This window comes from Pan troglodytes, chromosome X, assembly GCF_028858775.2.
Source record: "Pan troglodytes isolate AG18354 chromosome X, NHGRI_mPanTro3-v2.0_pri, whole genome shotgun sequence".
Classification (NCBI taxonomy): Eukaryota; Metazoa; Chordata; class Mammalia; order Primates; family Hominidae; genus Pan; species Pan troglodytes.
The window spans coordinates 150,854,945-150,909,109 of record NC_072421.2 but is presented as its reverse complement, the minus strand read 5'-3'; the positions used below and the strand labels follow the sequence as shown (position 1 = coordinate 150,909,109).

General features: G+C 52.5%; 2 protein-coding genes across 7 annotated transcripts; one reads left to right on the top strand and one right to left on the bottom strand.

The window, feature by feature from the left end:
- Positions 1–17,204: 17,204 nt before the first annotated feature.
- Positions 17,205–32,057, bottom strand: ZFP92 (ZFP92 zinc finger protein). 3 transcript variants are annotated; one of them, XM_016944494.4, is made up of 6 exons: positions 31,731–32,057; positions 31,394–31,442; positions 25,305–25,355; positions 24,861–24,987; positions 23,328–23,432; positions 17,205–23,018 (listed from the first exon to the last, which is right to left on the bottom strand). In XM_016944494.4, exons 3-6 carry the CDS (start codon positions 25,335–25,337, stop codon positions 22,033–22,035), a joined length of 1,251 nt encoding a protein of 416 aa, XP_016799983.3. In that variant the 5' UTR covers positions 25,338–25,355; positions 31,394–31,442; positions 31,731–32,057; the 3' UTR covers positions 17,205–22,032. The 3 variants fall into 3 exon arrangements, with proteins under 3 accessions (XP_016799983.3, XP_054533154.1, XP_063660752.1); XM_054677179.2 differs by lacking the exon at positions 31,394–31,442; XM_063804682.1 differs by lacking the exons at positions 25,305–25,355; positions 31,394–31,442 and having other exon boundaries at positions 31,731–32,010.
- Positions 29,303–47,736, top strand: PNMA6E (PNMA family member 6E). 4 transcript variants are annotated; one of them, XM_054677178.2, is made up of 3 exons: positions 41,579–42,183; positions 44,506–45,228; positions 45,283–47,736. In XM_054677178.2, exons 2-3 carry the CDS (start codon positions 44,577–44,579, stop codon positions 46,464–46,466), a joined length of 1,836 nt encoding a protein of 611 aa, XP_054533153.1. In that variant the 5' UTR covers positions 41,579–42,183; positions 44,506–44,576; the 3' UTR covers positions 46,467–47,736. The 4 variants fall into 4 exon arrangements, with proteins under 4 accessions (XP_024208842.1, XP_054533153.1, XP_063660751.1 ...); XM_063804681.1 differs by having other exon boundaries at positions 44,506–45,240; positions 45,295–47,732; XM_024353074.3 differs by lacking the exon at positions 41,579–42,183 and adding an exon at positions 29,303–29,829 and having other exon boundaries at positions 44,506–47,725.
- The last annotated feature ends 6,429 nt before the right edge of the window (positions 47,737–54,165 follow it).

Sequence of the window (54,165 nt, the reverse complement as noted above, 5' to 3'; positions counted from 1 at the left end):
TGGCCCGGGCCAGGCCTGACCCTGACGGCAGCGGGGAGCCGCGGAGGGTCATGAGCAGGTGAGGGGAAAAGTCTGGTGTAGGCTTCTGCCATATGCTGCTTGGGCTGCGTGCCGAGCTGTTCTCGAGTTGCTGTGAAGAAATACTTGAGGCTGGGTCATTTACAAAGACAGCGGGTTTATTTTGGCTCAGCAGTGCTGGCATCTGTTAACTGGTGGGGCCTCAGGAAGCTTCCACTTATGGCAGAAGGCAAAGGGGGAGCAAGAGAGAGGCGGGGAGGTGAACTCACAGCGAGAATTCAACTCCTTGTGGAGGTGAGGACGGCACCAAGCCATTCATGAGGGATCCAACCCCATGACCCAAACGCCTCCCACCAAGGCCCCACCTCCAACATTGGGGGTTACATCTCAAACTGAGATTTGGAGGGGACGAACGTCCAAACCACATCAGGCTGCTGCATGGAGAATGGGCTGGAGAGGATAGCGACGGCAAGGCGGGCAGAAGCAGAGCATGGAGGGCTTTGGTGGAGGGAGGGAGAGCTATGGGCCTGGCCAAGGACAGTGGCAGCAGGGGAGGGGAGGGGGCACGGTCTGGGGAAGCCCCACAGGACCTAGTTTGGGAATGTGGTTAGTAACCAGAAGATCTTGTCACAGCCAAGCTTCCCGAGGAGAGCATCACCTGGGGGAGTGTCACAAGCCCTGGGCTGGCCCTACAGAAGCTGGAGTAGGGGACACTGAGCCCCCAGATCCCCTGGTGCCCAGACAGGGCCTGCTTCTGTTTATCTTACTGGCCAGGCTCCAGCTGGGCAGCCGAATCCAGCAGGTGTTACCCTTAAAACCCTGGCCTTGGTTGGGCACGGTGGCTTACGCCTATAATCCCAGCACTTTGGGAGGCCAAGGCAGGCGGATTGCTGGAGCCCAGGAGTTTGAGACAGACCTGGGCAACATAGCAAGACCCTATCTCTACAAAAATTAAAAAGAAAAATTAGGAGTGGAGGCACACATCTGTAGTCCCAGCTACTCAGGAGGCTGAGGGCCAGAGGATCACTTGAGCCTGGGAAAGTGAGGCTGCAGTGAGCCATGATGGCACCACTGTACTCCAGCCTGGGCGACAGTGAGACCCGCCTTCCAAATCCAAAAACAAGAAAAAAAACCTGGTCTTGCCACTGACCTGCTGGGTAGGTGACACCAAGTGGGGCCCTTCTCATTGGGCATGCTAGAAGGGTCTCAACCCCAGGATGGGACAGACAGGCAGGTGACAGCCTGATTTTCGCTGCTGCCGCCTCTGTGGAGGGGTCTCTGGTTTTGGGCCCTCTCACCTGTCTTGGGCTGAGGTGCCTCTCTCTCATCACTCTGGGCTCCCCTGGCCTCACGGTGGCCTGGCCTCGGGCGCCCTCCCCGAGTCCATGTTGAGACTGGCCAGGCCAGGCGTCTTGCGTACCATGCTGCACAGACAGGCTGTGACCTGCCTCTCTGCTGCCTCAAAGCAGCAATGTGCTTATAAATGGTTAACAACCAGCTTTCCAGGAAAGGAAATGTACACGTATGTATGTAGGCATGGATCTCTCTCCCTTCCTCCCCTGTCTCTTTCTCTATATACACACAGGCTATACACACAGGCACATGCATACATATACATGAACACACAATTTACAAATAATAAAATCCACAATATATATAAAATATGCAACAAAATACACAATATACTCTTCGCCGTAAATTCCACATGGCCAACGAATACTCACAAAATACCTTCATTGACTTTTACTGAGTTCTTGTTATCTGTACCCTGTACTTGAGTGCGATGGATGGACAGCTGTGCTTCCCACATACATGTTGGCTGATGTTTTCATTTATTTTAATGAGTAAGATAAACATGAAGCAGCAAAGATGAGCAACTTCTGTGCTTAATTGGATGATAGTTTTCAAATACCGAAAATGTTTATTTTTATTTATTTTTTTGCTATTTATAATGTAATGGCCGCAGACCCAGCATTCTTCAGTTTAATCTGCAATATTAGCATTTTCTTCACCTCTTTCTAAAGTCTAGGCAATCAACAAAGCAGTAATACATCAAGCCCTGGCATGCCGTGGCATGCCGAGCTCTGCGGTATAATACTTCCACTTGGCCAGTCTTAAGCTACCAACAGGAAGTCACTGAAGGTGACCTTGGGAAGAGATTCCAGGATTTCCACCACACACATCTGACAGGTGTCAACACACAGCAACAGTAAAGCATGCTCGAATAATGAAGACGTGAGTTTTGAGTATCTCCTTTATTTTTCATATAATTTGTCAGTTTACATAATTTAACTTTTAATAATGATAGTGTTTGTTTAGCTCTCAAAATTCCTGGATGTTTAACATCTATTAGAATGGGTAAAACAAAAACCACTGACCACACCAAGTGTTGGTTTACCAGGGAGGAGATGTGGAGCACCGGGGGTGCCCGTGCCTTTCTGGTGGGAAGGGAAAATGGGGCAGCCACTTGGGAAAACACTTCGGCAGTGTCCGAAAATGTTAAACATGCACCTACCACATGAGCCAACAATTCCCCTCCTAGATACTTACCCAAGACAAAGGGATTGATGTAACCATACAAACACTCATACTCCAACGTTCACAGCAGCTTTTTCATAATAGCCCCAAACAGGAAACAGCCCAAATGTTCATCATCAGGTGAGTGGTTGGACACGCCGCAGCACGTCCACACCACGGAATACTACTCAGCAGGAAGAAGTGAGCTCCCAGTGTGCAAGCTCATTTGCATGGGACTCAAGGTGATGCTGCGGAGCCAACAGCGAACTGACTCCACTGCTCCAGCTCGCCCCTGGCCAGCTGCCTGCCCCCCATCAAGCTGCATCACTGACTGATGAGCCCCGTCAGGCCACCAGGGGTGTCTGCCAGTGGGGAGACAGCGGTGATCACGGGAGTGTACCTGGGGAACATGTGACATAAGCCTATTGAAAATGGAATTCACTTTGGAGAGGGATGAATACTAAAATCAAAGGCCATAACATTTCCAGTTTGTCTTTGTGCAGAAGACAATGTGGGGAGCACGCTGAAAGCCGCAGCAGAAGGTTGGGGAGTGCCACGGAACCACAGTGGGACGTCTGCATTTCTTGTAAATGATATCTGCCCCCTGCCTGTTGCAAAGAAGTTAAGCAGCATTGATGAGTGTCAGCTGCGGAGGTTTCATGTAGGGGACCTCCAGGAACAGTATCAGCATTGTGGGGACACTGCTTCCTATAGCTCAGCTTGTGAACACACACCTCCCACTCACAGATGTGTACAGTCACACACTTGCACGCACACAGACACACTTGTGCACACACCCTCACATATACTCAAGCACTCACACACAAGCACTCACACACCCGAGCACACCCCCACACTTGCACACACACATGCACACACCTGCACACATATTTGCACACAGTACACCCACACACACTCGCACACACTAGCACTCACACACCTGTACACAGTTGCACACACAACCACACACATGCACAAACACTTGCACATACACTCTCGCACACACTTGTACACACTGTGTCAATCCATTCTAGACTTGTATTTGCCATTTAATGTCTCTTGAGCATCAACCTCTTCTAAGGGATTCAGCTGGGACAAGAACCTGGGGAGTATTACTTGCATTTTGTCTTAGTCCCTATGGGCTGCTATAACAAAAATACTTTAGACTGGGTGGCTTATAAACAGCAAACAGTTATTGCTCACAGTTCTCTAGTCTGGGAAGGCCACGATCAAGGCACCAGCAGGTTCAGAGTCTGGCGAGGGCTGGTTCCTCGAATTGTGGAAAGGACTAGCTGGCTCACAGGGTCTCCTGTAAGGGCACTAATCTCATTCATGGTGGTGCAGCCCTCGTGACCTACTCACCTTCTAAATGCCCCACCTCCTACTACTGTCACCTTGGTGATTCAGTTTTAACATGAATTTTGGGGGTACACATGCAAGTCCCCACTCCCCCACCACACACACATGCACCCCCCACTCACACATCACCTACCCCCACCCCCACAACCTATATATGCACACACACACATTTACACTTGTGCCACACACACTCCCCTGACACACACATGCCACTCCCACACACTCACTTGTGATTTGGCATAAGGCACTCGAAGGCTGCAATTTCCCTCTAAATGTAGATTTTTTTGGAATCAAAATCATGTTCTTTAATTGCCTTTTATACTTGGTATCATGCTGAACATAAATTATTTTAAGTTGCAGCATAGACATGAATCCATTTACAGCACGGCATTTCAATCAAAATACTGAGGAAGACAGCATATGTGTGTCTGTGTATTTATTTTGTGCATGGACATTTTTTCTAATCTTTAAAATTTATCCAGTGTATCTTTTGGGTTTTTGGAGTAAAATTGGCGTGTTATTATTGATATCAGCAATATCTTCCATGATAGATAAGTTAAGGTTTTATGAAGTTTTGAAAACTTTTGAAAAATAAATTTAATACAGTTTCTGATAATTTCTTTAAGATTTCAGAAAGTCAAGAGTGTACAGATGTTGATCCTCAGGAGCTTCATTTACCTGGCCCATCACTGAAGAGGCAGAAATGGAAGACCAGGCTGAGGGAGGCTGGGAAGAGGGGTATCTGGAGGCTGAAGAGGAAGACGATGAAGATGCCGAGGAAGAACAAGAACCTGAGGTGACGGCAGCTGGCAGTGAGTGTGGGTTTTTTACTTTACAGACACACCCTGTGGCATTCTTCTTGATATGGGAACTAACTTGTAAGAGAAACGCAGTTTCTCCATGGTTTTTCTAAAAGGATCTGATGTTCTACTGGTGGTCTGAATTTGCATTGGCTGACACTTGAGGGAGCTCTCACAATGGTGCTAGTACCACTCTTATGCGTTTGCAGTGCACGTTCAGGGCTGAAAAGCTCTGGAAGCAGGTATGTCAGTTCCTGCTCCAGGGAGCCTCATGCGTTAAATGACACCCATGGGTCACTGGATAAGGTCATTCAAAATATATCCTCTGGGGGTATCCAGTTGTCCATCAGCCTGGCAGATCTCTGCGTGGTGACGAAGAGAGCTGCTTTCTATGCCCATTAGAAGAGCCAAATTGTTTTCCATGTGTCGAACTTTTAAAATTACAAATATCACCCACTGACTACATTCCTATTTCAATAGGGAGCAGCAGTATATGTGGGCATAGTATTGGCTGGGTGAATACAATTTCATACTTTCATATTCCAAAGCTACAGATAGACAGTTTTTAGAGGTAATTATATGTTTAAAGAGAAGTGTCCAATCTTTTTTTTTTTTTTTTTTTTTTGAGATGGAGTTTCGCTCTGGTCACCCAGGCTGGAATGCAATGTCACGATCTTGGCTCACCGCAACCTCCGCCTCCTGGGTTCAAGCGATTCTCTTGCCTCAGCCTCCCGAGTAACTGGGATTACAGGCGCATGCCACCATGCCCAGCTAATTTTTGTATATTTAGTAGAGACAGGGTTTTGCCATGTTAGCCAGGCTGGTCTCGAACTCCTGACCTCAGGTGATCTGCCCGCTTTGGCCTCCCAAAATGCTGGGATTACAGGTGTGAGCCACCATGCCCAGCTGAATCTTTTAAAACTTTGATTTATTAGTATCTTTTGAGTGATTCGGGTATTTTAAATTAAAGTGTGTATTCAATCTGTACCCTAAACATTATGGCCAGTGATGCATTTGGTGTTGAAATTGTATCTATCAATAAGCTTGACACTTTATTATCGCTAAATGCAGATTTTACTGTGTCCTATAGGTTTGCTATTAAACATTCTTCTTTGCTTTGCTTTAGGAATAGCTTGTAATTTTGCTTTCCATTCCCTCCTTGATCTCATGCTTATATACTGCAGTTTATCTTGATTTCTGAGTAATTATGATTTCATAATCTTTTTTTTTTTTTTTTGAGACAGGGTCTCATTGTCACCCAGGCTGGAATGCACTGTCGCGATCTTGGCTCACTGCAACTTCCGCCTCCCGGGCTCAAAGGATCTTTCCACCTCATTCTCCCAAATAGCTGGGACTACAGGCATGCGCCACCACAGCCTGCCAATTTTTGTATTTATTGTATAGATGGGGTTTTGCCATGTTTCCCTCTGGTCTCGAACTCCTGAGCTCAAGTGATCAACCCTCCTCGGCCTCCCAAAGGGCTGGGATTACAGGCATGAGCTACCACACCCAGCCAGTCATATTTTGTTGTGTATTTTAGTTGTATTGGATAATAATCTGAGGATGTGTTGCTTAAAATATCACCTTTTCGAATTAAGGTAGTTTGGGGGCTGCTTGAGTTCTCTAGGAATGCCATAGCAAAGTTCCATAAACTAGGGGGCTTCAACAGCAGAAATGGACTGTTTCTCGGATCTGGAGGCCAGAAGTCAGAGATCGAGGTGTTGGCAGGGCAAGGTTCCTCCTGGGGGCCGTGAGGGAGAATCTATTCCAGGCCCTCCCCCAGCTTCCGGGACTTTGCTGGCCATCTTTGGTGTTCCTTGATTTGTGGCAGCCTCTCCCCAATCTCTGCCTTCATCTTCACACAGCCCTCTTTCTCCCTGCATACAAGGCGCTGTGTCCACATTTCTTCTTTTTATAATGACACAGTCATATTGGATTACAGCCCACCCTAATGACCTCATTTTAACTTGATTACCTCTGTGAAGATCCCCAAATAAGGCTCCATTCTGAGGTACTGGGGGTTTGGGCTGTAATATATCTTTTTTTAGGGGGAGGAGGGAGGCAGACACAGAGGCCTGCCTCTGTTATCAATGGATAACAGAGGCCGAATACATAAATAACTGTAAAATATGTTATAGACTCTGAAAAATGCACCTGCTTCAGAGATGCAGGCTTTTCTATATATCTCTAAAATCTAGTTGACAATTGTACTATTCAATTTCCTTTACATTTTTACTTGTTTTTTTGTTGTTGACTATATCTGTCTGATTTAATGACAATATATTAGAACATTCCATTGTAATTGCATTTTCTTGAAGTCTTCCTTCATGTCTAGTCATTTTTCTTTATGCATTTAGTTGCTGTATGTTTGTGCTTACTGCATTACAACTGTATTAATACACACACACATATATATATACACGCTCTAACACACATATACTCATGACACATATATACTGACAAATACTTGATACATATTATAGCCAGGCACTGTGGCTCATGCCTGTAATCCCAGCACTTTGGGAGGCTGAGGCAGGCAGAACATTTGAGGCTAGGAGTTCGAGACCAGCCTGGTCAACATGGTGAAACCCTGTCTCTACTAAATGTAACAAAAATTAGCCGGGTGTGGTGGTGAGCCTGGCCAACAGAGCAAGGCTCAGTCTCAAAAAAGAAAAAAAAAAATCCCAAAAAACCACACCAAAAATACACATTATATCCACACCATGTATATGATATATATCATATCGTGTGTGTGTGTTTGTGTGTGCGTAGAGAGAGAGAGATTTTAAGGAATCAGCTCACGTGACATGGAGGTTGGCAAGTCACTGGACACTCAGGGAAGAGTTCTTTGAGTCCAAAGGCTCGAGTTGGAGGCAGAATTCCTTCCTCTTTGGGTGACCTCAGTCATTTTCTCTTAATCCCTTCAACTGATTGGATGAGGCCCGCCCACAGCATGGAGAACAATCTGCTGTACTTAGTCTTCTCATTTAAATACTAATTTTATTTAAAAACACCCTCACAGCCACATCTAGACTGGTGTTTGACCAAAACTGGGTACTGTAGACTGGCCAGGTTGATGCATAAACTTTACCTTCCCAGTCACTATAGCACGGTCTGGTCTTTGTTCTCTGGAATTTTCTTCGTGCGTAACACCCACGAATCTGTACTTGATCCTTACAGCCAGCCCAGCCAGCCCCTCTGTCATCACTTATTTCAATTGAGCGCATACTTTGCGAGGTGGCTGCCCACCGCCCCTTCCTCTCTGAGGCCTCTGTTCTGTTGCAGGGGTTGTTTGGTCTTGCAGCTTTGCAGTGAGCAGATGTTTGCAGAATGTAACCGACTCAAGTCTGGCTGCTTGCTGTTTGGAGGCCAGAATACAAGAAGCAAGGTGTGGTGAAAGGAAAGCCGTTTTTGTTTTTTGTTTTTTTTTGGCAGAATCTTGTTCTGTCACTCAGGCTGGAGTGCAGTAGCACAATCTCGGCTCACTGCAACCTCCGCCTCCTGGGTTCAGGTGATTCTCCTTCCTCAGCCTCCTGAGTAGCTGGGATTATAGGCTCGCACTACCATGCCTGGCTAATTTTTGTATTTTTTGTAGAGACAGGGTTTCGCCATGTTGGATAGGCTGGCCTCAAACTCCTGACCTCAAATGATCCACCCAACTTGGCCTCCCAAAGTGCTGTGATTACAGGCGTGAGCCACCACTCCTGGCCGAAAGCAGCTTTTACTCGAGTGCTAGCAGGTGGGAGAATGGCCGGGCTGGCCAGGCTCAAGCCTCAGAGGAACCATCTCAAGCTTTATGTGGGCGAGAGGGGTAAAAGGGAGCTTGGAATGGGAGACATGCAGGCGGGGCACTGGGCACAAGGTCTGTGTGCCTTGTTCCCTTGGCTATCTTGAGTCATGGTCCACTGGGAGCACGGGCTGGCATCATCTCTACGATGGCCGGGTTGTAGACTGACCGCCTGGAATTTCACAGCTAGATTTCCATGCTTGGTTTGTCTCAAGATTAGCTCCCTGGAACTACTAAGTAAGCACAAAATTAGGTGAGTGAGCAGTGCAAGGGAGTGTCTGGTGGGAAGGGAGGGAAACAAGGAGTTTCAAAGTACATTAAGGCTGAAAGCGAGAAAGGAAAGAAGAAGTTTCAAAATGCATTTGTTTTTTGTTTTTTTGAGACGGAGTCTCGCTCAGTCGCCCAGGCTGGAGTGCAGTGGTGCGATTTCTGCTCACTGCAAGCTCCGCCTCCCGGGCTCACGCCATTCTCCTGCCTCAGCCTCCCAAGTATCAAAATGCATTTTGAAGCTAACCTGCTTGGTCACAAGGATTCTTGCTTTCCTTCCCTGCTGGGTGAGTGGTGCTTGGCTGGGATGAGGATCCACAGGCTGCCAGAGTCGCACAGGGAAGCTGGCCCACTCTGATCCATTTCTGCTATTGCTGGTTCTTTCTGTTTGGAAGCTTCTGAGATGCTCCTGCTGTCTTGGGAGCTTGGGAATGTTTGTCAGGCAAAGCCCAGGTCCATGACAATCCTGTTTGGAGTGGAGCTCAGCTAGCCCTCCTGAGGTGGAGACGGGCCTTTGCCTCCTCTGGGAGGCCTTCTTCAGTCAAGGGCTGACCCGTCTGTCCTCTGCCCCTGCTCCTCACTTCTTGTCTCCTGGCCAGCATCCTCCCAATTTCCATCTTTTTGTTTCTAGCTGGATTTGTAGAAGCAGCGACAACCCCTTAAGTGGCGTGAGGTGTGATAGTCGCCACAGTCCCAGCGGAAGCCCCAGGCTCCTGGGTTGTCAGTCACCCAGGTACCTCCACGGGCCCAGCGCATTCCGGGTAGCTGGAGGCTGATCCTCGCCCCGGGCCCCGGATCCATGGCCTCCGCTCAGCCCCTCCCACCTCTGGACCCTGCTCCCCACCCTGGGCGCTCCACGCCTGCATGTACTGGGAAGACTGGAGGTCCTGCCAGCCTGGGGAGCCCTCTCCACAATGCGGGAAAGAAGACAAAGGTGAGCTCAGCTGCAATGGGCATCACAGGCCGAGAAGGAAACCTCATCCTTTGCGCAGTGCATGTCAGCTACCCTTTGATCTAGTCAGGCAGATGCCATCTCAAGATGCCCTGCTGCATGTCCTCATCCATCGTGAGTGCACCTGGTCAGCAGCTGGCCATTCCGCGCTAGTGAGTTGCCTGTATCCAAAGGAAAATGAAAGGTTTCTCTTGGTGGTTAGGGCTTGAAGCCAGGACCTAGGCTAAGCTCTCAGGAAGGCAGGGAGCTAGGGGCGCCAGCTTTATGTTTGCATTTCAAAGAGATGTGTCCGGGTCCTGCAGACACACCTCCCTGGGCCGTAAGCCTGGCGGGGCTGTATTGAAAAGGTTTACAAAGTCTCCTTCCAACCTGGAAATCCAGCACGTACAGCATTCCCCCTCCTGCCAGGGAACCCGGAAGCCCGGCAAAAGAACCCTTGGCCTTTCCCAGGTCCCCTGGGGCGGAGAGGAGGACTTGGCATTTGTAGTTCCCTCCCTTGAGGTCCAGGGCTGAAAGGGACCCAAGCCGTTGGGAGGGGGCCTCAGCTAGTGGTGACAGCCTGGGTGCCAGGCCTCACCCCCCAACTGCCCAACCCTGTGGCTGGCAGAAATGACCTCACAGCCTGGCCTCAGTTTCCTCATCTGTAAAATGGAAACAATACAATGATCCTGGGAGGGTGGGTCATGCCTGGGGCCTGGCACATAGCACATGTGCAGTGCATGTCAGCTACGGTGACAGCTCCTGTTATGTCTGAGCCCTTGCACTTCTTGTCATGCCCTCCGAGCCCTATATGGCTGTCCCTGGCCCTGCCACCCTCATCCCTCCCCACTGCCCCTGGGAGGCCCACTGGCCTCCAGCCACACAGGCCTCAAACACACCAAGCCTGTTCCTGCCTGTGCTGGGTTGAAGGCAGCCCCCAAAAGATGTGTTCATGTCCTAATCTCTGCCCCCTTTTAGTGTGACCTTATTTGGAGAAAGGGTCTTTGCAGATGTAATTACATTAAAGATCTTGAGACAGGGTCATCCTGGATTACTGGGGTGTGCCCTAAATCCATTGACAAGTGTCCTTAGGAGAGACGCAGAGTGGAGGCACACAGTGGGAGGACGAGGCCACTTGAAGACTGAGGCCGGGATTGCGGCGATGCAGCCACAACCCAGGGAAGTCTGGGGCCACCAGCGGCTGGAAAAGGCAAGGGAGGGGTCTTCTGGCTCTTCAACAATAAGAGAGTAAATTTCTGGTGTTTTAAGCCACCTGGTTTGTGCTTAAAACAAACCAGGAAAGGTGCTTTTTCCTTCCTTCCTTCCTTCCTTCCTTCCTTCCTTCCTTCCTTCCTTCCTTCCTTCCTTCCTTCCCTCCCTCCTTCCCTCCCTCCCTCCCTCTCTCCCTCCCTCTCTCCCTTCCTTCCTCTCTTTTTCTCTCCCTCTCTCCTTTCTTTTTTTCTTTTTTTTTGACGGAGTCTTGCTCTGTCGCCCAGGCTGGAGTGCAGTGGCGTGATCTTGGCTCACTGAAACCTCCGTCTCCTGGGTTCAAGCGATTCTCCTGCCTCAGCTTCCCAAGTAGCTGGGACTACAGGCATGCGCCACCACACCTGGCTAATTTTTGCATTTTTAGTAGAGATGGGGTTTCACCATGTTGGCCAGGCTGGTCTCGAACTCCTGACCTCAGGCAATTCACCCGCCTCAGCCTCCCAAAGTGCTGGGATTACAGATGTGAGCCACCACACCTGGCCCCCTCAGTCTTACAGAAAGGAAACGAAGGTGCATGGCATCCGGAGTGAGCAATTGTGGGTAAGGGATGGAAGAAAGTGTAGGTGGCAGGGCTCCAAGGCCCACAACCCCAGCGCTCCTGAGAGTCTCACCAGCTGAGAACCTATATGGTGCAAGGGCGGGGAGGGGGATGACCAAATGCTTTCCCAATTCCAAGGCAGGATTTAACCTTTGGCTTCTTTCCTTTTGTACAATCTTTTCCAGAAAATCAAATGATTTTTATGTTTGGTTATGGCCAACTTATGGAATCATCCCCCCAAATGGGCGAAGTTAGGAAAATGGTAAAGGCGACTGGATTCCCTCTAGTTTGGGGGCAGAGTTCACACAGCTGCTCTCCCTGGTTGGCTGGAGTGAGCAGCAATGCTGGAGTCCTGGAACTTGGGCACGAATCTGTCGCCGCTTCCTAGTGTTGAGTCTCCAGACAATTCCTTCCCATCTCTAAGCCTCAGTTTTCACATCTGTAAATGGTAGTCAGGATGCCCGCCAGTGGGAGGGGCTTGAGCAAGGCTGGCCTTCTCTCCCTCACCCCCAGCCTCCCAGAGTTCAGGCATAAAGAGCTGAGGGCCCTCGGGTTGATATCTAGGTGTGGGCAGGGCTGCGCTCCCTCCAGAGGCTCTAGGGGAGGGTCCTTCTGCCTCTTCCAGCTTTTGGTGGCCCCGGGTGTTCCTTGGCTCGTGGCCTCATCACTTCTGTCCCTGTCTCTGTCTTCACATGGCCTTCTCCCTGTGTGTCTGTTCCTTTGCATGGCATTCTCCTCTCTTTGTAAGGACAGCAGCCATATTGGATTAAGGATGCGCCCTACTCCAGTATGACCTTATTTTAAATATTTACATCAGCAACGACCCTACTTCCAAGCATGATCACATTCTGAGGTACTGGGGGTTAGGACTTCAACCTACCTTTTTGGGGGATACAATTTGACTCATAACACCACCCAATCTGCATCCTAACCTTTTTCTCTGGGGATAAGACCCCAACTTTGTTCAAGGCATCAGTGGGCTCAGCCCCAGGTGATAGGTCATGAAAATCCATCCCATTCCCAACGTTCTCAGCCTCTCTTGAGGTTAGGGGTGGCCGCATGATCCAGTTCTGGCTCCTGAGATCTAAGTGGAAGTCTGCCAGGCAAGTTTCTGGGAAAACTGTTGCTTCCTTGATAAAAGAGGACAGAGTGTCTGTCTCTGCCCCTTCCTCCTTCTGTCTAATGCATATGTGATGGCTGGAGCTTCAGCAGCCATTTTGTGATCACGCAGCAAAGCGAAGCAAATCAGAAAGATGCTGGGTACTGCCAAAAGCTCTGCTGCTGAACCGATGCCAGAAAGCTACCCCAGAGTCCTTAGGTGAGAAAACAAAGCATCTAATTCTTTAATCCACCATAGTTAGGTTTTCTACTACTTTTGTGGCCACTTTCCTAACTGATATACTGTGTTTGTTTCTTCCTGCATCCCATTCCCATAACCAGAGGAGACCCTGTGATCTGAGTGTTCAAGTCACTGCAGTCAAGCTGCTCTCCTTCTCACCTGTGCTTTCCTCTTTCCTCCTTTGTCCTTCTGTACCTCCTCTCACCTTGTTCTCATGTAACCAGCTAGAATACATTATATAGTAGGCGAGGAATATTTTCATTGAAAAAAATGAAAAAAATTTAATTCTTACTTTCTTATTTTGATTTGATTTGAGCTCTCACAGTTCTGGAGGCTAAAAGTCTAACGTCAGGGTGCCAGCAGATCTGGTTCTTGGTGAGGTTCTGTCAGAAGCCCTTTTCAGAAAATGGTACTTAAAAAATCTTGGAGCCTGGGCAACATAATGAGACCTCATCTCTATTAAAAAAAAATTAAAAAATCAGCCAGGTGGCCGGACGAGGTGGCTCACGCCTGTAATCCCAGAACTTTGGGAGGCTGAGGCAGGTGGATCACATCAGGTTGGGAGTTTGAGACCAGCCTGATCAATATGGTGAAATCCCGTCTCTACTAAAAATACAAAATTAGCCGGGTGTGGTGGCAGGCACCTGTAGTCCCAGCTACACGGGAGGCTGAGGCAGCAGAATTGCTTGAACCCAAGAGGTGGAGGTTGCAATGAGCCAAGATCATGCCACTGCACTCCAGCCTGGGTGACAGAGCGAGACTCATCTAAAAAAAAAATTAGCCAGATGTGGTGGCACATGCCTGTAGTCCCAGCTACTTAGGAGGTGAAGGTGGAGGCAGGAGGATCGCTTGAGGCCAAGAGGGCAAGACTGCATTGAGCCACGACTAAACCACTGCACTCCAGTCTAGGCAACAGAGCAAGACTCTATCTCACAAAAAAAAAAAAAAAAAAAAAAAAAAATTGGACACAGCTAAAAAATCTTGGACACACGGACACACATAATATAAAACACAACTCTGGGCTGGGCATGGTGGCTCACGCCTGTAATCCCAGCACTTTGGGAGGCTGAGGTGGGCAGATCACAAGGTCAGGAGATCGAGACCATCCTGGCTAACATGGTGAAATGCCATTTCTACTAAAAAAAAAAAATACAAAAATTAGCTGGGCATGGCAGTGTGTGCCTGTAATCCCAGCTACTTGGGAGGCTGAGGCAGGAGAATTGCTTGAACCTGGGAGGTGGAGGTTGCAGTGAGCCGAGATTGCATCACTGTACTCCAGCCTGGTGACAAAGCTAGACTCTGTCAAAAACAAAAACAAAACAAGACAGACAAACAAACAAACAAAAAAACCTCTGGCCAGGCGTGGTGGCTCACTTCTTTAATCCCAGCACTCTGGGAAGCTAAGGTGGGCAGATCACCTGAGGCCAGGAGTTCGAGACCAGCCTGGCCAACATGGCAAATCACTGTCTCTACTAAAAATACAAAAATTAGCTGGATGTGGTGGCAGGCACCTGTAATCCCAGCTACTCAGGAGGCTGAGGCATGAGAATCGCTTGAACCCAGGAGGTGGAGGTTGCAGTGAGCCAAGATCACACCACTGCACTCCAGCCTGAGGGATAGAGCGAGACTCTGTTTCCAAAACAAACAAACACAAAGAAACAAACAAACGGACAAAGAAACAGAAAACAGCTCTGTGTTATATTATGGTCAAGGCTGCTGTCAAATATGGACTGGGCTAAACAAAAACATCATAGGAACAAAAAAATACACCTAATTCTGTCATACTCATCCTCATATCGCAGCACACAGTTAAATGTTCAGTCTATATCTGTTAGATAAATGAAGAACTAAATGAGAATGCAGGGTTACTAGGAATGGTTGAAACAATACCCATAAACTCAATAACCATATGTAGGGATCTACTAATTATTTAATCCACTCTAGCAGGTTCTCTAGCAACCCACATCCAAGGTCTAAACATTGAAACTACAACCCATTGTTGAGAGAAATTAAAGAAGGCTCCCAATATGGAGAGATACATCATGTTCATAGATTGAAAGGCTTAATATTGTTAAAGATATCAATCCTCCCTCAAATGGTTTATAGATTCAATGCAATCCAATCAAAACCCCAGTAGGCTTTTTCCCCCCATATAAATTGGCAAGGTATTCTAAAACTCATGTGAAAGTGTGACAAACTTTGAAAAGACAAAACAATTTTGAAAATGAAGAACAGCATTGGAGAACTCACATTACCTGATTTCAAGACGTGTTACAAAGCTACAGTAGTCAAGAGAGTGTGGCATTGGCATCGAGATAGACATTGTCTCAGTTTGCTTGGGGTGCTATAACAAAATACCACAGACTGGGTGGCTTAAACAACAGACATTTATTTCTCACAGTTCTGGAGGCTAAAAGTCTAAAGTCAAGGTGCCAGCAGATTTGGTTCTTGGTAATAGTTCTCTTTGGCTTGGACACAGCGGCCTTCTTGCTGTATCCTCACACACAGTGGAGAAAGGAAGCTCTAGTGTCTCTTCCTCTTGTTGTTGGGAACCAATCCCATCATGAGGGTCCCACCGTCATGACCTCATCTAAACCTAATCCGCTCCCAGAGGCCCCAACTCCTAATGCCATGTGATATGGTTTGGCTGTGTTCCCACCCAAATCTCATCTTGAATTGTGGTTCCCACAATTTCCATGTGTCCTATGAGAGACCCAGTGGGAGGTAATTGAATCATGGGGGCAGGTCTTTCCTGTGCTGTTCTCCTGATAGTAAGTCTCACAAGATCTGATGGTTTTATAATGGGCAGTTCCCCTGCACAAGTTCTCTCTTCCTTGCCACCATGTAAGATGTGACTTTGCTCCTCCTTGCCTCCCACCATGATTGTGAGGCCTCCCTCACCACGTGGCCCTGTGAGTCAATTAAACTTCTTTTTCTTTATAAGTTACCCAGTCTCAATATGTCTTTATTAGCAGCATGAAAATGGATTAATACACCATCCCACTGGGGATCAGGGCTTCCACATATGAATTTTCAGGGGGCACAAATATTCAGTTCATAGTGCTGACTGATGAGGTACCATGAAGAGTCCAGAAGTAGACTCACACACATATGGCCAACTGATTTTCCACAAAGGGGCTAAGGTAACTCAACTGGAGAAAAGATAATCTTTTCAACAAATGGTGCTAGAAAAACTGGATATCCATATATAAAAAAATGAATTGTGAATTTGCCTCACACCACACACAAAATGGATCATAGACCTAAATATAAGAGCTAAGATTATACAACTTCTATAAGGAAACAGGTCTACGTTTTTATAAGAAAACACTGGATAAAGACTTAGTGACTTGAGTTTTGCAAAGATTTCTTAACTATGACACAAAAAGCACAAACTATAAAATTTAAAAGTCCATACCTTAGACTCCATCAACATAACGCAACTTCTGCTCTTTAAAATGCAGTGTTATGCAAATGGAAAGGCAAGCCAGAGTTTGGAAGAAAAATATTGCAAAATACATATCTGACAAAGGACTTGTGTCTAGAGCTCTTAGAACTTAATAAGAAGACAAACAACCTCATTTAAAAACGGGCGAAAGACTTGAACAGATACTTCCTCAAAGAAGACATATGAATGGCCAAAGGACACATGAAAAGATGCTCAACATCATTAGTTATCAGGGAAATGCAAATCAAAACCACAATGAAATACCACCCCACACCCACTGGGATGGCTATAATGAAAAGACAGACAATAACAAGTGTTAGTGTATTAGTCTGTTCTTGCATTACTATGAAGAAATACCTGAGATTGGGTAATTTATGAAGAAAAGAGGTTTAATTGGCTCACGGTTTTTCAGGCTGTACAGGAAGCATGGCAGCATCTGCTTCTGGGGAAGCCTCAGGGGTTTTTACTCATGGTGGAACGCAAAGCAGGAGCAGGCACATCACGCTGCCAGAGCAGGAGCAAGAGAGAGAAAGGGGAGGTGCCACACGCCTTTAAAGGACCATCTCTTGGGAGAACTCAATCACTATCATGAGGACAACACCAAGAGGATGGTACTAAACCATTTGTGAGAACCCTGCCCCCATGATCCAGTAACCTCCCACCAGGCCCCACCTCCAACATTGGAGATTACAATTCAACATGAGATTTGGGTGGGATCACAGATCCAAACTATATCGGTTGGTGAGGATATGGAGAAACTAAAACGCTTGTACACTGCTGGTGGGAACATAAGATGGTGCAGCTGCTATGGAAAAGCTTGGTAGTTCCTCGCACAGTTAAACACAGAGTTACCACATGACCCAACAATTCCACTCCTAGCCGTATATCCAAGAGAAATGAAAACATATGTCCACGCAGAAACTGGTACACAAATGTTCACAGCAGCTTTATTTGTCATGGCCAAAACCTGGTAACAACCCAGATGTCCATCAACAGGTATTCAACAGGTATTGTGGTCCACCCATACAATGGGATCCTACCAACAATTAAAAAAATGGAGTACTGATATGCACAAAAACACCTGATGAAAAAAGAATTGTGCTGAGTGAAAGAGGCCAGACATACACTGTATGAGTCCATTTCTATGGAATTCTAGAAAATGGGAATTAATCTATAGTGACAGCAAGCCAAGCAGTGGCGGTGGGGATGGGGGACAGTGAGGAGCAGGAAAGAGGGGTCGCTGGAGGCGCAAGGCCACTTTTGGGAGTGGCAGATCAATTCACTGTCTCGATTATGGGGGAGGTTTCATGGGTGTCCACACATGCCAAAAACCCTCCAACTGTACACTTTAAAGACGTGCAGTTTCTTGTATGCCCATTATACCTTCATAATGCTGTCAAAGAAAGATTAAACAATCATTGACCTTCAGCTCTGCAGCAGGCCTCCATTTCCCACATGAATATTCCCCGGCGGTGGAGAAGGCTCTAGTTTGGCCTTCCTGAACACAAAAGGAGGGCACTGCACTCCTCTCAAAAGTTCAAGGCCTTCGATTAAAGGTATATAAGAATCTGCAGAGCAGCTGTCCAGAACTCCTGGAGGACCCCCGTTTTGTGAAGACAGTGATAGATGCACTGGGGCTGGCATCAGATGGAACCAGCTGCGAGTCCCATGGCAAGTGGGAGCCCCTGAGACACGTGGCTGGGGCCCTGGTGTCAAAGACGTCCCCTCTCATGTTGCCTCAGCGTCATCATGCCCCCAGCCCAACACCTCATGGGCATCACAACCATCGAGACGACTACAGTTATAAAATTTGTGGTGGTCAGTGTGTAAATTCAAACCCTGTGGTAGTCATAATTTATATTAACTTCCCTTTGTCATTCTTAGAATAATTCTTTCATGTTTTGGAAAATTGCTCCTCATCAGGAGACTGTTAGAGCCCAAACTTTTGTATATGGCATCCCAGACTCTCCATACTCTGGTTCTAACTGACCCTTTAGCCCATACATGTCCTACTGCAACCTCTCTGCCCTTCTAAGCTTCCCTGAACACACCTCATACTTTCCCTTCTTCCCTGTCTGTCCGAACCCAAGCACTTCCCAGCCAAGGACTCCCTTCCTTTGCTTCTACCTCCACTTCCTGTCTCCAGAGCTGCCCTTCCAACTACCCTGGCAAGTGTGGGAGCTGCCATGTTGCCTGAAGTCTGGGAACAGAAGCGACTGGAAAGAACACACAGCTGTGTTCTCAGGAGACTGATGTGGCACTTTGCTGAGGAACACAGGCGACCAGGTCCAGCCTCCCTTCCCTCTGGTCTCAGAGTCACGGCATCTGAGTGGCCTCGGGTGGCTGCCTGTGGTCCCAGTCAGAGGAGCCTGCACCCCTGGGCTGACCCGAGGCAGCTCACCCAGAATGCCTTTCTGTCTTACCTTCACAGGGACCCCCGCAAGGAACACCCAAAGCCCAGCTCTGGCCATTCCCCACAATCTCAGGCTTACAGCCTTTCCTGTAACCTTGAACCCAAGGCCTATCCATGTAGTTTAAACCCTCAGAATAACCTCTCTACACTAGAGGGCTCATTTCCAGGCCAATACTCATACATCTTCCTTATTTGCAACCAAAGTAAATGGGACAGTTCCATTTCACAACGAATCCAGCCAGGACAATTTACTAGTTACATGGAGACACTGCCAGAGCATTTATGTGGCTCTTGAAGCATTCACAGTTTCAAAGGGCAAAAGCCCAAAGACAAAGGGGTCCCAGGTTGGCATCCAGGTAAGTTCTTCGGTGGCGGGGTGGAGGAAGCCTTGGAAAACAGGCAAGACTTTCCCCATAGTTTAAGCTTTTACATTCTAGCTGTCCATCACAAAGCAAGCTTGGGCTATACCCTCCCAGTTCCCCACACAGCAAGAGGGAGGGAGCCCAATTTCAAGGCACCATTGAAGGAAAAACACAAATGTCCTTTTCGAACATTCTGACTTTGATTCCATGTGAAACCCATTCAGCTCACGTGGCATACCTAACTGCCACACCCAAAAGAAAATGATAGCAATGACCACCTTGCAGTGAGAATGTCATTAAGGGGAGCTAAATTAGACTAAGCAATGATAAAAGGCTGCACTATTTTAAATGCCGTTTATCTAAGTAAGCACTGGGGACCCTGGAACTTTTCCCGGCACTCCAAAGTCACAGTGCAAGTGCCCAGCATCTCTCCTGGCAACTCCACTTTCTGCTGAAAACTCCTGTACCTTGTCCTGCCAGTATCTAGTCAGTCTTGGGTAGGTCCTGAGGTGAAAAAAAAGGAGCTTCTGTTAAAAACAGGGTTCACTTATGCATCAGAACCAACGGCATGACAAGATACTAAGGAGTCGATTCTTCTTTAGTGAAAGCTGGCTACTGTCTGGCTTGTAGGAACGAAATCATTTACCTCCTAGAACAACGGAAATGGGTATCAGAGTGCGTGGATCTGTTTCTTTCCTGGTTCAGTTGAATGAAGCAAGACTAGAGCCCAATTGCATGGCCTCCTGCCACAGGCACCTACTCTGCACGAGGATTGCATTTCTGGACCCATGCCAGCCCTTGCAAAGACTGTCTGCACAGCAGAAAAACCCAGACTTCCCAATGGCCTCATCAGGGACTTCAAATACACCATTCCTAATACTTCTTTTTCTGGAAAACCCAAAGTCGTAGATGCTTCGGATTGCCTCAAGGCAAGGCTGGAGCCGACAATGGTCCCAAGCCTGAGTCTGAGGTGCTAGGACTGCAAGACCTATTTCACTCATGCTTACTGATTACCAGCACCAGGCTTGGCATCAAGGACATGGGGACAGGCATGACACGCACTTGTGGGCTTATGAGACCAGCTTGCAGACAAGAACGCAATCACAGGATGGGGAATAGGGACACACTGAAGGAGGCTACGGTATAAGTGCAACTTACAAGAACTCTAGAAGTTTTCATAAAACTATATATATCTTGAGTGTGTGTGTGTGTGTGTGTATAACATTATTTCTGGAGTTGTCCTAGTGACTGGCACTCCAAGCAGCATTCTCCGAGGGAATCCTGTATGTTCGGGTCTTCCCACACTCTCCTGATAGGAGCCAGCTGTCTTTGAACCTCCCCCCTCCACCACGCCTACCACCCACCTGCCCTCAGGCCTTGTGGATGAAAAACCCCCTCTCCCCTGGGAGGGGACAGGGCTGGAAGGAGGTGGCCGCTGACCAGGACGCTGGGCTGAGAGCACCAAGGGGCAGAGCTCCTGAGCCCAGCTCTGGGGACAGCGCTGGGGAACTAGGATAAGGCCTGCCAGCAGCTGCCTCTGCCAGCCCCGAGACTTTTCCTTGAGAATTCCCCTTGGCTTTCAGTAAAGTGCCATTTGAAGAGTCTGCCCTGTTTCTGCAGGGCTAAGGGGAAGAGGGGTGGACTGCATTGTTGTAGGGAGAAGAGGGGCCAGGCTTGCCACCACACTCATCTGGGGGCAGGCCTGGGGTGGCCCCCTTTCTCCTGCCTGAGGTCTTCTCAGAGGGCTGGGGGGACTCTTATTTAGGGAGTGAATCCCTGATACTCTGATATGGCAAAATCTCTATTTTCAATATACATTACCCCTGAATACAAAAACAATCAAAGCAACGGAACGTCCAATATTCTACAAAATGTCACGCAAAAGACATTCGATGAAAGATTCGTTCCTGGGCTTGCTCTGTTGCCTAAGTGCAAATTCCTAACCCGTCTGGCTTTCCTCCTAATCGTCACCAGCCGCAAGAGAGGCTGCCTGATGGGGAGGAGCAGGTAAGTGCAAAGCTTTAGGCACTGGTGGTGGGGCGGGGCAGGGGGACAGGGGAGAGAGAGGCCAGGGTGGCCTTTGCTGGTGGGGTCTGGGGAGCAGAAGGCAGTGGGCAGGCAGGGGGGAAAGCAAAGCCTGGAGGGTGGCTAGCTACAAATGTCCAATTGTGAGTGACTTGAAGGGTCTTATCCTCTCTGCAGGGCCTGGGCTAGCCACTCCCAGAACCACTGGTGCTCAGGGATGATGGGGCCTGGGCGCTGCTCCTCCTCCCAGAAGCAGCTGGGGGCACCCAGACAAGGCGGGAGTTTTCTGGCACAGCCCCCCCATCCTATGCCAACATTCAGGGAGCCTCTTGCCTCTGTGCTAACTTTAGCGCCTCCCCCACCTGCAATATAAGCGCTTAAAGGATTAAAGTGCTTTCAGTATCTTCTACTTGGGAACACTAACAACTCTTAGGGCGAGGGGAACGACCCCCAGGGAGGAAATGCACCACTCTTCTGTAACTCAAAGCCAGCGTGCCCCGCGCTGGCTGGCCTCACTGGCCTCACGCGGCCTCCTCCCTACCCGCAGCAGGCGATTCTGATGCAAATCCGAGGGATGGTTCACGCATCCCCTCCACGCACGCCTGTGCACACTCGATAGTACCTGTGGCTCAGGGACGAGTGGCCCAGGTGCCATCTATGTGCCTCAGTTGCAAGGCCCAGGACTCAGGAGGGAGTAGAGGGCCTCCATTCCCAGCCCGCACTGCCGTTGATGGAGGAGCCAGGGCAGGCGGCAGTCCTCGGTTCTGAGTCCTTCCTGCGTTTCTCAGCCTCAGGGTGAGGCTCTGCCTGGGGTCTTCTGATGGCCAAAGAGGTCAGGGCTGTGGCCGCAATCGAGGCCCTGGGAGGGCGGTCTTCCCACCTGAAGGGGGCTGAGCCTCGACGTCCCCAGGAAGGCCCCCCACGCAGACCGGCCGCGCCCTGGGTGCGCTGGCGGGGAGTCAGCGGCGGCTGGGCCTGGAAGGCCTGGCGGCTGCGCTCGGCCGCGGGGGGCTGGTGGCCGCCACCGCGCTCCCAGGGCCGGTGCTCCCAGGGCCCGCTAGCCTCCGCGCCGTCTCCGCCTTCGCAGGGCGCCTGGCGCCGTGCACTGCCTGGTGCTTGAATAGGTTGGCGCGCCGGCCGAAGGCCTTGCCGCAGTCGCTGCACTCGTAGGGCTTCTCACCGCTGTGCACGCGCCGGTGCTGGCTGAGGCCCGAACGGCCACGGAAGGCCTTGCCGCACTCGCGGCACGCGAAGGGCCGCTCGCCGCTGTGGCTGCGCTGGTGGTGGATGAGCTGCGAGACGCCCTTGAAGGCCTTGGCGCACTGGCCGCAGGCGTAGGGCTTCTCGCCGCGGTGCGTGCGCTGGTGCTCGATGAGGTTGGAGCTGCGGCTGAAGGCCTTGCCGCACTCTGGGCACGCGTAGGGCCGCTCGCCGCTGTGCACGCGCGCGTGCTCCAGGAGCGCGAAGCTGCGGCGGAACAGTTTGCCGCAGTCGCCGCAGGCGAAGGGCCGCTCGCCGCTGTGGATGACCTGGTGCTTGATGAGGTTGGAGCTGCGCGTGAAGGTCTTGCTGCACTCGGGGCAGGCGTAGGGCTTCTCGCCGCTGTGGATGCGCTGGTGCTCCAGGAGCGCGAAGCTGCGGCGAAACAGCTTGCCGCACTCGGGGCACGCGTAAGGCTTCTCGCCACTGTGGATGATGCGGTGCTTGATGAGGTTGGAGCTGCGGCTGAAGGCCTTCCCGCACTGCTGGCACAGGTACCGCTTCTCCGCGCCTTTGGGGCCCTGCGGCCCCGCAGCCGAACTCTGCCCCAAGCCCTGGGCACCTCTCTGGAGCACAGACGACCTCGCCGCCTGCCCCTCCTTGCCACCTTGTGGATCGGCCCCGGGGAGTTGTCGTCCAGAATGCTTCTGCGTTGAAGTCGACGTCTTGCTCTGTGTTCTGTCACCTGGAAAGACAGAGCACCAGGCAGTGTCACCCTCATGCCAAGTCAGAGAGATGAACGAGCAGGAGGTGAGAACATAAGGGGATGGAGCAAGGTGACCACAGAACAGAAAGCCATCACACAGGCAGACAGGAGAGATGAAGGGGCGGGAGGATGGGCTGGAGATAGCGGGGCTGCTGTGACACCTGGAGATTGACATCTGCCTCCAAAGAGGATTTCCCACCCAAAGCGGCAGGGTACCCTCCCTGCCCCCTTTGCCACTGCTATTTCTTTTTCCCCCGATGGGGAGCTGGTTGAGCACCTCTCACTCACCTATGTGCAATCCTGCGGTGGCCCAGGTTCTGGGGATGTCTGCTACCCAGGGTCCTTCCCCTCGTTCCAATTGGGAGATCAGGTGAGGCTTGGAGAAGGAAAATCCTGGGCGTGGAATATGAAGCAGGTCAAGACCACTATGGCTGAGGGCAGGGTCGCTCCTGAACTCAGGCAATTCTCAATATCTTCAGGTAACAGAGAATAAAGAACTCTCTAAAAAGCACTACTGGGAAGGCTCAGAGAAAGGGCCAAGTCCCTCTACAAGGGCAAGGGCTCCTGCGCGTCCAGGGCCAGGTGGGCACGGAGATCTTCAGTAGCTGGCGATTTGGGCCATGAGGACAACTGTGTTTGTCACCTGGCCTGCAGGGAGGCTGAGAAGCTCATGAGAAATCGGGGATGTGTGTGGGCACCCTGAGGGACAGAAGAAGGGCTTGCAAGCCCCAGGGACTATTGGGAGGCCGACAGCCATGGGCCCCGAAAGCTGAATTGCCCTGTTTCATCATCCAACTCCACTGAGGATCCCAGACCCCTCCCTGGAAGCCCAGGTCTGCCTGGTGAGTGTCAGAAGGAATCCAGGGGATGAAGCTGCTTTCCCTCTATGGGGCTAGATTACAGAGGCAAAATCTGTGGAGCCAGACCCCCACAACCCCAAAGGCAGTAGAGTGCAATGTTGAAGACCCTCTGGATTTCCCCTCCAGCAGCAAGGGGAAGTGGAGTGTTTCCATTTCCACTGGGAAGTGGAGTGTCTGAGCTTAGCTGCAGCAGCCAGCCTTGCTGGGCACACTGGGGGAAAAGCCAGAGGCCCGGTCCCACTCTGTTTCACGCATGCATCTCTCATCAGCTGCGTGAGGTGGGGGCAAGTCACTGGCACCCTCAGAGGTTCTTTACCCCACCTGAAAACCTTCCTGAGTGCTCCGGCCCCCATCCGTTTAGCCTGTGAATCCTGCTTTTGCCCTTTACTTGGCAAAATTGCTGCCCCTTCCGGCAGTGGGTGTGCACTGGCATGGAAGGGGGAGAGCAGTGTGCTCCAAGCTGCCCCAGCTCCTCCCGGGACTTCTCAAGGCTTGAAATCCAAGTCTACACTTTGTCCTTATGTGGGACCTCCCTGGTCAATGGAAGGAAAAGATGTTGCTAAATTTTATAAAGTGGAACGGATGCAAAATGCAGCCGTCATAGAAACGAATTAAGTCTAAAAGAGTGCACATAAATATTCCAGTAGAATTTGCATCTCTCTTTTGAGTAGAAAGACCTTTAGTCGATCCACGATTTTATACACAAGATAAGACTGGTACTGAAACTTACAGGCCAACGCATTTACCTAAAACATTTACGGGTCCAGACCACTTAGCTAAAAACCATCCTACTGAGATGGCGGCTGGCCTGCAATGGATTACTGGCATTACTGGTCTGATGGAGAAATGCATTTATTCTTGGGCTCATAGCAACCAACAAACAGGAATCTCGGAAATAAACTGAGCCCAGAGACAGAGTAGGTGGGACTGGGTGTGTGTATGTCGTGGAGGGATCACTTACCCAGTGACACCAAATGGCTATAGTTCTCCAGCATCACCCGCTTGTAGAGGACCTTTTGTCTGAGGTCCAGAAGCTTCCATTCTGTCTTTGTGAAGTACACGGACACATCCTCAAAAGATACTGGCACCTAAAATAAGGCATTCTTGTGGCCACAGGGGAATTCAACCCCCTGGGGCCCTGGAGGAGCTGACAGAAACAAAATGTAGGGGGCGGGGGGAGCCCTGGAAGGCTCAGCAGGTGGAAAGACTCGGGTTGCACGAGTTGTAAGACAGAAAAACAGGCAGCACAGCCGACAGAGGCAGGAAGCCCAGATTGTGCGCCTCAGGAAAGGAAAACGATGCTAAGGGCAGCCTAAGCTCAGCCCAGCTGGAGAGGCCTGGGCATGAGGAGGCAGCAGACGGCGGCTGCCAGGGGGAGAGGCCAGGGAGAGGGGCCACCACTCACCTTGGGTCTCGTGGTCAGGAGAATGGCTGCCATCACCAGGGCGCAGAGGAGCTAAGGGAAATGCAGAGAGCCCCCTGTGAGCCCAGGGCAGCCTGGAGCAGCCAATCTGCGACCTGCTTGAAGACCCTGCTTAGTTTTTCTTGTGAAATAAGCACAGCGGCCACCTGTGGTGTTCTAGTGAGAACAGAACACCTGCAGCTTCACCAAGGGCCCCTCACCATCAGACCTTCTGTATGGCTTCCTGGGGCGGCCATAATAAGTACGACAAATCGGGGCCTTCAAGCAAGACACATTTTTCTCTCCCGGTTCTGGAGGCCAGAAGTCCGAGATCCAGGTGCTGGCAGGCCCCCGCTCCACTGAAGCCCCTTTCTCGCCAGTTTCGGCTTCTGGTGGTTTCCAGCAATCCTTCTTGGCCTCTGTCTTCGTGTGGCCATCCTCTCTCTGTGTGTGTCTGTGTCCCAATTTCCCTGGTCTGTTGTGAATGTTCTTAGCTCTCTCCCCATGTGGCCAGCGTCCCCTGACCCCAACTTTCCAGCCATTCCTGGAAGCTCCACTGCCAATCCCCTTCCCTCAGGTCGGGATTCTTAAGGAAACTCCAAATGCACATGTACGACCTCCCTTTGCAAAATGAAGAGAAGAGAGGTGAGGGCAGTGCAGAATCAAGGGGGACCTACAGTAGTGGGGGTGCTCTCTGAAGGGGTGACATTCAGGCAGAGAGCTGGAGGCTGCAAGTGGCAAAGAGAGTAGCCAGCCAACAGCACAGCACATACCCTGGCCCTCAGATGGTCCTGCATTTGGCATTCGTGGTGCTGAAAATTAGGGAACAGGCACAGAGGATGACCCCATGTGGGACCCTGGAGGGACAGCAGGAAGTTGAGTTTCAGGCTAAGAGTAGGGAAATGAAATTGACAAAGTGGACAAAATTCACCTCGGCCTCAGGACTTCTCCACATCAGTTCTCAATGCCAGATGGCAGTCAGTGCTGTGGGTTGGATATCTGAGTCTCCACACGTCACGTTGCAATTTGATCCCCAATGTTGGAGGTGGGGCCTCATGGGAGTTGTTTGGGTCGTGGGGGTGAGTCCCTCATGAACAGATTAATGCCCTCCCTCAGGGGTGAGTGAGTCCTTGCTCTGTGAGAGCTGATTGTTAAAAAGAGCCTGGCTCCTCCCCTCATCTTGCGTCCCCTCTGGCCACGTGATCTCTGCATATGCCGTGCGCCACCAGCTCCCCTTAGGCTCCCACCCTGAATGGAAGCAGCTTGAGGCTCTCACTAGATGCAGACGCCCAGTCTTGAACTTTCCAGCCAGCAAAATCCTGAGCTAAAGAAACCTTTTCTCTTTATAAATTACCCAGCCTCTGGTATTCCTGTACAGCAACACAGGAGGACTAGGACAGGGGGGTAAAAGATTGTTCCTTTCTCAGCACACGCCCCCACCAGCTACTTCCTGGTTTCTCTGCTTCTCTGCCTGGGATTTCCATTTTGTTGGTCTCCAAGCTTTTATTGATGTTCCAATGGGTGACTACAGTTTGTTTGTGCCAACAACGCCACAGGAGAGAGGGAGAGGGCACAGGGTCCCAGGAGCATAGAGAAGGACAGCGATAGTATTTGCCTGGCATTTAAATTGCTCCAAAGTCCCTTATCATCCATGATGACCTGCCAGCCAACATTGGTCCAAGTTACATAAGCTGATGTTCTGAATCCCTGAAGGTGGAATGGATGCTAAACCATTAGGTTAAAGACTTGAGAGAGAAAGGGGTATCACATATCAAAATGCCATCCTGTGATTATTTGAGGGCTGCAAGAGAGTAATCTAACCTAGCAGTGGGACATAGGGTGGGACAGTCCTGCTGCCAGGATGCAGTAGGAAGGTATCCTACCAAAGCCATATGACTGGATTTGAACGCGGCCTTGGCACTCAATGTCCAGTGTCCAGAGGCCCTTGGGAATAGATGACACCACAAGGAAGCAACCTGCCTGACCCAGAAAGGGGCTGTTCCATAGAGCAACGGGTCCAGTATCCTCTGCAAATCAGTGTCATGGGGGGAGAAAGGAGACTGGGGAGAGAGGCTGTTCTAGATGAAAAGAGATTTAAGGGGTCCAACACCCAACTGCAGGAGGGGTCGTCAATGAGATGCTGGCGTAAATGAGAGAGTCGTCAAAGGGATTAGGGATCATTGGGAGAGGGTGATTATGGGGTGGCCCTCGGAAGGAAGTAGGGGATCATTACTGCTCATGTGTTGGATGGATAGTGGCACTGGGTCATGGAAGAAAATGTCCCTTTTAAAGAAATGCATATTGGAGCATTTGGGGGAGGGAATGGCATGCAACTTACTTTAAAACCTTTCACAAAGAGAAAGAGAGAAAAGCTGACACAAAAAAGGCAAGATGGTGATTAAAAAGAAAAAAAAACTATGGAAAACAGACTGGTGGCTTGTCAATGAGTTAAACATAGTTATCATATGACCCGGCAATTCCACTTCTGGGTATATACCCCCAAAGAATTGAAAACAGGTGGTTCACACAAACCCTTGGGCACCCGTGTTCACAGCAGCATTAATCACTAGAGCCAAAAGGTGGAAGAAGCCCAAATGTCCATCGATGGATGGATGGACCAACACCATGAGCCTATATATACAATGGAAAAGTATTTGGCCATAGAAAGAAAGGAAATTCTGACACATGCTACCATGTGGATGAACCCTGAGGACACTGCTCAGTGAAAGAAGCCAGATGCAGACTTGAAAGGTCACATATTGTATGATTCCATTTTGTGATGTAACATCACATTTCCCAAGAGCCGTCTTGACCTAGTTTTGAAATAGTGGCTAAAACCTCTCATCTCTATGCCCTTCGAGGGCAGTTTGCTAAGTCCCCACTCCCACCACTTTTCTTACAATTTCCCTCTCTCTGGGGCCACCAAACACACACTCCAACGGCCCCTGCCTCATTGGGCCCCCACACTCTGGGGCCAGGCACCAGACAAGTAGGGACAGCCCCTATGTCCTGGAGCCTGAAAACTTATGCAACTCAATCAATCCAAAGGAAGCTGGAGAAACCTAGCCACCCGCCTCTGCTGGCTCCTTCCGGCCCCAGCTGCTGTTTCCCTGTCCCCGGGTCTAACCTCTGTGTGGCCCTGCCTGGCAGCCTTCTCTCGTTCAGAGCTATACAGAACAAAAAGCTGTGCCTTTCGTCTATCCCAGGGTCCTGTCATCCAAAGAACCTTTAACTCTCATAAAACATGTCTGTCCAGAACAGGTAAATCCATCATGTCAGAAGGCAGATTGGTGGGTGCCCGGGGGTGGGGGGATGGGGAGTGAGTGCTAATGGGTCTAGAGGTTTCCTTATGGGGCGATGAGAATGTTCTGGAGCCAGGTAGAGGTGGTGACTGCACAACATGGTGAATGTACTAAATGGCCTCTGAATTGTTCTCTTTAAAATGGTTAATTTGGCCGGGCATGGTGGCTCACACCTATAATCCCAGCACTTTGGGAGGCCGAGGTGGGTGGATCACTTGAGCTCAGGAGTTGGAGACCAGCCTGGCCAACATAGTGAGATCCCATCTCTACAAAAAATACATAAAATTAGCTGGGCGTGGTGGCGCGTGTCTGTAGTCCCAGATACTTGGGAGGCTGAGGTGGGGTGATGGCTTGAACTGGGAAGGTTGAGGTTGCAGCGAGCCGTGATTGCACCACTGCACTCCAGCCTGGGCGACAAAGCTAGACTCTGTCTCAAAAAATTATTTTTTATGTTGTGTGAATCTCACCTCAATCAAAAAGGGGGGAAAAGAAATGTTCCTGTAGGTAAAATCATTCTAATGTCCGCAGGCCACACCTCATTTCATTATAACACACTGTCAGTCACTGGGACCCCTGCAAAACTAAAGGTGCGTGGGGAGGTATTACTGATAATTTGCCAGTGCTTTCAGACTAGTATAAAATTATTGTTTTGAAAAGCAGCATAAGCTCATTTTTTTCCCTACCATAACAGTACTGAAAGTTCACTACCCATTTTGGACAAGTTGAAAGAGGGAGGAGTTATCTCTAGTCCCTCCACCCCAAGATTACTGAGGCAGGTCTGAGCCCCAAGGGAGCAGAGCACTGTTGAGTGGTGACCCCCTGAGTGAACACCCCATCGGCGGGAGGCCGCCCAGAGACGGAGACCCGCACTCAAGTGCAGCATCGGAAGACCCAGCGGAGGTGCTGGCCACACCAAGCCGTCACCCAGAGCAGTGCCTGTCCTTGAGAGCTAGTTCCCGAAAATCATCTACAATTTCAACTCCTGGAAAGAAAGACACGACAAACCCTGTGCCCATAGAACTCAAATAACACCCAGGTGGGCACTACTCCGTGCATCTGAGGACAGAAGCACCTGGAAGGCACCTGGCGGAACTAGAGAGCAGCTTCTTCCAGCTGGACCAGCAAGACCCTGTGACCTTTGGGGACCAGCAGAGCAGAGGCCAAGCAGAAGGATAATCCTGGGCTCTGAAGCCAGGCTTCCCCGAGGCACAGCATCGGGCACACAGGTGAGAATCCACCAGACCTCGGCGCCTCAGGTAAGGAGCCAGAAAGGCCCATCAACCTGGGTGACCGGTGCCACTGCCGGCCCCTCCAGGGCTGCTCCACCTCTGTGAGGGGCCTCGGACCCGGGACCCCTGCTTGCGGACCTTAGCCTGTGGGTGGAACTGAGTATGCAGGGTGCTCCACGCGGGGAGGGCTGGGAAGGGGATGAGAGCAGGGTCACTGCCGGCAAGGAAGCCTGGCCAACCAAGGGGAGAGCTGGCTCTAGCAGGATGCCTTAAGACGACCACTAGATGGGGAGATATTCCCAGAAAAAGAAAAAAGAACCCACACAAACAAACAACAATCAGAAAAGCATCCAGCAGTCCCACTCGGTGGGAGCAGGAATTTGGGCTTTTTCATCCACAACAAGGGACAGGCATCACCACTTTGGTTGGGTTTCTTCCGTCCTGGGGGATCTTGCTTCTCTCAGCCCCATCAGCTTTCCTTGGCCTGAGGCCCTAGTCACCTGCTGCCCACCTGGCAGAACGGCTGGAGAAGGAAACTGGAGAAACCCAGAGCCAAGGCCCGGCCTGGGTGCTGCATGGGTCGACCGGGGCCCTCCATGCAGCCTAGCCTGAAAAAGTCCTCTGAGGAGCTTCCTTGCAGCTGGGCAGGCCTTGCCCTCTGGGGGCAGAGGCTAACCTAGCCAAAAGGGGGCCACCCAGGCTGCTCGCTGAGGGATCCTTCTAAGAGGCGGGTCGGGTCCTGTCCTTCTCTGCTCACAGTTATCCCTGGGATGCCCGTGTCACTCAGAGTAAACTCACACAACCCTTCCTGACCTTGCCCAACCCTCCTCCCACCTCTGCACCTCCCTCTGCTCCTGCCACACTCTTGCTCCCTTGAGCCAGGCCACCCCTGCCTCAGGGCCTTTGTACAGGGGATTCCTTGTGCCTAGAATGCTCTTCCAAAACCATAACCACATGCCTCGCTCTTTTACCACCTTCAAGTTTTGGTAGAAATGTTGCCTTTGAAATGAGACTTATTCTAACCACACCACCTAAACTGGCAACCAGACCTCCCTTCCCCGGCTCTTACTGCCTTTTAACAGACTCTGTAATTACTAATGGAAAACATTTTCTGCTTATTGTCTGTGCTCAGCCACTAGAACGAGAACAACAGGGCAGGGCTTACTACCGCCGTGTCCCTGGCAGATCTCAAATGCTTGCTCAGGAGGTATCTGTGGGATTGAATCAGTCACAACTAGCCCTGTAGGGAAGCGCTGGGTGCCGCTTTCTGCCCAGCTCAGCTGGCTCCTTCTCTCACCCTTGCCCACCACTTCCATCGGCCCTTCGCTTCCTCCTTGGCTTGGCTAAGCTTATGCTTTTCGGTGGCATGCCAGTCACCTGGTCAACATCCCGCACCACCGCGAGGCACCAGCCCCCACCTGATACCCTCTGGAGCACAATTTTGGGCATCCTGCCCCCATCTGGAGACCCTCAGGGCCGGTGCCTGGGCAGCAGTGCCACAACCTCACAATGCCAGTCTGCCCAGCACTCTCACACCCAGAGGTGCAAAATCCAAACTCACCAGGCAGATCAGCGACAGGATGCTCTTTAGCCAGCCTCGGGACCGGTGGCTGGAAACCAATCAGGAGAGAAATTGACAAACACGGGCCGCGGCTCCCAGCGCCCAGCCCTGGATGGCTCTTCTCCCCTGGCGCCCCTGGTACGGGGGCGGCCCCGAGGGCTGGTCCGGCGGCGGCCCCGAGGGCTGGTCCGGCCACTCAGTGCTAGCCCGCCTCCCAGGGAGTCCCTGCTTGTCGCCGCCGCCGCAGCTCCCTCGTCCCCCTCGACACCTGCACCCTGCCGAGACGGGCCCCTTACCCGCTTACCCGCACCCCTGCGGCCCAGCTCGGCCCTCTTACCTGGGCTCGGAGGGCGGCCGAGGGAGTCGGCCTCCCTTCCTGCTCCCGGCAGGCCCGAGGCCAAGGCCGCCGCCTCCTCCTAGAAGCCCTCCGAGGCCGCGTCCCCAGGAAACGCGGGCGGGGGGTGGGGGCTCCTGGGCTTGTCTCGACTTCGCCTCTGGGTACCGCTCGCGAAGAGCGTCCTGAAGGGGAGTCTCAGTCTGGTGCGCCGACGAGCGGGCCGGGAGCGGGCGGGGCCGGGGCGGCGGCAGCGTGGGAACGGGGCGCGTTGTGGGGGGGGGGCATGGAGCATGCGCGGCGCAGAGGGATGGCGGCCCGCCCCGCGCCCGCCCCACAGGGGCGTCTGGCCTGGCTCCCCACGCGCCCCGAGGCACTTCCGCTTTCTGTCTGGGCTGCACTGAAGGCTGGGGTCGAAGTGGTCAGCGCACCGCGGCTCCTGAAGGGGACGGGAGGGACCCGCGTTGGCAGAACACCTCCCATGGGCTAGACCCCTGGGCGTTATTACGTCCATTCATTCAGTTATTCATCTCCCTGGGGTCCCCGGGACCTCTGCAGGGCAGCTAGCACCAAGTACCCCGGCCATGGTCACTCAGTAAAGGAGTGACCCAGGATGGCAAGGATCAGAGAGCGGGGAAGAGGTGAAAGGTGACTCAGGGAGCATGGTGTGGAGACACGAGGAGGGGGAAAAGGAGGTCAGGGAAGTGCAAGAAGCCAAGACCCTCTGGGTGCATCTGGCTTTCCCTCAGGTTACCGGAGGGGATCGCACCTGGAGTTTGTCATTTTCCAAAGGGTCATGCTCCACGTGGTAGAGCAGGGATTGAAATCCAAGGTTGGTTGGGATATTGCTCTGATGACAATTGTGAGACCTTTGACAAATAGTGAAGCGTATGAAAAAGACCGTAAAAGAAAAGCAACAGGGAAAAATCAGCCACATCACATATCCCAGCCCCGGCCACTGGGAACTGAGCACGAGGCGGGAGCCTCCTTGGCCTTTGAGCCAGAGTTCAGGGGTTTCTTTTCTTCAGAGACCCTGGGCCCTGGCCAGGAGCACTTAGCCCGCAGCAAGGAGCCCTCGGCAAGCCTGTGCTCCCAGAACAAAAGCCGTCCATCTGGGGCATAGGGGAAGGGCGAGGACGCTGCTCAGGGAACCTCCGGTTGCAGGGAGCAGGGCCCCCAGGGGGCCCAGTGCAGGGAGAGCTTCGGAGCCCCTTTCCTGGCACAGAGGCAGGGAGGCTCCCGGTGGCCCTCAGCTGTGTGTCCTGGTGCCCAAGCTTGTCCCTTCACCGGGGCTCTGGCTGGGCAGGCTGGGGTCTGGGCTGTTGAGATGTTGTGGGGTGACTGGTTGGTGCCCCCTGAAAGATATGTCCATATCTTAACACCCAGGCCCTGTGAACAGGGCCTTATATGCAAAAAAAGGGTGTCTGCAGATGTCATTAAATTGAGGATGTGGAGATGAGAGCAACCCAGATGATCCAGGGGGCCCCAAATCCAAGGACAGTTTCCTTAGAAGAGACAGGAGACAGAGACACAGAGAAGGCCATGTGGAGGCGAAGGTGGGGAGTGCCCAGGGCCCCCAGAAGCTGGAAGAGGTGGGTGGATCCGCCCCTAGAGCCACCGGAGGAAGCGCCCGATTCTGGACTCCGGCCTCCAGAACTGGGAGAGTCAATTCCTGTTGGCTGAAGCCAAGCGGTTTGTGGTCATTTGCTGCGGCAGCCCAGGCCACTCCGACACGAGGGAATAGGCTGAGCCCAGAGTCCTCCTGGGCCATGGAGGCGGGGGGCGGGGGGACCTTTGCACCCGCATCGTCCCGTAACCTGGTGGGGACTGGGGCGACCTTGGGAAGGCAGCTCCTGTTGTCCTTGGCTCATTTCCAGAGAGTGTGAGCGGCCAACCTGCATGGAGGCTGGGGAGTGTGTGCCTCGGGCAGGGGAAGGGGGCCCCTGGGAGTGCACCCCACTTCCACTGCAAGAGAAAGGGCCATGTGCACTGGGCTGCGGGTCCCACACAAGCCTAGAAATGGGGGAGCAGGGGCCACCGTGTGCACCATTGTTGGCACCGCGTGTGTGGACACATTGGTGGTGGAGGCGGCAGCGCGGTCAGTTGAAGAGCACAATGCCTAGAGCAAGTGAAGACGATCTTGACAAGCCCACGATCCTGTCGGGAGATCAATCTCCCTTCCAGCATGTTTTCAGTTTTTTACTGTAAAGAACTGCAAACCCATGCCCAACCTAGAGAGGATGACAGGGCACACGGGCCCCGCCGGCGGTCCTCACACGGCCCTCTCTCCTCCTCTCCACTCCCCTTATTGTGGCCCTGAGGCCTGGGGCCTCCTGAGAGAGGTATCTCCATCTCTGCTTTAGGCAGGGGCAGGGCCTCCCGGGCAGCAAACCCGGATTCAGAACCTGGGGAGGAAGAGTTGGGGTCTGGAAGTGGGGAGGTCCCCTTTCCTCCCTGGGTTCCCACCACACCTAGCCCTCTCACAGTCCGGCTGGCCTGGCTGCTCCCCAGCTCTGGTCTCCCGTTCTCCCCTTGCCCTAGGCTGGCCCAGGACGGGCAGGTGAGGTAGCCGGGGGACAGAGGAGTGGGCGCTTTCCCACAGCTGTGGTGCTGCCCACTGTGCCGTGGGCACCCGCCAGGTCACAGGCAGCCCCCTCCTGGGGGCAGGTTGGCAGCCGGTCTCCCAAGCCACAGCAGGTGCCCAGGGGCCCAGCAGGGAGGTCCAGGGTGACGTCAAGCTGTCTGTGGGAAGTGAGTGAGAAAGTTGGGGAAGGCCAGGCCAAAGGGGGCTGTAAGCCACCTTCACAGCAGGGCAGGGGTCAGGGCGGCACCTCTCCCAGGGGTCAGCTGGGCTGTGGCTGACTGCTCTGCTGGAGTGCCCTTGGAGGGAGGTGGTCTTGGGCTGCATGCAGAGCCTTGGGAATATGCTGCCAGCCTCAGATATCCACTGAGGGTGATGGCGACTGTGAGCTCCTGTGGGGACAGGATGTGTGTCTGGACTGGATGAGCTGTTTTTGCAACTCCTGTCTCCACCCCCCTGCCAGAAAAGTGCTGTAGATGGGGTGCAGCCAGTGAGTGGAGGAGGGGATGTCCCCAGGCTGCAGTCCCAGGAGACAGTGGCTCTGGGGAAAGCAGGGGATGGAATGCACGCGGCAATGCCTCAGGTCACGCAGGTTGCTCCTTGACCCTGCAGAAGGGTCGGAGTACTGCGTGGCTCATGGCATGGAGAATGCCTTGTGTCATGTGGGCCAGTTTGTCCAACCCTGCGACCCCTGAGGATTGATGGGACCCTCAGGGTGAGGCCGGTAGGGGCAATAGTGTCAGGCCTGGGTGCCAGGAGGGAGCAATGCCCAGGCCTCAGGGCAGGCCGTCTTGGCCTTCAGAAGCCTGACGGCCTGAAGCTCAGCTGGGCAGCTGCCCCAGGAGGTGGCCGTCCACTGCCTGAGTGGCAGCTTCTCTCATGGCTGCAGCTGTGGCTCCGGTTCCTGAATGTCCCAGAGGGGAGCCACCAGTGGCCCTCTGCTGATCCTCTTCAGTGTGGCCACTGCCGTTCTCACTGTCCCTCCCAGGACGGCCTCCCTCTCCCTTCACTGACACTCCCAGTCTGATCACAACTGTTTCTCAACTATCCCTCCCAGTGTGGCCACAGCTATCCTTATGGTGCCCCCTCTAGTGGCTTCACTGTCCTGAGCTGTCACCCAGGCCCCAGCCTCTTTCCAACCTCAAGTCTTGGCTCTGGCTTCAGGCTGCTGCCTGTGTGCTAGAGAATGTCTGTCAGTGTCCGCTGGGATCACGTGCTTCCTTGTTCCTGCTCAAGGAAAGAGAGGCCCCTCCTCTGTGGATAAAATCTGAAAACTTCCCTTTGGTCTGACTGGGCCATTTGGGCCATGGACTGCTCGGATCACTAACAGTTGCCCCAGGAACACATGTGCAGCTGCATTTGAACCAATCAGGAGCCACCTGTGGATTTGGGGATGGGAGTCACCATGCCCTGAGCCACGTGGGGGAGGGACGGAGGCTGGAACAAAAAGGGGCTTCTAGCCGGGCATGGTGGCTCATGCCTGTAATCTCACCACTTTGGGAGGCTGAGGCAGGAGGACTGCTTGAGATCAGGAGTTTGAGATCAGCCTGGGCAACACGGTGAGACCCCATCTCTACAAAACATAAAAAAGTTTTGGCTGGGCACAGTGGCATGCACCTGTAGTCCAAGCTACTTGGGAAGCTGAAGTGGGAGGATCACTGGAACCCAGGAGTTTGAGGCTGCAGTGAGCTATTATGGCCCCACTGCACTCCAGCCTGGGCAGCAGAGCGAGACCCCGACTCTAAAACAAGCAGGAGTCCACTGAGGAAAAAAGAGGGGGAATGGCTGCTGGGAGGGCAGCCAGCAGTGTCTAGTCTCCAGACATTCCTTCAGGTGATAGGGACCAAAGCCAGGAGGGTCACCAAGGGTAAGGAGCTGAAGAGTCACCCAGCCTTGCCAAGACTTCCTGGCAGAGGAGAAGGCTTAGCCATCTACTGGCCCGGAGGCTGAGCTGGAGCGTGGCTGTGCCTGGCCTCTTGGCTGGCCTCCCCAGCCTCAGTGCCTGGCATGTCCCCACCTGGATGCACCTGCTTTTTTGGTATTTGCACTTGGATGCGCCAATGCACACATCCAAAACTGAGCTTGTGATCTCGTGCCAGGGCTAGCACTCTTACCAAGTCCCCAGCTGCAGTGAATGGAACACGCCTGTGTCAAAGGCCAGAAAGTGGGGATACATCCCTTGCCCACCCTCCACCTCCCATCATTCACGGTGTCTGGTTAGTTCTCTGCACGTTTTAGGTCTGTTAAACGGACCCTCTCTATCTGCTCCATGACACTGTCCTTGATGTCATCTAGGCTAGTTATCTCTCACAGGACAACTCCAGCCACCCTTAGCTAGTCTTACTGCATCCACTCTGCTCCCCAAATAATTTCTCCACAAAGAAACCAGAGATAACTCTTTAGAATGCAATGAGTTCGTGTCACTCACACAAATACATGTCTGTGCGTGCATGTGCAGCACTGGCTTCACATCTGTCAGTGAGTTCTCAGCTTTTTCAGGATGAAGATGAAACCCCTCTGAGGTCCATGAGGCCTGCACTGTCTGGCCTCCGCAGCATTGGTGCGTGGCATCCCCAACCCTGCAGTCACACCGACCTTTCAGCCCAGTACTCTCCATGTCCCTTCCAGCTCCAGGACCTTTGCACATGCAATTCTCTCACCTGATGGGGAGCTTCCCTCCCAAAAGAGGAGTGGAAAATGTCTGGGCTTTCCCAGCTTCCCTTGTAGCTATGGCATGGGCACCTAACCCAGGCTCTACCAATCAGATACACCCACTACCCACTGAGTGTGAGGCCCGAGGTACGCCTGTGGGATACCCTCTAGCTGGTTTTCCCTGGGCTTCCATCAGCCAGTCTGTTCCTGTTATGTGCGACTGAGAACCCTGAGGGACTAGCTCTCCGCCGATGCCGTCGAATCTCCCGCTGCTTTAAATGCTCCCCTCCCCGGGCTCAGGATGCCACTGGCCCTTGGTTTGCTTCTCAGAACTTGAGCAGCTCTCTGCAGAGTCCTTTTTTGACTCTTCTTACTTCATCTTTCCTCTAAGATTGGTGTCTGTTCACGGTTATGAATATTTAGAGGCTTCATATTACTTGCGGGATTGATGGCCCACCAGGCAATGCCTCCCTGGGTGACTTTTGGTGCCATTTACTAAGACAATGCTGCTCAGAAGAGTAGGCTTGGAGGAAATCTCACCGGCCACTGTAGACTGCTGGGCATTAAGGGGATATTAGAGTATTAGTTATCTATTGTTACATAACAAATTACTCCCAATGGCTTAGCTGAGGGGTTCTGGGTTAGGGTCACTCATGAGGCAACAGTGAAACTTTCATCCAGGGCAGCAGCCTCTGAGACTTAATTGGGGCTGAGGGATCCACTTCCAGGCTTACTCACGTGGCTATGTGGCTGTTGGCAAGTAGCTCAGTTCCTCAGCACGTGGGCCTCTCCATAGGGCTGCTCATAGCAGGGCTTCCTGCAAAACAGTGATCTATTTTGGGGGGTGAGGGAGAGAGAGAGAGTGAGAGAGGCAGGGGGATCTATGTGTGTGTGGGGAGACAGAGTGAAGGGTGGGGAAAGGGAGAGGGAGGGAGGAAAGGGCGGGGGAGGAAAGGAGAAAGGGGAAACAAGTGCAAGAAGGTAAGAGAGAGCACCCAAGACACACGCTGCCTTCTCTGAGAAGCCACGCTTGCCAGTTACAGCCCACAGATTCTGCTGAACTCTTTGTTACTAAGTCTAGACTCCACTCAAAGGGAGAGGGATCCAGCTACACCTCTTGAAAGGGGAGTATCACAGAGTTTGTGGACATATTCTTCAAATTCTCTTTTTAGTCACCTATGATAACTGCATCAGGTCCCATGAATGAGAGGATGGGTTGGAGAGGCGACAACACTTGAAGCAAAGTGGGGGTTAGAGCCTTAGTTATCTATCATTACATAACAAATTACTCCTGGTGGCTTAGCTGGGAGGTTCCGGCTTAGGGTCACTCACAAGGCGACAGCGAAACTGTCATCCGGGGCATCTTGTTAAAACTTGCCATAGTGTTGGCCCCAGGGATCTTGTTAAAACTTAAGTCAGGTTCTGCCTTCGGCAATGGTGGAGTCACTCCTATCAGACCAACCCTCTCACAGATGACATCTATGAAACCAGGATGAAATACTAACAACAAAACCTTCTGATGGCATGAGGGACTAAGCAGTAGAGGCAGAAACCATAGGGGGTTAACACCTCGAAGAAGAGACCGGCACTAGGTGAGTTTTTTACATGTGAGCATGGGCCACAGAGGACACCGTGCTGGGTGACCAAAACTCAAAGACTCAGAGAGTAGACTTTGGGATGGCCACGGGAGAGGGAAAGCATGAGGGGTATCACCTGGGAGCAGAGAAGCACCATGTGGAGGAGCCCCGTATTTGGCCTGTACACTTGGCCCAAATCTCTGGCTGACCCCAGGGCTATTAATACACAAGGCAGAGTCCAAGAAAAGAACTGAGCAGAGGTTTCAGCTGATGCCCAATACCGTGGAAATGGAGTCTGGAGATTGCAGTTGATACCCAATACAGGGGAGACTTAGTGTGAGTTTAGCTAGTTTGGTTGTCTACTAGGACAACAAACCACCACCACCACCACCACAACAACAATAACAAACAATGACTCATCTTCGGAGAAATATAACAGAAACCAAGAAGCCAAAGCTACTAGAACTCATTATGGACAGTGTCTAGGATATAATGCTAGATTACTACAAGAAACAAGAATTGTCCTGATACTCAAGGAAAAAAGCATTCAAGAGAATCCAACCCCTGAGATGACCCTAGTAATTCACAATATTAAAAAAATATATATTCTTAAGGAGATAAAGCACACTTCTGCCTGTAATCCCAGCACTTTGGGAGGCTGAGGTGGGTGGATTGCTTGAGCCTAGGAGTTTGAGGCCAGCCTGGGCAATATGGTGAAACTCTGTCTCTACAAAACATACAAAAAATTTAGCTGGGCATTGTGACATGCACCTGTAGTCCCAGCTACTTGGGAGGCTGAGGTGGGAGGATTGCTTGAGCCTGGGAGGTGGAGGTTGCAATGAGCCATAATCACACCATTGCACTCCAGCCTAGGCAACAGAGTGACACTGTGTAAAAAAAAAAAAAAAAGAAGCATGCTTCTAATACTTTATTAATTTATTTATTTTGAGGCAGAGTTTTGCTCTGTTACTCAGGCTGGAGTGCAGTGGTGTGATCATGGCTCACTGCAACCTCCACCTCCCAGGCTCAAGCAATCCTCCCATCTCAGCCTCCCAGGTAGCTGGGATTACAGGCATGTGCCACCACATCCAGCTAATTTTTGTATTTTTTTGTAGAGATGGGGTTTCTCCATGTTGCCCAGGCTGATTTCAAACTCCTGACCTCAAGCAATCTGCTCACTTCAGCCTCCCAAAGTGCTGGGATTACAGGTGTGAGCCACCATGCCCAGCCACCTAACATTTTTTTTAAACCCATCTCACTGCTCACTGATTATGAATTTTTTCAAATAGGAAATTTCAGAAGAGAAATAGAAACTATAGATGTTCCTTGACGTACTGTGGTTAAGTCCTGACAAACCAGTAGTAAGTCAAAAATATGGTAATTTGAAAATGCATTTAATGTCCCGATAAACCCAGATGCTCCTTGACTTAGGTTGGGGTGATGTCCCAGTAAAGCCAGTGTAAAGTTGAAAAATCATAAGTCAAACTGTCATAAATCAAGGACTGTGTAAGTTGTAAGTGTAAGTAAAGAACCAAGGATAAGTTCTGAACTGAAAAACAACATCGAAAGTAAAATCTTCACTGGATGATCTTAATAACATTGTAGATGACAGGTGAGTTGCAAACTTACAGATAAATAGAAATAATCTTTTCTGAAAAACCAAGAGGAAAAAATGAAAAGGGCGCCTCAGTGAGCTGTGGGACAATATATAGAGGTCTAATGAATGTGTATATGGACTCCTAGGAGAGAAGGGAGAGCATGGGGAAGAAAAACTACTCGAAGAAATAATGACTGAAATTTCCAAAATTTGGAGATAGACATAATTTACAGATTCAAGGAGCTCAGTGAATTCCAAGGAAGATAAATACAAAGAAAAAACACGTGTAGGCACATTGCAGTCAAAGTACCGAAAACAAAGAGTAATGAGTGAATTGTGAAAACAGTAAAATGCAACTCGAAGAAGAGGAGAACATTCACAAGTTCTACTGAATTCTCATCAGAAGTAATGGAAACCAAGAGAGAATGGAACAGGATCTTTAAAGTGGTGAGAGAGAAGAAACAATCCTTTCAACTCAGAACTCTGTATCTATATCCAGGGAAAATACTCCTCAAGAATGAAGGTGAAATAAGGATGTTTCGAGATACATGAAAGCTAAGAGAATTCATCAACTGACTTGCATTAAAATAAATGCTACAGAAAGACTTTCGATCTTAAGGAAAAGAAGGAAATCTCGATCTTTGGGTAGAAATGAATAACAAAATATGTGGGTAAATATCAAGGAATATTTATTTTATCTTTATAAGTTATTTATAATACACATGACAGTTTAAGGTAAAATTATAAATAATGTATTGTAGGGTTTATAACATGTAGATATATATATGACAACTATAGCATAAAGGACGGGGTGCAGGGGGCAGTAATCTGTATAATGAAAATGGTCTTAAATTTAGGTGATGTGGTACAATGTAAACTGTAAGTAGAGAGTGAAAAGTAAAGGATATATATAGGAATCCCTAGAGCAACCACTAGAAAACAATGCAAAATGTTATTGCTGGAAAGGTAAAATAAAAGGTAATGATACAAGGATCAATTAATCAGGAACACATCGAATTCATACATATGTTTGCACCCAATAACAGAGCTTCAGAGCTTCAAAATACATAAAACAAAAGTTGACAGAATAAAGACAGAAATCGGCATCTTCACAATTATAATTGGAGATTTTAACACTCCTGCCCCAGTCATTGTTACTGCTAGAAAAGGGATCAATAAAAACATAGGGCATGTAATCCCAGCACTTTGGGAGGCCGAGGCGGGCGGATCACAAGGTCAAGAGATGGAGACCATCCTGGTCAACATGGTGAAACCCCGTCTCTACTAAAAATACCAAAATTAGCTGGGTGTGGTAGTGCGCACCTGTAGTCCCAGCTACTCGGGAGGCTGAGGCAGGAGAATCGCTTGTACCCGGGAGGCGGAGGTTGCAGTGAGCCGAAATTGCGCCACTGCAGCCTGGCAACAGAGCGAGTCTCAAAAAAAAAAAAAAAAAAAAAAAAAAATCCAGCCTGGCGACAGAGCAAGACTCAGTCTAAAAAAACAAAAACAAAAACAAAACAAAACAAAAACCAAATAAACAAAAAACAAAACAAAACAAAACATAGGATCTCTTTATGACATTATCAAGCACATTGGAAAGCAAACAGTGGAAAAAATTGGACCGATTTACCGCAATGAACTTTCGCTTTGCAAATGTACTCCACCGATCCTCGTGGGCAGGCCTTTCCATTGGCGGAGGGTCAATCGGTGTGCCTGCCGCTTCTGGGCTTCGAGCCTTTCCACCTTTTGATTCACGTGTAGTCGTCATGGTAACAACAGTGCATTCCCACGTGCTCCTCTCTTGTGCTCTCCCTATCCAATCATTTGCCTTGCATAGCGACACCAGTCTGGAACTTTCTTTCGGAACTCCCTGTGGCTTCCGGGAGGACCAGGGGTTTCTGGGAGCCCGGGTGACTGTTGGCGCCAAGTGCCTCAGAGAGCCACACGCTTCCACGCTGCGGAGCTGAGGTGATCTCTTCAGACCCTTCGGAGAGACCCAGATATCTGACTTCCCACTGAGAGACCCGGAATTGCCCAGAGTTTGAGAAAGTGAGTAGACCGTGGGGGTTTGCCAGGACCCAGGCCCGGGAGGTGTTGCCGGAGCTCAGGATGGCGGCCCAGGAGGTTCCCGGGGTGTGGGGGGGGCAGGCGGTGTGGCAGGCCGTGAGGAGCCGGCTGCAGAGCTGGGGGGCGGCGGTCCCACCTGGCCCGGTTTAGGTGCGGCATGGCTGTCACGGTGGGCTTCCCGCCAAGGAAGGCCCCCTCGGGAGGGCAGTTGGAAGGAGGGCTGAGGGGAGGGGTTCCTCAGTGCAGGGTGGCCAGAGGAGGACCCCTGGGTCCCTGGGCGGAGAGGGTCGCCAAGCACGCGGGGTAGAGGAGGCAAGAGGGAGGGTGACTCGCCCAGTGCTGGGATGAGGGGGTGTCGAGGGCTTCCGGCTGTGGGGCTGGGGGTCGGGAGGGGGCTCCCTGGCGTGGGAGGGCAAGGGGGCTGCGGAGCGCCACGTGGGAGAGCAGGCTGGCGGGCTCCAAGCGTGGGGCGGGACGGAGGGCGGCCCAGCCTGGGTCTGAGGCGCGAGAGGGGACGGCCCCTGGCGGGTGCCGTGGTCAGGTCCTAGGGCTGGGTGGGTGAGGGCAGAGGTGATTCCTAAGCCCGGTGGAGGGCCGACCAGAGCGGAGGGTGCCCTGCCTCTGTGGGCTATGGGGGCTCCTGACTTGGGGGTGGAGGGCGGGATTGTCGGGCCCCTGGCTGTGGGGAGGCCACAGAGGGAGGCTCATGTCTAAGCACGTGGGACGCCCTGCTGCCCGGGGCTAGACTGGAGTGCTGCCAGCTGGGCGTAGGGGGCGACCAGTGTGGAAGGGCACGTTGGGGGCAGGAAGGGACTGTCCCCGGTGTGCGGTGGGGGATGGGCTGGAAGGAGGGCCAATGCCTAAGGGTGCACGGGGTGCGGAGCCGGAGGCTGCCTGGCGGCCAGTGGTACAGGCGACGGTGAGCGCCCCCTGGAGGCTGTCGGCGTGGCAGTGCCGTGAGGAGCCTGGCCCCCTACAGGTGGAATTGGAAAGGCTTCAGGTCGCCTCTTCGTGGGGAATGGCGACAGGAGTTGCAGTGGTTGGAGGGGGCAGACCTTGGCCTCTGTAGAAAATACGGATTCATGACAAGGGCAAATTGTACATTCACTTAGATAGACCATATGTCGAGCCATTTAAAAATCTTCAGAAACTGAAAAGGATCGCACGTTTTCATAAGTTCTCTGATCACAGTGGAATTTTATTTGAAATTAATAACAATAACATATGTCTAGATATTTTGAAATCCATGGGTCAAAGATGAAATCACCAAGGAACTTACAAGATATTTCAAACTGCACAAAACATTCAACTTACCCAAATTACTAGCCATTTGGAAGGAAGGAAGTGGTCAGAGGAAAATTTCTTGCTTTCAGTGCTCATAACAGAAAAAAAAAAAAACATAAAATCAATGGCCGAACAGTCCATTTAAAGAAGCTCGAAAAAGAGCAAAAGTAAACACAGAATGAGTCAAATAAAGAAATAACAGAGATAAAAAGGACAATCAGTAAACCCCGATATTAGGCTTTTTAAAGAGTACCAAAATTAATGAACCCTAGCAAGACTAATTAAGATGAGAGGGGGCTAGGCACAGTGGTTTATGCCTGTAATCCCAGCACTTTGAGAGGCTGAGGCGGGAGGATTGCCTGAGCCCAGGAGTTCAAGGCCAGCCTAGGCGACATAGTGAGACCACCTTCTCTACAAAAAGTACAAAAAAATTAACCACGTGTGTTAGCATGTGCCGGTAGTCCCAGCTACTCAGGAGGCTGAGGTGGGAGGATCGCTTGAGCTCAGGGGGTCGAGGCTGCACTGAGCCGAGATCGAGCTGCTGCACTCCAGCCTGGGTGACAGAGTGAGACCCTGTCTCAAAAAACAAACAAACAAACAAACAAAAAACAACACACACACACACACACAACACACAAGAGAGAATGAACACTAATCAATATCAGGAATAAAGGACAGGATATTACTACAGATCATATAGACATTAAAAAGATAAAGAGGGAATATTGTGAACAAGTTTTTATCAAAAGTTTTGAAAACTGAGATAAGCTTCCCAATTCCTTTGTGGGGGGAAAAAAAGTAACTTACTACAAATGGCACCAAGTAACATAGAAAATGTGACTAGCCCTGTATCTTGCAAATAAATTTAATTTTGCCATCAAAATTTCACTAAAATCAAAGCGACAAAACAAGGAGGCAGAGGAACTCCAGCCCTGCCCCCTCACCCCCACACACGTAGGGGCAGATGAGTGGTGGGAGTGAGTGTTTGGCACAAACAAGCTTCTCTCTTTGCACTCACAGGCTGTGTCAGAGACTGCAACAGTCAGCACACCTTCCTGTCTGATCAGGCTCCCTCCCTCAAGTCCTCTGCGATGGCTCTGGCGATGCTTCGGGACTGGTGCAGGTGGATGGGTGCGAACGCAGAGCGCTCCCTGCTCATCCTGGGTATCCCTGATGACTGCAAGGAACATGAGTTCCAGGAGGCCGTGCGGGCTGCCCTGTCGCCCCTGGGCAGGTACCGAGTACTCACCAAGCACTTCAGAAAGGAGCTCGGGGCCAAGGCAGCCTTGGTGGAGTTCGCTGAGTATTTAAACCGAAGCTTGATTCCCCATCAAATACCAGGCAATGGGGGGCCCTGGAAAGTGATCTTCCTGCCCCAAGTACCTGTTATTGAGTTTCAGGATATGCCCAGTTTTCCTGCACAGCCCCAGGGTCAAGCAGTAGCAAAAGCTGCAGGTGAGGGAGGAGGCACAGGTGAGGCAGGAGGTGTAGGTGAGGCAGGAGCAGCAGGTGAGGCAGGAGCAACAGGTGAGGCAGGAGCAACAGGTGAGGCAGGAGCAGCAGGTGAGGCAGGAGGCGCAGGTGAGGCAGGAGGTGTAGGTGAGGCAGGAGCAGCAGCTGAGGCAGGAGGCGCAGGTGAGGCAGGAGCAGCAGGTGAGGGAGGAGCAGCAGGTGAGGCAGGAGGCGCAGGTGAGGCAGGAGGTGTAGGTGAGGCAGGAGCAGCAGGTGAGGCAGGAGGCGCAGGTGAGGCAGGAGGTGTAGGTGAGGCAGGAGCAGCAGGTGAGGCAGGAGGCGCAGGTGAGGCAGGAGGCGCAGGTGAGGGAAGAGCAGCAGGTGAGGCAGGAGCAGCAGGTGAGGCAGGAGCTGTGGGTGAGGCAGGAGCTGCAGGTGAGGCAGGAGCTGCGGGTGAAGCAGGAGGGACAAATGGAACAAAAGCCTGGGTCCAGCCTTGGCGCTGCACCCTACAGGCTGTGCTGGAAAACAGGGCCTACCGGGAATTGAGACCCTTTTCCGGGAGGGAGCAGCCAGGCTGCGAGGAAGAGTCCTTTGAGAGCTGGGTGGAGCAGGCCAAGGATATGCTGCAGCTGTGGTGCCACGCGTCGGAAAGGGAGAAGAAGAGGTGGCTGCTGGAGAGCTTGGGCGGCCCGGCCCTGGAAGTCGTGAGCGGCCTCCTGGAGGAAGATACCAACTTGTCCGCGCTGGACTGCCTGGCGGCGCTGGGGCAGGTATTTAGGAACCAGGACACTCGAATGACTTCGAGGCTGAAGTTCCTGACCTGTACGCAGGGGCCCCAGGAGGGGCTGTTTGCCTTCGTGGTGCGCCTGGAAGGCCTGCTGCAGAGGGCTGTGGAGAAGGGGGCCGTCTGCCCAGCCTTGGCCAATTACCTGCGACTACAGCAGGTGCTGTCTCGGGCCCGCCCCAGCGAGGCACTCCAGGATACCCTGAGAGGGATGCAGCTGGAGAAGAGGCCACCTGGCTTCCTGGGGCTGCTCCGGCTCATCCGGGAGATGGAGGCATGGGCAGCCTTCCCAGCGAGGAGCCAGCAGGGTGTGGCCTGGGGAGCAGCCCCAGTGGAGAGTGAAGACCCAGCTGCTGCCCAGGCCTCCCCAGCCCAGGGGAATGCCAGCGAGGCTGGTCCTGGAGCAGAAGATGCTGCCAAGGCCGCTTCTGCCACCAAAGAGGCTGCAAGGGGAGCCCCTGCCGCTGGGGAAGGTGAAAGTGCCCCTGCAGGCCCCGAAGGCCTAGGTCAGGCAAGGCCCATAGAGGTCCCCTGGGGCTCCTCCCCAGCCCGGATGAGCAGTGCTGTCTGGGTGTTCCCAAGAGGTCTTAGCTGGGGTCCAGAGGGCCTCATCCAGGTGAGAGGCCAGGAAGCCAGGAAACCCCCACTGGAGGGGCTCCAGACCATCTTGGAGGAGCCCGAAAACGAGGATGAGGATGGGGCCGGGGACGAGGGCCAGCCCAAGTCCTCCCAGGGCAAATAGGCTCCTAGGGCCCCGGGGTCTCCTCTCCTCTCAGGCAGCAGCGCCTTGGAGGCAGACAGAGGCCAGGCCAGGGCCAGTCCCTCACCCCACATTCAGGAGTAAGGGCCCCCCACCTCCCCCAAGGGGCTCTGGCCACCACCCCCATTCCTTCCCTGTGACCCAGATGACCACGTTTGATACAAAATGGGGTGGGGAGAGGCGCCCCCCCGCTCCCTTGCACCCAGCACACCCAGCCCCAGCCCCAAACCCTGCCGCCACGGGGGGCTGGCCTGGAGGGAGCCCTGAGTGGGCAGCTGTGGCCTGGGTGGGGGCACCTGAAGATGTCTGCCCCTAACCCAGGCCGTGAGTTGGGAGAGACAGGGGGAAAGAGGCCCTCTCAAGGTTGCCAGCTGCCTGGGTCTCTCAAGAGGGGTCAGCCCACTTGCCATCTCCGGGGCAGGCTGCCCTCTGTTCCGGGAAGCTCACCCTCACCTGTGTGACCCACGCGCCCAGCAGACGCCCACCCACTGCTAGCCATCATTTCTGCGAAAAGTCATGTACTGTGCCCCCATGCAGGCGGCCACATCTGGGCCTGGGGCACGTGCTGTGAGCTTCCTGCGAGCCCAGGCTCTGCTTGCTGCTGTCCTGCATCGTGAGCACCACCTCTGCTTTCCTGGCGTAGATCTAGGCCAGGGGCTGCTTGTTCTCGTGGAGCTGCGTGTGTTCTTCTCTGAGCAGCTTCTCCCCGGAGACCCCCAGCGCAGTCCCAGGAGATGGCGGGAAGGAGGCACCAGGGCACGGCGGACGCTCACCCCGTGACCACGATGGTGACCCTGACTGCGGGAAGAAGAACCGGACCCGGGGCACAGCGGGGCTGCGTGAGGATCCACAAGAACTATGCTTTGGCGTTTCACCCCTGTTGTTACTTGTGACTCAGTTTCTTCAGCCTGGTGGGGTGTTCCCTGGTCTTTCCCAGTGTTCTGTGACTGTCCTGTGAAGGCCATAGGGATGGGCTGAGGAGGGGGCTCCCTGAAGCCAGTGGACACTGCCAGAGTCCACTGTCCTGGCAAAAGGCAGACCCTGGGGCCCTCGGGAAGGAGGGAGGTGGCAGCGGGGGCAGCAGCGGGAGGGGGAGCAGATGACGCGCCTTGCCAGGAACCCCAGGAGGAGGGGGCCCGGGACCTGTGGCCTGTGGTGGCTGTTTACAGTTTCTCTCTGTATTGTGGTTTCCTTCTCTTCAATAGTTTCAGTATATGTTTCTCTTCAATAAATTTCATTCCATGTTCCAGCCGGTCTCGCCTCTGCTGTGGGAAACTAGGGGAGGGGTATTGGCTGGGGATGGGGTGGGCATGGAGGAGAGGAAAAATATTCCTGCCCAGCACCCCTGGGGGACATCTCCAAAAAGTGTAAGTGAGAGCACTTTGACCAGCATGTGAGGGCACGACAAGGGCTTTTCTTATATTTTATAGGTGAATTGTCAAGTTTTGGGGTTTCATTCGTCCTTAGATTGGTGTTGTCCTGTTCCCTGCAGCTTTTAAAAATGTGTGGGAATGATGCTGGTTGTTTACTCGATTCGGGGGAAGGTGCCACTGGCATTCCGTCCTCAGGGTTCAGGACTTCTGAACATGGGTCACGTGTTTCTGAGGCCATGCAAGAAAGATCAGTCCTGCCCACAAGGTCAATAGCATCCACAATGAGAAAGCCAGTATTAGAGTTACAGGGGTTTCCTAAAACCCCCAAATGTTTTAAAACTTGAGATATCCTAAAACTTGAAAATGTCACTATGGAACAATAATGAGCAACTTCAAATCTCTAGAGCCTAGTGGGGCTTCCGGGAGGATGGGTGCAAACATTCATCCGATCTCCACCTGAGACGGGAGATGTGCTATCCAGGAAGAGGAGAGGCAAGGCAGGCGCAGAATGAAGTGGGGACCTGCAGGAGCCCGGGTGCTCTCCGAAGCGGTGACAGGCTGAGAGCTAGAGGCTGCGAGTGGGCAAAGACTGGCAGTCTGTTCAAAGAAAAACTTTAGACGAAATACATTTAATAAAGTTTGTTTGAGCATGAAAGGGTTCACGGATCAGGCAGCACTGGTGATGGGGAGTTCAGAGAGCTGTGCTGCAGCCGCGTAAAGAGCGGGAGGAGGAATGTGGAGGCAGAGAAAGGAGCTCCTGAATCGGCTGCAGTGAGGCGTTTGCCTCACTTGGGTGTGATACAGTGGGTGGTCCCTAGTTAGAGGTTAGATGGCAGTTTCTCCTTGGCCAAACTTGTGTTTTGCTTTACTGTTTACGTTGGGCTTAAGTTTGCTTGTGTAGGAATCCAGGGCATGGGAGCTGTCCCAGCCTTTTGGTCTAATTACATTTCTTTTTAACAAGGTCAAGGGTGTGGCACATAACCTGGCCCCCAGAAGGGCTGGAGCTTTGCATTTTTGTGCTGAAAATTGAGGAAATAGGGTGCAGAGGAAGAGACTGTTTGGGGTCCTGTGGGGATGGGGAGGAGTCAGGTTTAATTCTCAGGGCAGTAGGATGCTGTTGGCTGATTTAGGCCTCTCACAAGGAGCAGAAAATGCCAAGTCTGTATTCTCCCAGCTTCTCCTGCAGCGAGGGCTTTGGTGCATGACCTGGGCTCCACCAATCAAATGCACCCACTGCCCACTGAGTCTGAGGCCCAAGGTGGGAAGAAGCAGGGGCCACAGATTCAGTGGATCAGTGGTGGCTGCATTAGGCCACTCTTGCATGGCCATAAGGAAATACCTGAGACTGGGTAATTTATAAAGAAAAGAGGTTTAAATGCGGGCTGTACAGGAAGCATGGTACAAGCATTTGCTTCTGGGGAGGCCTCAGGAAGCTTTTACTCACGGTGGAAGGGGGAGAGGGAGCAGGCACTTCACATGGTGAAAACAGGAGCGAGCAAGCGAGCGTGCCAGACACACACACACACACACAGAGACAGAGAGAGAGAGAGGCAGAGAGAGACAGAGAGTGCGCGAGAGAGTGAGCAGGGGAGGAGGTGCCACACACTTTTAACTGACCAGATCTTGTGAATTCGGAGCGAAACTTCACTCATCAGCAAGGGGATAGTCCAAGCCATTCATGAGGGAACTGTCCCCATGACCCAAACACCTCCCACCAGGCCCCACCTCCAACATTGGGGATTACAATTCCACATGAGATTTGGGCGGGGACAAATATCCAAACTATATGACCATGGTTCTTGTGGCAGCACCCTGAGTCCCACAGTGTCTGTGCCCACTCAGTTGTGGGTGGGAGCCACAGGGGAGCCCTCCCCTGCTCAGCACTCGGGGGATTTGGAACCTCGTTCCTCTCTGCAAAGCCTCCTAGCCCGGTTCTCCAGCCCTCCCCAGACCAATCATGGGATAGTGCCGTAGGCCTGGCAGTTCTTCTGGACCCGCTGTTGCTGGCTACCCAGAATGCAGCGGCCCTTCCTCTTAGTTCTCTTAGGGATTTTGAGAGAATCCCTCACTGTTTGCAATTTTGGTGGCAAGTAGGGCCCTGTCACACCATTAAACGCACAGGGACCAGCTCTTTTCTTTCTGCCTGGGCCCAGCTATGGGGTGGGCATGTGACTTGGGCTTGGCTAATCAAATGCCTTGTCCTGGGTCTCTGAATCTGAACCTGAGGTGCCTGGACAGGGGTGGCTGGAAGCCTGGACCCAGGTGGTAGCGGCAGCATGCTGGCTGGCCTGCCCCTGCTCTTGGCCTATGCTCTGGTTTTGGAATCCCTGGGGAAATTCCAGCGTTCCGAACCCGGTTCCTGGTCTCCTGCCCTTTCCATAAGCCCCTAGGAGCCAGATGAGTAGTCCTCACTGTGCCTGAGAGAGCCACAGGCTGTCCCGGTGCAAGCTGGTCACTGACTGGCACATGCTGCCCGCTCTCTTGGCCGCCATGTGGTCCTTTCGAGGCAGCTGCCTTCCCTCAACTCTGCTAAATCCTCAGCACCAGCTCAAAGTATCCCCTAGGTGGGAGCAGCTGGAGGGCAGGGGTGTGTCTTGCTCACCCCTGTGTTGGGCATGACCAGACAGGGGCGGGGGGCAGCGGTTCCTCGGGGAGTTTTTGTAGGTGACTCTACTGGCTCAGGCTGACCCTATCCGAGCACATTCGCACTGACATTCGCAGCCCCTCCTGGGCAGTCCCACGTGACCAAGCCCCCAACTCTCTTCAAATGAAGAAGCTCCTCACACGTCCCAACTGGGGCCATCGTGCTCCATGAGCCCCAGAGAGTGGTCAGCCAGTGAGTAAGTCTGGGGGTGGCCTGCATGTAGCAACACAGCCAATGGTGAGTTCTCCGTTTTCAGGTCTGGGGCTCCACCCGTGCCCGAGTTCTCCGTTTCAGAGGAAAGAAAGCAACTCAACGTCTCTGGCTCCCTCCCACTTTCCTCTGCCACTGCCCTGGAAGGGCCATAGACACTCCATGGCCACCATGGACTGCAGAGCTGCTGCCCACCTGTGACCTGGTGGAGGCAGGGTGCCGGTGCTGAGGCCCTTTGGGTGGGCAGGTCTGGGGGAAGCTCTCGGAGCTGAAGGTGAGGGCCTTGGGGAGCCCCCAATCCAGTGTAAGCCCTGCTGGAGAAGGCTTCCCAGCCCCAGTTAGAGTTGGGTCCTTCCCACAGACACTGCTGCCAGCTAGGTGGCACCAGTCAATGGGAAGGGGGCGTCTGGCAATGCTTCAGTGGTGGGGGTGGGGGTGTAGGAGTGGCTGTGCTGTGTGAGTGTGCATGGTGTGTGAGTGTGTGTGGTGTGCGAGTGTGCATGGTGTGCATGGTGTGTGTGCATGGTGTGCGAGTGTGTGGTGTGCATGGTGTGTGTGGTGTGCATGGTGTGCATGGTGTGTGAGTGTGTGTGGTGTGTGAGTGTGCGTTGTGAGTGTGCATGGTGTGCGAGTGTGTGGTGTGCATGGTGTGTGTGGTTGCATGGTGTGCGAGTGTGGTGTGTGAGTGCATGTGGTGTGCATGGTGTGTGTGGTGTGTGAGTGTGTGTGGTGTGCATGGTGTGTGTGGTGTGTGTGTGGTGTGCATGGTGTGTGTGGTGTGTGTGCATGGTGTGCATGGTGTGTGTGGTGTGTGTGGTGTGTGCGTGTGGTGTGCATGGTGTGTGTGGTGTGTATGTGTGGTGTGTGTGTGGTGTGTGAGTGTGTGTGGTGTAAATGGTGTGCGTGGTGTGTGAGTGTGCATGGTGTGCGTGGTGTGTGAGTGTGCGTGGTGTGCATGGTGTGTGAGTGTGCATGGTGTGCATGGTGTGTGAGTGTGCGTGGTGTGCATGGTGTGTGGTGTGTGTGCATGGTGTGCATGGTGTGTGTGTGTGGTGTGCATGGTGTGTGTGGTGTGTGTGTGTGGTGTGCATGGTGTGTGTGGTGTGTGCATGGTGTGCATGGTGTGTGTGGTGTGTGTGTGGTGTGCATGGTGTGTGGTGTGTGAGTATGTGTGGTGTGTGTGTGGTGTGTGTGTGCGTGGTGTGCATGGTGTGTGTGGTGTGTGAGTGTGCATGGTGTGTGTGGTGTGTGAGTGTGCGTGGTGTGCATGGTGTGTGTGGTGTGTGAGTGTGCGTGGTGTGCATGGTGTGTGGTGTGAGTGTGCGTGGTGTGCATGGTGTGTGTGGTGTGTGTGTGCGTGGTGTGCATGGTGTGTGTGGTGTGTGAGTGTGCGTGGAGTGCATGGTGTGTGTGGTGTGTGAGTGTGCATGGTGTGTGTGGTGTGTGTGCGTGGTGTGCATGGTGTGTGTGGTGTGTGAGTGTGTGTGGTGTGCATGGTGTGTGTGGTGTGTGAGTGTGTGTGGTGAGTGTGTGTGGTATGCATGGTGTGTGTGGTGTGTGTGTGTGGTGTGTGAGTGTGTGTGGTGTGTGAGTGTGCGTGCTTTGCAGTGTGTGTTGGGCAGGGTGGCTTTTCTCTCAGCTGGTCTCATCTTCTCTGACAGGAGCTGGAGACTTCCAGTGGCTTCCCTCTCGCCCACCAACCACAGCAAGGGCATGAGGGCCACCTCCAGCCCAGGGCGGCATGCCTCCCTTGCAAAGCTCAGCCAACTGGGGGGCACAGCAGGCTGGCTGCTGGGGGGTGCTCTGTCACCAATTCCCACCCTGCTGCCCCTGCCCGAAGCTTCTGGGACATGAGTAAAACATCAGAAGCTTTGAGGGACAAAGTGAGAGCTTTCTCCACAGGCCTCGATGGCACCATTCACATTTCCTTCTCAGTCTCCATGCTGTGCCCTCCGTCTAGACTTGAGGTCCAAATGCATGTTGGCCTGGCCCCTTCCTGCACCCGCCTGCAGCCCCTGCACCCCACCCACCCTGTCCACCGCGAGTGTCAGGTCCCAGAGCTGACGCAGGCCAAGGGCCACAGCTTGGAGAGGGTAAAGCACCTTGCTGCACAGTGGACAGCCTCCCTCGAAGCCCAGTACACTATGCCCGGCTCCTGTCTGTGGAGGGGGAGATGGTATTCAGCAGAGGGGCATTGGGTCCCCGCTGTGGAGAGACTGCTTGGTGAGTGACTTGGTGCCTGCTTCTTGGGGCATTCGGGAACTGGCCTCGAGCAGCTCCTCCAGAGGGGTTTGGTGTGGAAGCCTGAGTATTACTGAGAGGCCACCCTGGGCTTTGGGGTACAAGTCCACTGGAGAAGGGCTACAGAGACCCTCCTGGCAGCCATCTACCCAGGGAGCCAAAGATTTCTGGGTGAGCAGGGGCTCAGGGCTCAGGGCTCAGGGCGGCCAGGAAGGAAATGCTTGGTGAGCCGTGGCTGAGCCTGGCAGCCTCCTGTCACCTCACTGGGCACCTTGTAGGACCCAAAGCCCATGTCTCCGTGTCTTTTGAAGGTTTGGGGCTGGAGAAGCCGCCAAAGCCCTGCTCCCAGGCAGGACAGGCCCCAGAATCGTTGTGTAAGTGCACAGCTGTCTTGCTGGCTTTGCTCCCAATGGCCTGGGCATGGGCCGCTCCCCGCTCAGTGGCTCCCCAGGAACTCTGGATCCTCTTTGGGTAGGGGGGCATTAGGTTCGGCTGAGCAGTGCAGGTGGCACACCTGGCAAAGCAGGGTGTGGGGGCTTGGGGAACCTCTGAAGGAGAAGGCTGATGTCCCCAGCTGCACATACAGAGGGGCCAGCAAGGGTCAATTGTGCAGCATCCCCTGGGCTGCAGTGGCACAAGTCTTCTCAGAATGCCCTGTCCTTTATGGTCTCAGGTTAGGGTTGGGCACAGGAGAAATTTGCTTGAGATTTGGAAAGAAGAAATGAAGCCGAAGCTGTTTTTCCTTTAAACGCCCAGGAGGTTGTGGTAGGCTGGGAGCCATAGCAGACCCTCCGCCGCCTTCATCTGCTGCCCCCACCACACCCCTGCTTTCCACTTCTTCCGGCATGGGGTGGGCATGACTCCTGCTGGTCCCTGGTTGTGGAGGTTTGAGGTGCTCCACCTCGGCTCTGCGATGACTGTGATCCCACAGGTGGGAGTTCTTCTTGGGACTAAACCTTAACCAGCACACCACAGGCCTGGGCTGGAGTCAAGCTTGTTCCCAGAGCACCTTCATCCACTCTACCTGCAGGGCCCTCCTGCCCTGGCCTACCCGGCCTGGCCCCCTCTCCCAGCCTGGGACTCCTCACCCTCCCTGCTCTGCTCTGTCCTCCTGGGAGAGCAGTCCTCCTGAGAGATGCTTGCAGTCAGGGCACCCGCTCTCCTTGCCTGCGGACCTCACTGCCTTGGCCTTTCAGGAGTTACTCCAGGCCAC

Bases quoted from the DNA above. Each gene is read 5' to 3' on its own strand.
- ZFP92 (XM_016944494.4), bottom strand. From the start codon at position 25,337: ATGGCAGCCATTCTCCTGACCACGAGACCCAAG. The intron at 24,988-25,304 runs GTGAGTGGTGGC...GCCTTATTTTAG, and splicing joins TCCTGACCACGAGACCCAAG to GTGCCAGTATCTTTTGAGGA. The intron at 23,019-23,327 runs GTGAGTGAGAGG...CTGTCTTTCCAG, and splicing joins CACCGCAGGATTGCACATAG to GTGACAGAACACAGAGCAAG.
- PNMA6E (XM_024353074.3), top strand. From the start codon at position 44,577: ATGGCTCTGGCGATGCTTCGGGACTGGTGCAGGTGGATGGGTGCGAAC.